The sequence below is a fragment of the Peromyscus maniculatus genome, chromosome 6 (genome assembly GCF_049852395.1).
Source record: "Peromyscus maniculatus bairdii isolate BWxNUB_F1_BW_parent chromosome 6, HU_Pman_BW_mat_3.1, whole genome shotgun sequence".
Lineage (NCBI taxonomy): Eukaryota > Metazoa > Chordata > Mammalia > Rodentia > Cricetidae > Peromyscus > Peromyscus maniculatus.
Window position 1 is genome coordinate 75,639,677 of NC_134857.1, and position 69,899 is coordinate 75,709,575.

General features: G+C 50.9%; 2 protein-coding genes across 3 annotated transcripts; one reads left to right on the forward strand and one right to left on the reverse strand.

Moving 5' to 3' along the window:
* The first annotated feature begins 1,349 nt into the window (after positions 1-1,349).
* On the forward strand, positions 1,350-5,855 carry Mcl1 (MCL1 apoptosis regulator, BCL2 family member). Of its 2 annotated transcripts, XM_076574574.1 has the most exons (4): positions 1,350-2,154; positions 2,475-2,722; positions 2,949-3,006; positions 3,459-5,855. In XM_076574574.1, exons 1-3 carry the CDS (start codon positions 1,512-1,514, stop codon positions 3,000-3,002), a joined length of 945 nt encoding a protein of 314 aa, XP_076430689.1. In that variant the 5' UTR covers positions 1,350-1,511; the 3' UTR covers positions 3,003-3,006; positions 3,459-5,855. The 2 variants fall into 2 exon arrangements, with proteins under 2 accessions (XP_076430689.1, XP_076430690.1); XM_076574575.1 differs by lacking the exon at positions 2,949-3,006 and having other exon boundaries at positions 1,389-2,154.
* Positions 5,856-17,840: 11,985 nt separating this feature from the next.
* Positions 17,841-29,368, reverse strand: Adamtsl4 (ADAMTS like 4). The gene is made up of 18 exons (XM_006982549.4): positions 29,329-29,368; positions 26,994-27,091; positions 26,566-26,623; positions 26,012-26,334; positions 25,241-25,862; positions 24,975-25,077; positions 24,076-24,212; positions 23,471-23,675; positions 23,097-23,269; positions 22,854-22,965; positions 22,567-22,752; positions 22,284-22,413; positions 21,789-21,993; positions 21,384-21,560; positions 19,630-19,833; positions 19,362-19,541; positions 18,752-18,896; positions 17,841-18,611 (listed from the first exon to the last, which is right to left on the reverse strand). The coding sequence occupies exons 2-18, from the start codon at positions 27,011-27,013 to the stop codon at positions 18,475-18,477; spliced, it is 3,117 nt and encodes a 1,038-aa protein (XP_006982611.1). The 5' UTR covers positions 27,014-27,091; positions 29,329-29,368; the 3' UTR covers positions 17,841-18,474.
* Positions 29,369-69,899: the final 40,531 nt, after the last annotated feature.

Here is a 69,899-nt window from a genome sequence, read left to right on the forward strand (position 1 = left end):
CTATTGCTGGGATTGAAACACCATGATCAAAAAGCAGCTTGGGGAGGGAAGGGTTTATTTGTCCACATCAGTGTTTATTGAACACACCAGGAACTGGAGGCAGGCGCTGATGCAGAGACCATAGAGACGCCCTGCTTTCGGGCTTGCTCCCCCTGGCTTGTCCAGTCTGCTTTCTTATAGAACCCAGGGCCACCAGCCGAGGGACGGCACCACCCACTATGGGCTGGGCCTCCCCCATCAATCACTAATTAAGAAAATGCCTTACAGCTGGATCTTATGGCGGCATTTTCTCTATTGAGGTTCCCTCCTTTTAGATAACTCTAGCTGGTGTCAAGTTGACATTAAGCACACCAGGTTTGCCTCAAACGGAGATCCCCACCTCTTTATGAGGTGCCGGGGATCAACCCAGGACTTCCACAGGGGTAGGCAAGCTGTCTACCAACTGAGCTCTACCCTTGGCCATCAGAAATGACTGTTTTTAGACTACAAGGATGATCCTCTGGGTTTCCTGCCTCCACCTCCCCAGGGCCGGGCAAGCACTCTCCCACCTGAGCTACAGGCCCAGCCACCATAGATGACATTTTTAGACTTTATCATTTGGGGGAGGGGGAGTGAGGAGCCGGGCTCCTGTGGCAGCCATTGGACAACTCTGTGGGGCTGGCCCGCTCCTTCCCCCTTCCGGTGGGTTCCAGGTCCCGAACCCGGGTCTTCAGGTTTGGGTTTCAGTGGCAGGAGCCTTTCGCCAGTTGAACCTTTTCAGCGGCTCCACAGAAATAACTGTCATGGTGGTCTAGGAAGCGTCCTCATTTCAAAACAGAAAAATGACCCAGGTCTCCAACAGTGCGCTCCGATTGACTCCTATTTTGCAAACCCTCCCCCTCTTTCCTTAATTTCTAAGTGAATCCATGGTTACGCGTGGTGTGCAGGGGGCTGGGGAGACGCCTGGGCGGTTACGAGCCCTGGCTGCTTTTCCAGAGGCCTCGGGTTCGACTCCTGGCACCCACATGGAGGAGCACAACCACACACACGCGCGCACACACGCACACACACAACACACACACACACACACACACACACACACACACATCTTAAGTGGTATGGTATGAAAACCAGGCGGGCAGGGCAATGTTAGGGCCAGCCTGAGCTACACAGGGCGTTCCGGGACAGCCCGGGCCTCGGGAACTGTCACAAAGCCGGCGCCCCCGAGCGGGGGAGGCCGAGCGTTCGGCCGGGGCGGGGGTGGGGGGCGGCGAGGGGCGTCCAGGTCGTGAACGCGCACACGCGCGCCGCCGCCGCCCGCCCCGTCGTTATGTAACCGGCGGCGGAAGGGCCGCCGCGGCGTCCGGCGCGGCTCTCCGGAAGCCACGCCCCTTTCCCTTTTACGGGACGTCGCCGCTTGCGTCAGAGCGGCCCTAAGGCGGCGGCCGGTTACCGCCGGCCCCACTCCTGACTTCCGCCTGCCTCGAGTCCGGAGTCGTCGGCCCGATCGCTCCAGCCTGCGGCGTCCGACCATGTTTGGCCTGCGGAGGAACGCGGTGATCGGCCTGAACCTGTACTGCGGCGGCGCCAGCCTCGGCGCGGGCGGCGGCTCCCCGGCCGGGGCGCGCCTGACGGCCGAGGAGGCCAAGGCCCGGCGCGAGGGGGGAGGGGAGGCCGCCCTGCTGCCCGGCGCGCGGGCGGTCGCGCGGCCGCCGCCCGTGGGCGCCGAGGACCCCGACGTGACGGCGGCGGCCGAGAGGCGGCGGCTGCGCTCGCCGGGCCTCCTGGCCGTGGCGCCCGACGAGATGGCCGCGCCGGCCGCCGCCTCCGCCGCCGCCATCATGTCTCCCGAGGAGGAGCTGGACGGCTGCGAGCCGGAGGCGCTCGGCAAGCGCCCGGCCGTGCTGCCCCTGCTGGAGCGCGTGAGCGAGGCGGCGAGGAGCTCGGGCGCCGACGGCTCGCTGCCCTCCACGCCGCCGCCGGCCGAGGAGGAGGAGGAGGACGAGCTGTACCGCCAGTCGCTGGAGATCATCTCGCGCTACCTGCGGGAGCAGGCGGCCGGCGCCAAGGACACGAAGCCGCTGGGCGAGGCGGGCGCGGCGGGCCGGAGGGCGCTGGAGACCCTGCGGCGCGTGGGCGACGGGGTGCAGCGCAACCACGAGACGGCCTTCCAGGGTAAGCGGCGCCCGGGGCGGGCCGGGCCGGGCCGGGCCGCGCGGGGAGAGCGAGCGAGCCGGGCGAGCCGAGCCTGGCTCGGCGGCCAGAATGTTCTGGCCGTGAGTCATTGTTTCCGCCCATCTGGCAGGCAGTTGGGTTCAAAAGCCGGAAAGGGTGGGATGTCAGTGGCGGCGTGGGGTCCGCCCGGAGGCTGCTCCGCGCGCCGGGAGAAGCCCCGGCCCCTCGCCGTGGGTGGGCGAGAGGGGGTCACCCCCCCCCCCCCCGCTGCAGACAAAGGAAGAAAGGCCACGAGGTTGCATGCTTTTTCTTCTTCTCAGGCATGCTCCGGAAGCTGGACATTAAAAACGAAGACGATGTGAAATCTTTTTCTCGAGTGATGGTCCATGTTTTCAAAGATGGCGTAACAAACTGGGGCAGGATTGTGACTCTTATTTCTTTTGGTGCCTATGTGGCCAAACACTTGAAGAGCATAAACCAGGAGAGCTGCATCGAACCATTAGCAGAAAGTATCACAGATGTTCTTGTACGGACAAAACGGGACTGGCTTGTCAGACAAAGAGGCTGGGTAAGTGTGCCTTGTGGTTTAAAGGGGCCGCGGAGTAGAAATGGGGTGCAGGATTTTGTGAAGGTGGACGCAACTAAAGGTTTTTACAAAGTGCTCCCCCTCCCCCCGGCTCCAGATCTAATATATGTATCTCTGGTTGCTTGATGTTGGACGTTGTAAGTGATAGGTCCAGAGAAAAAGTGCTATGACGGTCTTGAATTGTACCAAAAGGTCTTGTATTCTGTAGGTTGTTCTTCTAATTCAGTTGGATAATCTTCAGAGCAGTGGATTCAAACCGTGAAGAAGTAAGAGTCACCTATGATGACTGAATTTCGTTCCCAGTGGGCCCCTCATTTTAATCAAATGGACACGGGGTAGAGCCCGAATTTCAGAAGTTTAGTTCTCAAAGAGCTCTGGGTGTGAGGTGTACTGGACCTCATTAGGAAACACTGACCCACGGGAGAATGCTGCAGAGCGATCTGAAGAGTGGTTAGGATTTCTTTCTGTCTTCTGCCATGTTATGAGGGCCCTCAAAATTCTTTTGTTCAGATTGCAGCGCAGTTGCTGTGAGTTAGTTTAACTATTGTGAGTGGTTACTCACTGAAAAGATCTCCAGAAATGTCTCTTGCATCCCAGGAGTATATAATAATTGGTTCACCATTGTTTGGGGGGATATTTTAATTCACCCTTTCTCTATATTTAGTGTTGCAACCGCAGAAACCCATACTTGAAAAATGTGTTTCTTTTTGTTTTCTAGGATGGGTTTGTGGAGTTCTTCCACGTACAGGACCTAGAAGGCGGCATCAGAAATGTGCTGCTGGCCTTTGCGGGTGTTGCTGGAGTAGGGGCTGGTCTGGCATACCTAATAAGATAGCCTTGTGAGAGCAATAGGTAACTCTTAACTCCGGCCACCAAACCACACGCTTCTGTGAAAACAAGTGTATTTATGAAGTTGGACTTGAAGCTGCCCGCTTTAACAATCCAGGAGTTCCACTCTAGCAACATAGCCAGAAAGCAAGCAAGTGGCTGCAGGATTGACTAACAAGAATAAATACACGGGAAAGTGCTCCCTGTGGAAGAGTACTGTCCGAAAGAAGCAGTTTTCCCTCAGCAGACTGTGGAGGCCGTGGAGGAGGACTTGTAGATTGGACGAAAGTGGGTAGATGGACAGACTTGATTCCTTATCTAGAAGAGTGGCCAGTCAGGCTAGTCATAGAGCTCAATAAATGTGCAGAGTCCACCACTCTCCTGTAGTGTTGAAAGAGAAGCACTAACAATGGCGGTGACCTGTGTGGAGTGGATTTAAGCTACAAGTGACCAGCTGTGACTAGAAGCCCCAGTACTTACTGTAGGAGGATGTGAAGGGGCCCTTCGGGGGAGCTTCCCAGGTGCACTCCGTGACGGCCCAAGTGCTCTCGGGACAAGAGGCCTGTCTGCTCGGGCTTGGTTGGATGACTAAGTTCATCAGCCTAGTTACGGCCAAAAGTACTTGACTCAAGTTCGCTAATTAGTTACAAGACTGAGAAGCCTCAATTTTTAAGAAAAACAACTTATAAAAAATGTATTTGTCTGTAAAAATTGTATATATTTTTACAGAAAGTCTATTTCTTTGAATATAAAAAGAGGGAAGTCTTGGATTTAGTTTTTCCATACCCTTTTGAAATTGCAACTTCTCTAGTTAGAAATCTATTTCTTACAGCTTTTTAAAACTTGGTCCAGACCCAGTTGTGTGTGGACTGGTTGTAGTGGGACGAATCAGATTCATAACTATGCAGGTTTCGTTTTCCGGTCTGATTTTGTATCACAGAGGTAAGACATTTGACCCCCATTTGACGTGCTAAAATTGTAAAGTGGTTTGGGAACACAGGCTAGACTCATAACCATGGTGCTATTCACGGGGTTTACTTGTTTAACACAAGTTTAAGCCCGGTGGTGTCAATAAACAAGTTATGTATTTCTTTTCTACTAATGATTGCCAAGCTTTGTTTTGAATTTCTGTATTGGTCTGTCTGATGCCCCACCTATTGTAATGAGTTAACCTTTACTTCCTTTCCTTTCTTCACATACTGGCTTGTTATGCTCTCCCTGGCCCCTCTACAGATATAATCGAGGTCTATATTGCCTCCCTGAACCCCCACCCCCCAACTGGGAACCTAAGTGATCTCCCTCCCTCCGTCTTTGTCTCCTTAGGGTAGTAACTTCCTCTGAGCCCTGTGACGGGCAGTGACAGCTATGGGGGTGAGACCCCCTTTTCTTGGATTGGCGTCTTCTCCACTGTTGCTTCTGTTGTCGAAAAGCGTCCAGAGTCATAGCTTTAGCTACGGTTTGCTCCCGGTGTGAATCTGCTCACTGAAATGTAGAGAGAGGTGGTTCTGTTGAGCCTCAGTTACCTAGAAGCCACTGGTAAGCTGAAGGTGTTTGTTTGAGCTAGGGTCATTGGGAAGCTTCGGTCCCAGAACGTGACCTTTAGTCAGGACTGCAGATAAAAATAGGCATGAATCAGATGACTAAGAATGCAGTGGAGAAGTGCCCTGCCGCCCATCTCAGCCATAGGTCATCCTGCTGGAGCCATTTGTACCTGTGTATTTATCCTTGGTTATAAATTGCTTATTTATGTTTATGTCTTGGACTTATAAGCACTTTATGTAGTTTAATTAACCCTACAGGTTAAGGTGACTGAAAGACTAGCCCCCCATATTCAGTTGTGGAAGTTTGTGTATATGCAGACAGGATCTTAGTAGGTATTTTAGCTCCAGGGCCCTGAAGACTTGGAGAGCTCAAGTGGTTGAGAAAAGGGGTTTATTTAGAGGGAGAAGAGAGAGGCACGAGGCCTGAGTGCTGACTAGCTGAAGAGTTGAGACACATCCTCCAAAGGGAAGAGGGAGGGCTGCTTGGAAAGACGGCTCTCAGCAAATTCTGTTTGTCTTACACTTCTCTCAGGGAAAAAACCAACAGTCTTCAAGCATCCATGTACAATCTACCTGGGGTGGTGAAACCTTCATTCTGGTAGAACCGGCATTTCTAACATCTGTTCCCGAAAGGGTTAGGACCAACTGCAAGTTAATGTGGGTTGTAAAAAATGTGTTTCCCTAAACTGTTTCTTCTCCTGAGGAAAAAAAAAAATAAACCTTTTTTTTTTTCTTCTCCAAAGTAAGATGTGGTGTATGGGTCTTTTCTTATCGCCTTCCTTCCCCTTACGCAAGTCTCTTTAGGGAAGTCAGCTGGGCAAACATGTAAGTCAACTAAAAGCAAAAGTGAATAGCAAATGAATAGAGTCCTTGCAATGTAGATTTGAAGTCTTGTGTTTAATGTATTACTGCTTAAACTAGTTCTGTACTTCTTTGCGTGGTGGAGGAGAAGGCTTTTTAGTTTCCTCTGAGACAGTCTCAAAATAGCCCAGGCTGGACTGTCTTCAACTCTGATCTCTTAGCACCACACCTAGCTTTCTTGTTGACAGGTTTCTTGTCTTAAATTCACTAGCAGAGGTTGACCTTGAACTTCCATGTTCTGCTTCCACCTCTGATGACTGCTTTAGCTGAGATGATGGGTGTGTGTGCCTTCCTTGAGGTGTGTTATTGTAACCTGCCCCTGCAGGAAGTGTACTTGGACAAAGGAGCTTTCCTCCCCCCAACTCCCCAAGTGCTGGAGTCAAACCCAGGACCTGTGTGTAGTAGGCTGCTTCACTGAGCCACACTCATACACCGGGGTCTTAGTTATGCGACTCTGGGCCCAGTCTGAGCAGTTGAGCCCAGGACCTGGTGTGTGGTACACAGGCACTCCTCAGCTGAGCTGCAGGCACTGCCCCCAGTCCTTGTTAATGCACAGATCAGAAGCTTGCTTACCTCGTGAGTTACCACGGATCGGTGTACATGGAAACAATTTTATCTGAGGTCAGTTCAACTTCGAAGTCAAGGTTCTCCCACTGGGAGCTGGGGATCAAACTGGGCTTGGCAGCGAGTGCCCTTACACACTGATCCGGCTCAGCAGCCCTGTTTGATCGGGTGTTGTGGTGTTCACTTGTTTTTAATGTGAAAGGGTTCACAAAGGGACTACCACACACACACACACACACACACACACACACACACACACACACACACACACACACACACCCTTTTGAGATGAACAAGATTAATCACCTGAGGTTTTAGTAGTTCTTCGCATCTGTCGGTGCCCCTCCTTCCAAGAAGGAGGTGAGAATAAGCCGGTTTGAAGAACTTATCCTGCCTTTGTTGTCAAATACCTTGAAAGGAGCCGAATCACCATGGAAATGTGCAAATTTGAGGTTTGCATAACTGGTTTTCAGCCACAAACACCAAACGCTAATCATGCAAACAGCATCTGCACCTTCTCCACCCAGTGTTGTCTGTCTAAACATCTGCTCCGTCTTCCATGGTTTCACTACCAGATGACAGTACGATTGCCTCGTCTGGTCTCCCGCACACCTGGTTTCACTGTGCAGCCCTGGTTGTCCCGGAGCTCGCTCTAGACCAGGCTGGCTTCGAACTCAGAGATGATGCACCGCCGCTGCCACCACCCCCGCCGCTGCCTGGCAGTAACTTGATTATAAAACTGCTTTGTGCCTGGCGTAGTGGCTGGTGCCTGTAGCCCAGCCTGTCACTTGGCAGGAGTACTGCTGGAATTCTAGGCCAACATAGGCTGCATAGTAAAATCCTCTCTAAAGGGGGCAGTGGCGGCCCTCAGAGGTGGCTCTGAAATTTGGGAGCACTAACTGATCTTCCAGAGGGCCAAAGTTCAATTCCCAGCTGCCATGTAAGGCAACTCGAAAGTCACCTAAGTAACTTCAGCTCCTGGAAATCTGATGCCCTCTTCTACCTTAAGTCTTGTTCACACACATTTCACAGACACAAGAGGGAAGGAAAAGTTCCATTTGTTGGGAATGTTCAATTGCTGTCTGTCCACACACACACATAAGGTCCTGGGTTTGATTCCTAGCACCGAGAGCAGAGCTGTGTACATAGGCATGTTGGTTCAATTCAAATGGCACCCAAGGAAGGGTAAGACTAGCATGCTAAACCTTGCTTGACACACACTAGTGATCCCAGCAGGATTACATCAGGTCCAAGGCAAGGCAAGCCTGTGCTACATACCCCTACCCCCCCCCCCTTTTTTTTTTTTTGGCTTTTTGAGACAGGATATCTCTGGAGTTTTGGTGCCTGTCCTGGATCTCACTCTGTAGACCAGGCTGGCCTCGAACTCAGAGATCCACCTGGCTCTGCCTCCCGAGTGCTGGGATTAAAGGCGTGCACTACCACCGCCCGGCCAGACCCCCAAATCTTGACCTGGGTTAAGTTTCGCTTAGCGCTGTTCTTTTTGTTGGTTTTTAGTTATTTTTTAAACAGGACCTAGGCTTGCAGTGAACTTTGGATGCTCCTGCCTTGGCCTTCTCTGCCACTGTGATGGCCATTGATGCTTTATGACATGAAGCTATTCCTGTGCAGTGTCTTTTACCTTAAACTTGAATCAAGCCAGCTTGTGGACAGCACTCTTGTAATCCCAGTCCAGGGGAGGTTGAGGCAGTGCTGTGTGCTGGAGGTCAGTCAGGGTCATATCACCAGCTTCCATTTCCAAGAAAAAGCTGTAAGGCCGGGAGTGGTGGTACACACCTGGGACACCTGAGACTGGAGATGGCGGCCTGAGAATCAATCCAGAGCTAAAGGTCAGCTTTTGCTACTGGGTTTTGAAGCCGGTTCAGGCTGCCTGAGAACTTGTTTGGGGTAAACAGTAAAATTAAGTGGGTGTGGTGGCACATATCTTAATTTCTCTGCCACTTGGGAGGAGTTTAAGGCCAACCAGGACTCTAATTCAAAGAGTAAGCTAGAGGACTCGGTAAGGAGACCTACACCCCATCCCACCCCGGTGTTTGACCCAACTAACGCTCAGTTCTCTTTTTCCCCGCCTGTGGAGACCCAAGTTCTGGCCCCCTGCCTCAGCCTCTCCTGTGCCAAACAGGTGTGTGCCCACGGCAGCTTCAGAACCCAGGGCTTCTGAGTCCTAGGCAAGCGTCAGCCAGCCGCCACCCAGCCCTTTCATTTTCTGTTCTTGTGATTTTCCGTTTTCTGAGTTGTGCTGGTAAGGGTGCTGGAGTGGAAACCGAAGCCTCCTAAACTGTGGAGCTGCTGAGCCACACCAGCTGGCCCTGGTCGGTACTTGAGAACTGTCATTCTGTTGCTTGAGAATTTTCTTTCCAAGGTAGGGGTGCCACTCATTTGTTAGTGTGTATATTTAACCTTTGCAGGGTCCTGAGTCCATTCCCCTGCGTCCCCACGGCCACCCAGCTTTCCCCTTTTCTGGCACTCTCCCCTAGGCTGGGATCGAACTTGAGATGATAGTCTTGTCTTAGCCTCTCAAAGTTCTGGCCTGAGGTGGCCATAAGGCCAGCCTAAAAACTTTTTCAGGAACCAGTTTTGGTAAATAGAGGATTTTACAAAAATTAGAGTGAAAAAAGTACAACCATTAGCAGATAGCATGGCTACAACCAGATAACCAAAGCACCAGCAGTTCCTGAGGCTGAAGACTGCAGCATGTTCTCTCTCGTGCCTCCAGGCTTCTCTTGTTCAGTGATTTCAGAATTCTGCCTTCATGGAGCCGACTCTCCACCCCCACTTAGTGACTTCTCTGGAGATTTGAAAACTTGGTTCTGTCTCAGTTCACAGTAGTTACAGTGTTAGGTTAGCTTATCTCAGTTATGGGAAGCATCTGGGGGGGAGGGGCATCCGCCAGGAGGCTGATGAGGCAAACAGCTCTCCAGAATTGAGGGGGGTTTTTCCTTGGGGGGAGTTCCCAGACAATTTCTCTGTGTAACAGAGGCTTCGCCTCTCAGGGGCTGAGGATATAGGCCTGTGCTACTACACACTAATAAATAGTTCTAATGGAGTAGAACTAGTTGACTTTTTCTGAAGTCTTTCTAAAGCCCTGACAGGCTTGCCAGTCTATATGTAGACTGGATTGGCCTCAAACTTACGTTGTCTTCCTACCTCTGCCTCCCACGTGTGGTAGCTTTGTGTTTCCTCAAAATAATAGTTCCTGACACCTGGAAATGTGTTGGAGCCCCTTCTGAGTCCCATCGATCCTCACGTTACCACAACCAACTTTACAGTGCTTTGAAAACTGAAGTTTTTGTTTGGTTGGTTGGTTGGTTTGGTTTGCTTCTAAGTTTGTTTGGGAGTATTTTTTGTTTGTTTGCTTCTTAAGATTCTAATTTATTTCAGTGTTTGAGACAAGGCCTCACTATGTAGCTCTGGCTGTTCTGGAACTTGCTATGTAGACCAGGATGGCCTCAAACTCAGAGATCCCCCTGCCCTGCCTCCCAGGTGCTGGGATTTGTATGTGTCCCCACACCCTGCTCTGTCTTTGAAGTGGGGCCTCACTCTATAGCCTTAGCTGGCTTGGGACTTGCTATGGAGACCAGTAGACCATGTTGGCCTCGAAATCCCAGAGTTCTGTTTCCCAAGAGTTGTGATTAAAGGTTCATAGTCCAGCCTGGTTTTATTTCTTTTTAATTACCTGTATATGGGAGGGGGTTATGTAGATGTGAGTGGGTTGGATCTATTAGATCTGGAATTACAGGCATCTGCAAACCACCTGTTATAAATTCTGGGCACGGAACTCTGGATTTCTACAAGAACTCTTCACAGCTGAGTCCTCACCAGCCCAAGAGCCTAGTCTGCAGTTTCTTCTGGGGAAGTCATACAAAATGCTTTATATCCTGGCGGTTGGGGACATCCGCTTCTGCCTAGCTCCCAGTCATCTGCACCTCAGGAGGGGAAAAAACTGATAGCCCCCCACCCCACCCCCACGGGCCACCCAGTGTACTGTGGGGTGCAGTCTTACATAGACCAGCTGGATTAAGTGCCTTGTCTTGCTTGAGACATTCTCTGTGATGGGCTCCGTCTTCCAGTGTTGGCATTATTGCCATGTCCTTACCTAACTTACTCATGAATAACCTATTTTACTAGAGCTCACACCTCACAGCTACCTGGTCCTTCACCTTCCAGACCCTCACAACCAGGGAAAGCAAATCTGTTTTTGAACACAGGACCAAGAGCTACACTGCAGAACAACATTTAGTAGGAACAACCTTTGAAATTTACTCAAGTTTGTTACTAAATGCATGGTGTCTCCTAATCTTGTTCCCGTGGGAGACTCAATTCCTGCTCTTCCCATCCTGATTCAGAAAACCAGTTTGTTCTGGCTGCCCAGACTTCCCCACAGACTGCATTTTTCTTGCCCATGAGCTCATTGTTTTGGCTTCTTTGCTGGTATAAATCCACCCAGCCCATTGGGGAGATCTCAGCTTCTGGTCCCCTAACTGGCTGGGGCTGCATTCCATTCAGAATTTCACCACCCCCACTTGATGTGGTCACATGCGTGTGTTTGTTTATTCAAGTTAGCCTGGGACAAGGTGTGCTGGGAAAGAGACCAAGAAAATGGTCCCGGAAAAAAGCTTAACTGTTAGTATTATCCTGGGTCGGAGAGGTTGGCAGCGTTTTTGAAGAGCATGGTTGTCTGTGTGTGTACGAGGTAGGACTAAACTTGTAGCAGTCTCCTGCCTTAGCCACCACTGCATGCTAGAATTATAAGCATGAGCCACCACCATGCCTGGCGTTCCTATGCATATGTTAGTTATTCCTGAATCTTCTCTACCTAGATCTGTCATGGATTCTTTGCTCAGCTCACATCTCCATTCCTTAGTGTGCCTGGAGCAATCTCTGCCTTGGAAGTGGGGCCTGGGCGGGGGACAGCTGGGCTGCAGCAGAGAAGCAGCTGCTGGGTTTGTTGTTCACCTTTCCTGAGGATGATAGTCTTGTTGATTTCCTCTTGACCCTGAGAACCCGATCTGAGAAGCCCAGTGCAGCCTGCAGGTGAAGCTGTGCGGAGGAGCCGCGTGTTCTCCCGGTGGGTAACGTGTAACGTGCCGGATTAGTAGGAGAAGCCTGCCTGAGGCATGTCCTCTTGCCCTCCCTCTCTCTGCCATCTCTTCATTTTAAAAAAAAGCTGTAAGTGGGCCGGGCGGTGGTGGCGCACGCCTTTAATCCCAGCACTCGGGAGGCAGAGCTAGGCGGATCTCTGTGAGTTCGAGGCCAGCCTGGGCTACAGAGTGAGCTCCAGGAAAGGCGCAAAGCTACACAGAGAAACCCTGTCTCGAAAAACCAAAAAAAAAAAAAAAAAGCTGTAAGTGATGCCAGTAATTCCAGTTCAGCACCTGAGAGACAGACACAGAAGGATTACCCTAAGTTCAAGGCCAGCCTGGGCTACAAAAAGACCCTCGTCGAAGAAAAATAAAAAAACAAACCCGCACACAGTGGCTGTGGGAAGTGAAGTTTTGTCATTTCTCAGAAATCCCTCCTGAGGCAGTGAAACAGAAACGGGGAAACAGCTGTGTTGAAACAGTGAGGGTGTGTGTGTGTGTGTGTGTGTGTGTGTGTGTGTGTGTGTGTGTGTAGATGATAGGGCTTGTTTTTAACTGTGTGTGTGTGTGTGTGTGCGTGTGTGTGTGTGTGTGTGTGTGTGTGTGTGTAGATGATAGGGCTTGTTTTTAACTGTGTGTGTGTGTGTGTGTGTGTGTGTGTGTGTGTGTGTAGATGATAGGGCTTGTTTTTAACTGTGTGTGTGCTTGCTGGAGACCCACTTGGGGCCCTTGGACATACTAAACACAAACTCTCCCACCAAGGTGCACCCCAGCCCTGACCCATCATCAGCTGCAGGAACAGCCGCTCAGCGGAGCTCCTGGGTGATGCTGGGTGCAGGGAGCCCTTGTGCCCCTCCCCCAATCTCACTTTGGTGGTTAAAGTCTGGTCTGAGGTAGAATGGATGTCTCCCTTTCTGTTTCGTGAACTATGAAGAACATAGCAGTGAAGTCAGGTATGGCGGTGAAAACCTGCATAAGAATTAATTAAGCCAGGAGTGGTGGCACACACATTTAATTCTCAGCACTGGGGAGGCAGAGGCAGGTGGAACTCTAGGAGGCCAGCCTGGTCTACATAGTGAGACCCTGTCTTAAAAAAGAAAAGGGTTGGGGTTTTGGAGCTGGAGAGGTATCAGTTAAGAGTGTTAGCTGCTCAGTTCGCCGCAATGCAGAGTGGCTCACAATTGCCTGTAGGTCCAGCTTCAGGGGATGCAATGCTCCTCTGGCCTCTGCAGTTGCAGTTGTACACACATGACAAATTTGAAAAAAGAAAGAAACTGGTTAAGAGAATTAGAGGAATTCATCAATGCCCAGTGAAATAAAAACTTGTAGCATAAGAATTTGACGAACAGTCCCAGATAAAGGTTATTTTCAGAAGAAATACCATTCTACTGCTTTTAAAAACAGCATACTAAGGTAACTCACAGCAGTGAATTTGTAGGGAAAAAAATTGGATTCCATATTTTTTTGTTTGTTTTTCAAGATAAGGTTCAGCTCTGGCTGTCCTGAACTCCCTTTGTAGACGAGGAGGCTGGCCTCTAACTCACAGAGGTCCACCTGCCTCTGCCTCCTGAGTGCTAGGATTAAAGGCGTGCGCCACCATTATGTGGCTGGATTCCATAATTCTTATTGCTTGCGATAATAATAACAACCTTGAATATCTGATCTTTAGCCTGCCCTTATCTCCCAAATCCTGAGACTACAAGCATGCACCACCATCACCTGGCTTGCATTTTTAAACCTCATTACATTAAACAATTATTACGTCTATTCTGTGTGTATCATGGAAACACCTATGTACCACCTTACACAGGTGGCGGTCAGAAGTCAGTTCTCTCATACTCTGGGAATTAAACTCCAGGGTCATGCCTGGCAACAAGCACCTTCACTCACTGAAGAGGAGGCAGGGAGAGGTGCAGGTGTGGAGGTCAAAAGATAACCTGTAGATGTTGGCCCCAGGAATCCATCGTGGCATCAGTCTGGGTGGCAAGTGCTGTGACCTACCCAGCCAACGTGATAGCCTGGCGTGTGTTTTTCAATGGTTAATAAAAGTCTGAAGTATTTTGTGAGGTGTTGAAATATGACGAAGTCGGAAGTTCCAGTGTCCTAACTTTAATGGGTACACAGCTCGTTTGTTGCTTGTGTGTTACTGTCCGTCACGTTTGTATTGCAGCATGCAGAGGTGCATGGTTGCAGCAGAGACGACTCAGCCTGCAAAAGCCAACACTGACCATCTAGTTGGATAGAGAAAAGCTTGCTCAGCCCTGGACTGCACTAAAAGCAAGTCTCATTTTGTGAGAAAGGCTAAGCATGGTGACACATGTCTGTAATCCCAGCACTGACTGGGGAAGTGGAGGCAGGAGGAGCTGGAGATCTGGAGGTAAGTGCTGCCTCAGCTACAAGAAACCCTGTCTCAAAACAACTGGGACAGACCTTTAATCCCAGCACTTGGGAGGCAGAGGCAGGGGCATCTCTATGAGTTTAAGGACAGCCAAGTCTACACAGAGAAACCCTGTCTTGAAAAACCAAAAAAATAAAAAATAACGGGCTGAGAGAAATGGCTCAGGGGTTAAGAGCATTAGCTGCTCTTCCAGAGTTCAATTCCCAGCACCCACACGGCAGCTCACAACTGTCTGTAACTCCTATTCCAGGGGATCCGACACCCTCACATAGACTTACATGCAGACAAAACACCAATGCACATACAATAAAAACAAAAAAGACCTGAACAGCCAGTGGTCAGTCCTAGGGAGGGCAGGGCAGGCAGATGTAAGAGCAAAGGTAACTAATTCAGGGGCAGATGGACTCCACACCAGCACCTCCCTTGATCGGGACCTCATGCACCTTTCCCCTCGCATCAGGAAGGACTCAGGCAAGGCCTGGAATAACCTAATGTGGAGCCAGCAGACGGCTATGCCGCCAAGTGTGACGACTGAGTTTGTGGCCCTGGTCCACGCGGCGGGAAGAGAACAACCTGACAGTTGTCCCCCGGCTTCAGCAGTGGCACTTGAATGCTCTGCATGCTCCTTCCACACACAAACTAAACGGGCGGGTGGGGTGGTACTGGGTGGGTCCTCCACAGCTGAACCAACAGGTTTTGGTTCTCACCCAGGGAATGAAGGCCACGGTCGGTTTCACTTGTGTGGGAGTGGAGTGAAGGGGAGGAGGGTCTCACTGTAGCACAGGGTGGCCTAGAACTCTTGATAATCCTCAGCTTCAAGTGTTGGGGCAGCGCTGGGCAGCACCCCAGCTCTCTGTCCTCTGCCATCATGCTGTACCTCCGGTCCCACCCACCTTCCAGCCTCAGCCCGAAACACCTGCCTGTGAGGCGTCCCCCAGCTCCAGGTGTAAGAGCCCAAGCTCAGACTGGTGACTGGCGCTGATTATGCCGAGGTTAGCCCAAACTGTTTGTCTCTTGTCAGACTTCGGTCCTTTCCTGAGACTTTCTACTTCCTGTCCAGAGAAGGTGCTTTCCACCTCTTCACCTGCCTGCAACAAGAACCCAGCGATGGTGCGTTTGAAGGGGGTTGGGTGGAAAGGACACTCCTATTTCCACTCAGATCTCCACAGACCACAGGTCACTAACAGGGGGCTCCTTGGCTTCAAGAGAAGCACCCCTGATTCAGTTCACTGGTTAGAGAGGGGAAGCAAAGTCTGTAAAACGTTGAGTTTGGGATGGTGGCACATGCCCAGCACCTCAGAGCCACGGGCAAGGAAGATCGCCACAAACTTGAGGCCAGCCAGAGCTACAGAGGGGTCAGGCAAGAGAAAATCCAGAAGGCTGCGGCTCCTGTCTCCTCCTCCACCCCACATCCTGATCCTTAATGACCACTTGGTCCTCAGCTCTAGCCTCAGGACTGGTTTCTTGAAAGAGTAGCTTGTGACCGACACCCGGGCACCGGGCAGCAGCTGGTATTTTAGTTTGTGCTCTGTTCCCTCCTGACCAGAGTGGAGTCTGCATGAGTGGACGTGTGGAGGGAGTGGTGGAACTCATCAGGGCCACCTTTGCAGCTGTGCACACCTGCTTACAGGGTGGGGGAGGGAGTCTGGTCGCTAAATTTAGTAGGGCTGCTGCTACAATGGAGTAGGTATTTACCCCAGGAAGTTGAAGTCAGGGGGAGGGGAATCCCTACCTGCTGGAGCTTTTAAAAAATAATGCATGACCCAGGGCTTCATGCATGCAGAGTAAACTCTCACCAGCTGCTCCCCCAGCACAGCTGAGCTGAGAGCTGAGTTCTCTGGAGACTAGAACCAGCTCCTCCCCCGCAGGCACGCCGAGGATCCTGTGGTCTTGTGCTGGCTTCTGCATGCTTGAGCTCTCTGCATGTCCTTTGCTCCTGTCACCACCACCCCCATCAAGTCGCAGGTCCAGTTCCTCTTAGGTCCTTCCCTAAATTCCCCCTCCTGCATCAAAACCAGGGGCTTCACCACGCCGAGCTGCCCTTTGGGTCTTAACTTCCTTACTCAGACCCCAGAGGTCAGCAAAGCAGTGTCTGGCCACACTGCTCCTTCTAGGGCGCCAGGGGAAAGGTTGCTGTAAGTCAGGTTTCCTTGCCTAGGGATGTCTACTGCTCTCGGTGACCAGAGGACAAGCCTTCGTTTATAATGAGGAAGAAGGCAGGACCTCCCCTCCTCCCCAGGGTAAGAGGCTGAAGGCTGGAAGCTCGGGGGCTCTCAGAAAAAGAAAGGCGGTCTTCGTGATGTTGGGGGAACCCTAGAGGGCTGTGGCTGCATTCTCCACCTGTGATTGGCTCTCAGGCCTAGACCAGACTCTGAACCTGCCCAGCAACAGCCCTAAGAGGCTTGAAAAGGGAGGGGAAGTCAGCTGAGCTGTGGCCTCCACCCCAGCCCGGCTTCCAGGAACTGAAGGGAGGGCCTGAGACCGAAGCCACCCTCCCTTGCCCTGGGACTCTGCCCTCTGCCTGTGTCTGTCTCCCTGGGCCCTGCATCCTTGCCTTCCAGGCTCACCAGAGAAAGAAACACATCACACAGCTCTTCGGAGGCAGGGCATTCTTTTTTCTTTCCTTTTTTTGGGGTGGTGGTGGTGGTGGTTTCGAGACAGGGTTTCCTTGTGTAGCCCTGGCTGTCCTGGAACTCGCTCTATAGACCAGGCTGACTTTGAACTCACAGAGATCCTCCTGCCTCTGCCTCCCAAGTGTTGGAATTAAAGCTGTGCGCCACCATCGCCTGGCAGAGGCAGGGCATTCTTGTAGCCTCCTTGCCTAAGCCCTGCCATGGACCAAAGTCAGTTTTGTTTTCCTGGTGTTTTTTGAGACAGAGTCTCACAGTATAGCCCAGGCTGGCCTTGTGGTCCTCCTGCCTCAGCAGGAGTACGGGGGAGGGGGAGTCGCCCCATGGCTTCATTTCCTTCCCCACCCACGCCCCTCCCACTCTGCTGTCTTGTTTCTGCTCAGCCACATCCAACCCAAGGACAGCCTGAGCTCCGAGGCAGTGCGCTAAAGGCTCTGCTACAGCAGAAGGTCCCACTTCTAGGGAGCCTAGACATGCTCGGAAAACAGTGGTCACCCGGGGAAACTGTCTGCGGGCCTTTGCTGGTGGCCAAACTCAGCTTGCTGGAGAGGCAGGGACGGGTCAGAGCTTCCTCCGGAAGCGGGACCACAGCCCTCAGGACTGCAGGGGGTCGGGGAACAGTTGGCACTGGTGAATAAAGCTGCCCCTTCACATCACCTTTAGCAAGTTATTTACTTTGAAAGAAACACAGGGAGCGGGGAGGGAGGAGGCCTGGTGAGACATCTCTGAGGAATGTGTCTCTGGCAGGACATCCGTTACTGCCTTGGCCCCTCCTCCCTCCTGCAGCCCCGGAGAACCAGGCCGGGCTCCTCTGATTCTGCTGAGCCAGGGGAGGGGCCAAGGCAGCCTTTAACCGGGAAGTGGGTGAAAGAGAAGCTGGGGCCGCGGCGGGAGGGCCTGGCTGAAACGTCCTGCCGGGCTCCCGGAGACCACAGCAGAGCCCGCCCCAAAGCCCACCCCAGGCTCTCTCTGCGCGGATCCAAGCACCCACCTCCGCCCCTAAACCGGGAGAGGGGGTGGCCTCTAGTGGCCAGGGAGCCATCTGCAGTTCTGGGGCCCAACAGGCTACTCCCCAGCCCTTGGGGACTGCCCTCCCACCCGAGGGCTGTGCCCTCCCCACACCGTATCTGGCCCCACACTGCTTAGATGGCGGGGTCCTCATGAGGTTAATGAAGAGTGTTATTTGTCACAATCAACTTTAATAAAAAATAAATTAGTTCTGGGATGGCCATCACTTTCGGTGACGTGGGGGTGGGGGCCAGGGTGTCTCAGGCTGACGGCTCACTCTTTCATCATCGGCACAACTGGTCCCTGCTCTGGAGAGGTGTGGTCCTTCCTGGGCAAGGTAAGGTAGCAGGGGTCCCCTAGCTCATGGGGAGGTAGGGATACAGAGGCTAGATAAGGGAGGGGTAGGAACGCAGGGCAGCGCAGCGGTGAGGCCTGGCCCGGAAAGGAGGATTGGGACACAAAACTGGAACTTCCGGGGGGCACAGTCTAAGTAGCTCAGACTAATCTGGAAATGGAGCCTTGTTCCTCCTCAGCCCAGAAAGCATCCGGGAAGCAAGCGCTGCCCACTTGCCACTCTTCCTCAGTCTGCTTCCGAGGAAGTGACGCCACAGGGCACACACCTCGGGGCGTCACGCTGCAGCACACACCCAACAGCAGGTCGGCAGCCACCTTATCCTCCCCCCACCGGAGGACATCTCCGGCGACACAGACCAGGGGAGAAGTCAGAGGATACGGAGTGGGCTGGTCAGTGGCTGACCGGTGGGGGCTGAAGGAAGCCATGAAGAAAGGATCTCTCGGCCCCATCTCAAGCAGGCTCCAGCTGGGACCGCGCCAGGACGTGGGCACAAGAGCGGCAGCAGGTCGCCGAGTAGTAGGGGTAGACGCAGAGCCGGGCCTGTACCACCAGGGGGCAGTGTGGAGAGCTGTCCTTGCATTGGTCATCTGAAGACAGAGGTCAGTGGCACAGGACAGGAGTGACATCACCCCTCTGGAGGGTGTTCCCATCCCCACCAGCCCTCCTCACATCTGCCCGGACTCCGGCTACACCCCCTCTCCTGGGCATGGGCAGGGAAGCTCTTTACCAGGCCTCTGGTTGCAGGGTTGGCTGTTACAGGACCGCTTCCTGGAAGGTCGCAGGTGAGGAGGGCATCGGGTGCTGAGAGTCTGGTTGGCACTCAGGCACTGGACCTCCCTCGTCTGCGTGCCTCCCTGGCAGGAGCGAGAACACTGGGGGGACCACAGCCACCAGATCAGCTCTCTAAAGTTCCCAGGGCTGCTCCTCAGACCACCCCTCCCTCTCTGAAAGATGGTGGGGGGGGGGCTGGAGAGATGGCTCAGAGGTTAAGAGCACTGGCTGCTCTTCCAGAGGACCCGAGTTCAATTCCCAGCAACCACATGGTGGCTCACAACCATCTGTAATGAGATCTGGTGCCCTCTTCTGGCATGCAGGCAGAACACTGTATACATAATAAATAAATAAATCTTTATAAAAAAAAAAAGATAGTGAGGGACTATTATCCAGGGACATTATAACATCCCAAATGGAGAGGGTCCACCAGACTTCCCAGTCTACAGGAAGTGGGGCAACTTGAGAGCCCAGCTGGGCTGTCCTGGGCTGAGAGGGCCTTGGCCGAGTGCAGTGGGAAAAGCCCTCTTAGCTAGAGGCCCAGGGCAAGGGAGCCAAGCACTCACCGGACTCCAGAGAGTAGAAAACCATCGGTCTTCACAGGCCTGCCCTTGACAGGGCTGCAGCCCGGGGGGCCTGGGGAGGTGGGAGCAGTTACTGGGAAACGTCACATTGAACTCAGCTCCTAGTTTGGACACACAGATGACGTCTCTGTGCTGCGTGCCAGACCCACACTCTGAGGAACACTGTAAGGGAGGGGAAGAGAGATCGCTCTTGAGTTCCCGACCTGGGACTCGCCAGGACAGGCCCCCTCCTGTCCCCTCAGCAGCTGACCTCACTCCAGGGCCCGGTGTACCAGCGCCATGTCCTCTCGCAGGGTCCTAAGCTGCAGGCACGCATGTCGGGAGGACGGCTTCTGAGAGGGCAGCCCTGCTCCGGGCTTCCTGCTTCTGCTTCCCGGTCCCCCTGGAGGGTCTCCCCACTCCTGAGGCAGACCACTGAGCGTCTCTGGATTCCGGTCCCGCACTCGGCTGAGCACTGTTGAGAGGGAGAGGGAGTGGCCTGTGTGAAGGGAGGCTGCTGGTGACCGGAACTGAGATGTGGAGGGCCCACATCCAGAGTTCAGGAATGCCCTGGGGTACCAGCCTGTAAGAGGAGACAGACAGCTGGGTTCCAGACTGGCCTCGAACTTGGTATGAAGCTGAGAGGACCTTGAATTTCTGATCCTCCTGGGTGCTGGGATTACAGGTGTGTGCCTGTATTACACCTGGTTTATGTGATACTGCAGATCAAAAGTAGGGCCTCATACAGAGTGGACAAGCACGCTACCAACTTAACTACCCCACCTAATTTTCCTATAAAACTGTGTTACTGCATTATGTAATTATTGGTTTTTTATTATGTATATAGTGAGTGTTCTGCCTGCATGTGTCCCTGCAGGCCAGAAGAGGGCACCAGATCTCATTACAGATGGTTGTGAGCCACCCTGTGGTTGCTGGGAATTGAACTCAGGTCCTCTGGAAAAGCAGCCAGTGCCCTTAACCTCTGAGCCACCTCTCCAGCCCGTAATTATTGTTTTTATTATTACCATTATTTTAATAATCAGGGTCTCTTATGTCGTGGAGCTCTCTGTGCAGACCAGGCTGTCCTCAAACTCACAAAGATCCTCTTGCCTTTGCCTCCTGAGTGGTGGAATTCAAGGCGTGTGCACCCAGCCAGTGTGTACTGTGTGTGTGCAGGGACCTCACTCAGGAGTCGGTCCTCTCCTCACTGTGGGACCCGGGGACCTCACTCAGGAGTCGGTCCTCTTCTCCACTGTGGGACCCGGGGACCTCACTCAGGTCATCAGGCTTGCCCAGCGAGTCCTCTTCACCAACTCAGCCATCTCACCAGTCCCTCTGACGTCTGTAACTTTGTTATTTTATGTGTGTTTGTGTACGTCACACACGCTCACAGAGGTCACACATGCTCACAGAGGCCAGAGGAGGGCACCACATCTGGCGCTGGAGTTACTGGTGGTTGGAGCTGCTTGACGTGGGTGCTGAACACTGAACCCAGGTCCTCCAGAAGAGCGGGGAGTGGGCTTCACTGCCGAGCTCCCTCTGTACCCCATTTTCCTCTTTTCTTTCTTTCTAATTTTTTTTTTTTTGTTAATTTTTTTGTTGGTGGTTTTTTTTTTTTTTTTTTTTGAGGTAGGATCTCATTTTGTAGACCAGACTGGCCTCAGACTCACAGAGATCCACTGCCTTCGCTGGGATCAAAGGTGTGCGCTGCCTTACCCAGCCTGCTTTTGTGTTTTAAAGACAGGTTCTGCTGTAGCTCACGTGGCCTGACACTTACTACGTAGTCCAGGCTGGCCTTGGACTCGGCCAGTCCTCTCAAATCGGCCTCCCAAATACTAAAATGACAGCTGTGAATGTCAGTTTCCCCCACTTATCTCTGAGGTCCTAGGTCAAGGAAAAGAAAAGTTTATCAAGCTGTTGTGAACAGGCTGTGACACCAGGGAAGCCTGGGACATGGTCACCAGGGAAGCCTGGGACATGGTCACCAGGGAAGCCTGACGTGTCCAAAGACGTGCGGGGACCCACCTTGGAACTCCAGTCGCTGTGGAACCAGGCTGTGGTACAGGGTCCCATGTCACAGGCCTCTCTGCTGGGGGGTGGGGGCGGCCCTGAAGCACACTCCTGCCTGCTCACTTCGTCACCGTTGTTCCCAACACACCGAACTTGCCGGCTCCTCTGACCTCGGCCACAACGCACAGAGCACTGAAGGGTGAGAAAGCCCAGGCCGGGCATCGGCCACCATCCTCCAGCCCTCCTACAGAACCCGTCCTGGTGCATCTAGCTGGCTAATATTGGGGTTCCACATAGGTCCTGTTTGTAAAGTTTCTGATGACAAATAAAATGGTAAAAACAGACAAACAAACAAACACCCCACCGCCCTAGCTCTTTGGAGCCCACTTCTCAAGGTCCCCCGCCTCCCCACGCACTCACCTGGCTCCAGGGGGAGCTGATCTCCCAGTGGCCACAGAGGTGCAGTTGACAAGGCTGAGTGATGTTGGGCCGGGGGAGGTGTCCACAGCGCTCTGGGGGCACCGAGGAGCCACCGCCTCCAAATTCCTGTCTGCAGAGCAGCTGACGGTGCTGGGTGCCGGGGCCGCAGGATCGGCTGCAAGACGTCCACTCACCGGCCTCCCAGCTGTGGGGTGGGTGGGGCAGAGGGGAGAATGGGTGGAAAGGTGTGGGGGTGCCAGGCTGGGACCCTCAGAGAGAGGCATGTTTCACACTTGGAGTCTGCGGTTCTGGCTGGCAGCGAGGCTGCCAGTGTTCCCTTGCAGTCTAAGGGGTGCCAACCTTTCTAATCTACCGCCTCCTGCAGCCAGGAGCTATGAAGTTGCTACAGAATCCAGGTGAGAACCTGAGGGCAGGGAGCAAGTCCAGGGCCATGGTGTTTTAAGTATCCTAACCTTCCCTGTGGACCATACTCACTATGGGGGACACGGGGGCCCATGGCAGGGTTCAGGGGAAGCTGGGGGCCTGGCACCCAGGGCACAGCTCTGTTCATCCAGCTCCTCTCCTGACTCACGGGAAATGCAGAGGAAAAGGGGGCGCCAGACACCTGAAGGGAACAAGAGGGCAGCCGGGGGGAGGCAGGAGCTCAGAGCCCAGTTCCAGGGACGGTCCAGACCCATGATCCAGGATGTAGACTCTACGCAGACACACAGAACAGGAATTCGGGCCGAGGGGCCTGAAGACAGCCCTGAAGTCTCACCTTTGCCGCAGGATGCTGAACATCCCGAGTGCCCCACTTGCTTCCAGTACCCGGCCGCAGACCCCAGGGATGTCCTGGCATGCGTCAGAGCAGGCACTTGGGGAATTCGAACCTGACGCTGGAGGGTGCCTGGTGCCCGAACTGGGCGGGGAGCTGAAGCAGGTAGGGGCTCCCCCCTCAGCATCTCTGCAGGGGGGTCCAGGAGCCAGGTTAGACGCCTCCCTGCAACCCCGGGGCTCCGTCACAGCCTCGCCCCCCTCTTCTGGGTCTGGGGATCCTAGTTTTACCCGGCTGAAGTTGGAGGGCCGGAGGCTTCGTGGAGGGGCTCTCTAGGACCGCAGGAGGGGAAGCGATGACGTACTGGTAAAAAACACCGGGATTGTCCTCCTGGAAGATCATCTGCGGAGAGAAAATACAAATCCATGTTTGGGGTGAGGAGAGGGGCCTAGGCGTCCGCCACCTCTCCCCGCCCCCTGACCCCCACTGCTCTACCCGGGGCCTCCCTCTCCTCCCGCCCGCCTCAGGCTCACATAGACATCCACAGGCTCGGTGGTAGGGCCTTCGGCGGACATGCTCTCCCCCTTGCCTTCCTCCCGAGGAGGACGGTTGTACTGGAAGACAGTCCCGATGGCCGAATAGGACCCTGGCGGATCCACAGCCCAGTTTCCGTTGATAATCGAGCGGCCCCCAGGCCCTCGAAGTGCTGGAAGACAGAAAGCTGAGCTGAGTGACCGTGGTATAGCTTCCTAAGCCTTTGTGCATGCCACCTGCCCAGAACCGAGGGACCCGGTCATCCACCTCCCTGCCCTCTCCACCAGCCTCTTCCTGTTTGGCCTCTGGCTGCAGAAGGCAGACCAAAGACACAGGATGGACCGGGACTCAGAACTGAGGTCCAGTTTCTCACCCAGGTAATTGGAGCTGGGCCGGAGCTGGGAAATCTGAAGGCGGGAGGCCCCCGCAGGGATCCACAGGATCTTCTGATAGCCCAAGGGGCCCCCTCGGTCAGTGAGGTTTCCCGAGACGAGCCGACAGGTAGATCCATCACCGCCACAGACCCCACAGCCATCTGGACGCCTGCCAGAGCCAAGGATCCCGTCACAGCCGGGGCTCTGGGGAGAGGGAGGTGAGGCAGGGGCCACACAAAAGCCGGGCACACCTCATACCTGGCCCCACCCCACTCGGGGGCTCCCGCTCACCCCCTGCCCCGTTCTGTGTGCTCCTCCATCCCCAGCCAGGTGTGGAGAGGCCTAGCCAAGTCTGGTGGGATCCTGCCCACAACACACCCCTTGCTGGCCACCTCAGTCTGGTGTTTTCACTGTTATATAATAAGGAATTAAAGGAGGGTGTGTGTGTGCGTGTGTTTGTGTGTGTGCGTGTGTATGTGTGTAAACCAACACCCTGCCCCCCCTCACCCACACCCGCCCCCCCTCACCCACACACCCCCTCACCCATACCCTTCCCTCCCTCACCCACACCCGCCCCCCCTCACCCACACCCGCTCCCCCTTACCAGGCAGCGTCCTGCCACACAAATGTCTAGGGATCCAGGCTGACACAGGGTCCCGTCCTGGACCTTTTCGGTGTGACGGACATAGAACCGGAAGCCACGGGGACGGCAGTTCAGCTCACAGCGCTGGGAACCCTGAACTAAGGGATGAGATGTGATAGCTGGGGTCCCTAAAGGAGGCCATCTGCCTTATTGGGGGGGGGGGCATCCTGAAGCTGCCGTGGAAGAAGGGAGGCAGTTTCCCAGGCTGAGGGCTTTTATGTTTCTTGGTTTTGTTATGCTATACGGCCTCAAGTTTACGAATTTTGCTGATTCTCCTACCTCATCCTCCTAAAAAGGGGCAAGTTCTGCACCTGACCCTCAGAAAGGATTTTCTGTTGTTTAGTTTTAAGATGCTCGTGTGGGAGTCAGGACAATCTGCAGGAGGGGGTTCTCTCCTTCCATCGTGCGTCTGGAGACCAAACTCGGGCCATCAGGCTGGAGGCAGGCTCCTTTACCCACTGAGCCATCCTACCTTTCCTCAAAAGGGGTTTTGACACCTGTGATTATGAGTTCATAGCCCATGAAGGTTTGTCCTGGTGTCAAGCTGACACAGGCCCAAATCCGAGCGGACAATAACTTGGGAGCAACTGACATGACACCGTGAAGACATTGGCTCCCTGCGGGAACCAGTGGACTGATCCCGTTCGCATGCCCTCCCGGATCACAGCCAACAGGTACCTCGACAGCTCCCCTCCCGGCCCGCCTCCTGTCCTGACCACCCAGCCAGTACTGTCTAAAGGCTCCTCCTGTCTGTAGGCTATTGCTGAGTCTCTGATGTGACCTGAGAATTAAGACACAGGAGGAAGAGGGGGGGCCACCCCAACCTGAGTCAGCCCAGCCAGGGGGACTGGAAACTGCACCTTCAGTGAAGGGTTCCCACTGGTACAGCTGGCCCATGAATTCCTGGGAGTCAAAGGCGGCACACTGCAGAGCCCTGGGGTCTGGCTGCTCAGGGGGGCAAGGCTGAGGAGGCAGAGACACAGGCATCAGGCAGGGCTGGAGAGGAAACCTGGGGTGCGGGCCAGCTCCACGGAACACCACCCTTGTGTCCAAGTCCACAAGCTGAGGACTCGGATCAGGGGCCATCCTGGGAAGCCCAGGCCAGGAGACCCAGAGAAGAACTCACCTCTTGGTGGCAGGCTCTCATCTGTTCACTTTCCCCAGAACACTTTGGATCAGGGCTACTGGGAGCAAAAAGGCTCCAGAGGGGACCGGAGTCTCTTGTCAGAGGCAGCCAGCCATCGGGGGACCTGGGAGAACTCCCTCGGGGTCTCCAGTGCCCCCGGCTCTGCTGGCCTCCACTCCGAGGGACAGACGGTAAAGGATGAGGGCGTCGCCCTGATCCCTGGGGACTCTTCCAACCCTGGGAGGTTGGCATCCGTGGCCCAGGGGATCCCTGGGAAGACCTCCTGTCTCCAAAGGAGGGTGTGGGTGGGGGCATCTCTGTGTCAGAGGGAGCAGGACTGCTTCTGGGGGGCACCTCTGTCTGAGCACTTCCAGGCCTTGGGGTTTCGGCAGGGGGAGTGTGGGGGTCGGCATGCAGTTCAGGAAGCTGCGTGTGAGGGCTGCGGTTTTCGAAGGCCGGCTCTGAGCTCAGAGGCGGGGATGGCAGGGTCTCATCCCCTGCAGAAGAGTTCTTGGGTTGCTCGGGTCTACGGGGGTGCCTACGGCTCCGGTGCAGAGGCAAGGCAAAAGGCACTCTCCCATAACCAAACATCCCTGGCTTGATCGGGTCTCGAACCCAGGACCTGAGAGGATGATGCAGACGTAGAGCCATCTCTTAGCCTGTCTCCCCAATCCCTGTCCTGAAAGATCAGCCTGCAGAGGTGAAGGCCCCTCGCCCCTTTCTGTTAACCCCACCCCTCCCTGTTCAGCTCTGCCCTCCTCGGGGCCTCACCTCTGGGCCCCTGGAGTCCCTTGGGGCTTCTCTCTCCCCAGCTGGGAAGCAGGACCTTGAAGAGGGCCACCCCTTCCCCGAGGCTGTGGCCTGTACAGGGACTGGGGGTCCCGGGGAGTCTGGGGTCTGGGCCGGAGGGCTTCTGGGTGTCTTGGGGGTCGGGGAGGGAGGGACAGGCTTGGGTGCAGTTCACACATTCGGCTCCTTCGCTGCACCCCCACCCCACAAGGCTGGGAGCAGGGGGCCCACCGGCCCCAACGTCCCCAGAGGCCCTCAGGGGCCTGGCCCTCCTCCGATGGTGTCTGAAGAGAAGGTCCAAACAGCTACATAGGGGGAAAAGGTCAGAATTAGTGCCAAGGTTCAAGGGTTGTTAGTTGTCCAAGGTCACACGCGCTGGTAGCGTCGGACTCCAGCCTTTTTTGTGATATTTAACTGAAAACGAGACTGGGTGGACCAAGCCACGGGCTGAAGTCTCCCAGTGGGGATAGGGGAGGCCAGGGCAGAGCAGAGGGATCCCGCGCAGGGTGGCAGCGGCTTCCTTGGTGAGGACTCACCTCCTGATGCTGGCCGAGCTGAAGAAGAGGCAGAAGCGGCAGCACACACAGCCAGAGCCTGCACAGGGAGGGGTGGGGACCTCAGACGGAGCCAGAAATGTTACGCCATTAGCCGCCCCCACCCAGGCTCCCCACGGCCTGGTCGCCAACTTCTCGGGAAGCACCAGTTCCCTGTCACTTCCCAGGCCCCTTCTCACAACCCCTTACCCTCTCTCTTCCTTTTCTTTTGGTTTTTCAAGACAGGGTTTCTCTGCGTGGCTCTGGCTGTCCTGGACCTCTCTCTGTAGGCCAGGCTAGCCTCGCACTCAAAGAGATCCACCTGCCTCTGCCCCTGGAGTTTAAGGCATGTGCCCCCACTGCCCAGCCCGTTCCCTGCTCTTACTGCTAGAGACAGGGCTGTCCCTCTGCACCATGGCCCTTGCTCTTACCTGCCCAGCCAGGTCTCCATTGCTCTTTCCTCCACTGTGCCCGGGCTAGGGGCCAGGGGACAGGATAGCTACTCTGGCATCTGGGCACGGAGGGTGCTCTGTGGAGGAAGAAGCATAGTGGTTACCCCTCCAGATAGCCGGGAGACTGAAGGGCTGTCTCGGCAGGCACAGCACCAGCGGAGTGGAGGGGAAGACTGGTCCACCCCTTTAGGACCTAAGGGTGGGAGCAATAAGGAACGCTGTCTTTGCCATCTGCTGAGGCGAGGGGTGGGGTGGGGGGGTCTGACCTCAGCCTTCGAGTTCATTTTAGTCCCTCCCTGAGGCCCAAGACAGGCTTAGCTTCTCTGGAAGCCTAAGGAGGGGCAGTGCGCAGCCAGCTTGAACCAGGAGGGTCTTTCTCCCAGAGCTACGGGACCAAGAGGAGGCAGGCTATGCCAGGCGCCCCTGTGAGGGGCCAGCCAGAGGGCCCTTGGCACCAGGGGTGGAGGCAGAAGCCTTAATCCCACCCTTTGGGATGGGGAGCAAGAGGATCAGGAGTTCAAGGCCAGCCTGGCTGACAGAAGATCCCTACCTCAAAAAACAAAACAAAACAAAACCAGCCTTCCCCTCCCCTGCTTCCCCCCCCCCCAAAAAAAAATAATAAAACAAGACAAAAACCCGAGTATTTGTTTGCTCCCTCTCCAGGCCTTACTTCCCCTCTTAGCTAAAGCTCCTTATGAAGGAACAGTCAGGCACTTTCTTGTCCAAGGGATAAACTAAGTGGTCTAATGGCTTCATCTCGGGAGAAGGCGGTGCTTAGCCTCCCTGTGGGTGCCAGCATCCACCAGGCATTGGCTCATGGCGACCTAGCTCGTGTACAGCTAGTTTTCTTCTTTTTATTTTTTCTTCCGATGCTCAGCCAAAATGGCTGGGCCCCTAGGAAGGAGAGAGGCAGCCATGCAAGCTCAGACTTCCCAGCCACCAGCTTCTCCTTCTGGTCTACCCGGGAAGTCCACCCCGAAGTCTAGCCTTGAACACTGGGTAGAGAGGGGCTTCCATACCCTGTCCTCAAAGTCTGTCTCTCCCCACTCCCTGCCCTCCAGCCCCTTCTTCTCTCTGAGGCCCTCCCCACCCACACCCATCATCCCATCTCAGCTCTGCTTTCCAGGAAAAACACTGTTTCTGTTGGATCTGAATGGCAGGCACCACCAGAGGAATCCAAGGATCGCTGGCCAAGGTAGGCCAGCTCAGGGCAGGCAAAGGACCCCAGGAGGGAACTAAAGCTAGGTCCTGCTCCCTCCCACCCCCCTGGACCCCAGGACCTGGGAATTTGAAGAAGGAAACAAAGTGACTGGGCCCTCTCCTTGCCCTTGCTGGGCCAGCCACAGAGGTCCACATCAGCCCTGATGGAAAAGCAGCCATGTTCAAGCCATGTTCTACCTGCCTGCCTTAGGCTGGAAGGGGTGATGGACACAACCTGTCTCTTCTCCGATGATGCTGGTCCCCTGTTCACCTCCCTCTGCTTCTCTCTGCTCCCCCAGGTCTGTCCCTGCTGCCTCTCCGTGGTCTACCCAGTACACATAATCCTGTCCTGAGCTGGCTTTGGCAGCTCTCTGGAGAAGTGAGGGGTGGGGGGTGACGAGAGCTCCTGGGGCCAGGGCCAGGCCTGGCTCCCTCTCTGGAAAAGTCCACCCCACCCTCCCCTGCATAGGGGAGCAGGCGCCGACTCCCCCTCCCTGCACAAATGTATGCTTGTTGTCCCTTTTCACACCCAGGGTGAGGAAGACGCAAGTTGGAGGTGGGCACCCCGAAGTCAAGGTGGACCATGGTAAGGACCAGTCTGGGCTGCTTCTGGTCACACCCCACACTGGGCCCTTTGACAGCAAGGAAAGCGACCTGCACAGAGCTGACCCTTCACCCTCGGGCTCACCTTGGGGCAAAGGAGCCGATGCTGGCTGGGGAAAATGAACACTAGTAAGGGCTGGGCTGGCAGAGGAGAGTCGCTGTCCTGTCAGAATTCCGTCCCAACAGGTGTCTTTCTGTTCCCTCAGCCTCCCAACAGGCTGGGCTGTGCGAGGAGCACTGACCCGCATCCCTCCCAGACACCCTGTCCCTGCGGTCCCCGAGTGCAGGCGTCGGGGCGCATCCTCCCGAAGCCCCGCGGGGAGAAGCGGGCGGCGCTGGCGTGCAGGGAGGTCCCGTATGTTTTCCAATTTCACTATGTGACTTCACAGGAATCTTGCTTGGCTCAAGCCCTCGCCCGGGTGATGGGACCAGACCCCCTCCCCAGGAATTCGCCCCAGGGTCCGCTGTTCCGTGACCATCAGAGCCCAGGCGGGGGTCGGGGAGGCTCTACCTTCTCTGCGCCCGCTCTCTCCAGCTGCCCTCGGCGGCGGCCACCGCGGCCGGGAGCCCGGGGACAGCACCGCCCGCTGCAGGCTCCGCCCCGCGCCGCCCGCGCCCCGCCCGCCACGCGCCCGCCCGCCGCAGCCACCCACCCCGGGCGCCCCCGACGGCCAGAGGCCAGGCAGCCACGCCGCGGGCACCGGTCCTGCGCCCACCCCGGGCCTTGGGACCCCACCGACCCCGGCGGAGCGGCCTTTGGGTGGAACTTGGACCCCCCCAGAACACGGGGATTTACAAACCGGACCCCGGTGGCCCTGCGCAAGCTCAGATCCACCCAAGCCGAGGCCCTCTCCTCCACGCAACCCATGCCATCCCCTCCGCTTTTCCCATGCTGGGCAGTGAACCGTGTGGCTCTGATGGCCGAGGACGTCTGTGAGCCTCGGTTTCTTCATCCATAAAATTTTACACCCCGGAGCTTAGCGGAAGGAATGCACGTTGAATTATGAGTCAGACGAATTTGGATTTGAGTTTCAGCTTGAGCACTTGCCAGCTCCATGGTCTTTCACGAGCCCTTCAGCTTCAATGCGGCAGTCTGTAAAATGGGAGAATCTGATGTGTGTATTAGGCTAGACGCGTTTGCCCATCTCCACGTGGAAGAATGACTCAGAGAAGGGTGCCCGGGTGAAGAAGGCTTTTACTTTTTGTGCTTTTTATTCTATTTGTATTCTGTTTGTATGCCTTTTTTAGATATTTATTTGGTTGCTTATTTTTGAGGCAGGGTAGTACTATGAAGTCCTGGCTGGCCTGGACCTTATTGTGTAGACCAGGCTAGCCCCCAATTCACAGAGATCCACCTGTCTCTGTTTCTCTGGAAGTGTTGGGATTAAACTCATGCACTATCACACTTGTGCAACCTTGTAAAACTTTTGAAAAACAGAAACACATAGGGCATGGTCATGCGTCTAATCTCAGCACTTGGGGGACTGAGGCAGGAGGACCACTGCACATTCAAGACCAGCTTGGGAAACCCAGTAAGTTCTAGGGCAGACTGGGCCACAGAATGAGACCATCCCAGTCTCAAGAACTATAAAAACACCCAAAAAAGGTTAAAGAGATGGTTCAGGGGGCTGGAGAGATGGCTCGGAGGTTAGGAGCACTGGCTGCTCTTCCAAAGGACCTGGGTTCAATTCCCAGCACCCCCATGATAGTTCACAACTGACTGTAACTCCCGTTCCAGGGGATCTGGCATCCTCACATAGACATATATGTAAGCTAAGCATCAATGCATATAAAATAAATAAATTTTAAGAGATGACTCAGGCCGGGCGGTGGTGGCACATGCCTTTAATCCCAGCATTCCGGAGGCAGAGCCAGGCAGATCTCTGTGAGTTCGAGGCCAGCCTGGTCTACAGAGCGAGATCCAGGACAGGCACCAAAACTACACAGAGAAACCCTGTCTTGAAAAAAACAAAACAATACAATACAAACAAACAAGAGAGAGAGAGAGAGAGAGAGAGAGAGAGAGAGAGAGAGAGAGAGAGAGAGAGAGGGCTCAGCCATTAAAGACCAGGCTCAGAACCAAAACGTCAAAACGCTCAGATATAGAAGTACTCGCAACATTGTCAACAGAGACCCTTGGGTGCCCCACCTAACATTTCTTGGATAGCTTTTTTTTTTTTTCCTTTTTCTTTTTCTTTTTGAGACAGAATTTCTCTGTGTAGCTTTGGAGCCTGTCCTGGAACTCCTTCTGTAGACCAGGCTGGCCTCGAACTCACAGAGATCTGCCTGGCTCTGCCTCCCCGAGTGCTGGGATTAAAGGCGTGCGCCACCACCTCCTGGCTTCTTGGGTAGCTCTTGCTGAGGGCACACGGGAAGCCCGGTTTCCACCCCGGCCCTGAAAAGGGCCGAACACTATTGTTTGTTATTGAGTCAGGGCCCTGCGACTCTAGACAGGCTGGTGGAAACCCACTGTGTAGCACACGCGGACCCCAGACTTGAATACCTCTGGCTTCAGCCACCTGAGTCTGGGATTCCAGTCCTGGGATAAACCAGAATTTTAACCTTATTTGAAATTTAACATGCATACTTTGTTTTCTCAGCAAATCCCCACATTCTTTCAAGACAAGCACTGCTTACACACTTTGATTTTTCATGTTCTGTATTCGTGATTTGTAGAGTTACAAGAAATATGTGAATCGGTGGTAATAGGTGTGATCCTAGCATTAAGGAGGCTGGGGCCTGCAGGAGGATTGTGAGTTCAAAGCCACCCCAGAGGGAAAGGCTCAAGAGATGACTCAGAATTCGGAGTCTTTGCAAGGACCTTGGGTTCCATTCCCAGCATCCACGTGGTGGCTTACAACTGAACTCCAGTTCCAGGAGATCGAGTGCCCTCTTCTGACCTCCCCAGGCACCAGGCATGCATGTGGTACATGCACACATGTGCAGGCAAAGCACTTATACACATAAAATGTTTTTGAAAAGGAGATGGAAGAAAGAAAGCTTGGCTTTAAGAGGGTGGGGGACAGGATGGGTGAGGAAACAGGGGCACTAAGGGAAGGAGTAATGTCATTTGAACTGGTCAGGGAGCTGGAGGCATGGTTCACGGTTAAAGACATACTGCGCCTGCAAGAACCCAAGTTCCAGGCCTAGAACTCAAGTCTGGGGCTTTGTAACCCAGCTCCACTGACCACTCCTTCTGCAGGCATTGGACTGAAGCACAAATACCCTCCCACACACCTGTAAACATAATTTAAAATCGCCGGTTATTGTGGCACACACCTCTGTTTCACTTTATTTTTTAAAGACTTGTTTTTATTAGCTGGCATGCTGGCGCACGCCTTTAATCCCAGCACTCTAGATGTAAAGGCAGGTGGATCTCTGTAAGTTCCAGGCTAGCCTGGTCTACATAGTAAGTTCCAGGACAACCAGAGCTACATAGAGAGTCCCTGTCTCAACACCCCCCCCCCCAAATGTATTTATTTTATGTGTACGAGTATTTTGCTTGCATGTATGGATACTGTGCATGCCTGGCGCCTGCAGAGGACAGGAGAGGCCTTTGGGGCCCCTAGAATTAATGTTCCAGGTGGTCGCTGGGAAACAAACCCGCGTCCTCTGCAAGAGCCGAAAAGGACTCTTAACCTCTGAGCCACCTCTCCAGCTCTATTTTTTAAAAAGTTAGATAAATAAATTGAAATTAGCATATTTTTAATTTAATTTTTTAAAAAAAATTTTCATTGGCCGGGCGGAGGTGGCGCACGCCTTTAATCCCAGCACTTGGGAGGCAGAGCCAAGTGGATCTCTGTGAGTTCGAGGCCAGCCTGGTCTACAGAGTGAGATCCAGGACAGACTCCAAAGCTACACAGAGAAACCCTGTCTCGGAAAAGCAAAGCAAAGCAAAACAAAACAAAATTTTATTGGTGTTTTGTCATGGATGTAGTGTTCCCCTGGAACTGGAGTTACAAACAGTTGTGAGGTGCCGTGTGGGTGCTGGGAATTGTAGAGCAGCCAGTGCTCTTAACCTCTGAGCCATCTCTCCAGCCCCCAAATTAGTATATTTTTAAAGAATCAACTGGAGCTAATTTAAAAATTTTTTTATTTTAGATTTTTTTAGTTTGTGTGTGAGTGTGTGCACACGTATGCTCGTGTGCACACGCCATGAAGGTCAGAAGAGGGTGTCGGGTCTCTTGGAATTGGAATTACAGGTGGTTGTGAGTTGCCTGACCTGAGAGCTGGGAACTGAACTCAGGTCCTCTGCAAGAGCACCAAGCACTCTTACCCGCCTGCTGTCCCTCCAGCCACGCCCCACCCTAATTCTTTTGGCTGAGTTATAAAGTACTCTAATTTAGAATTTTTGACAAGTCACTAAAAATACCCAAAACAAATTTTAAAAATCACAAAGTGTGTTGGACGGTGGTGCTGCACGTCTTTAATCCCTGTCTGGAAAAAACAAAAAAAAACAAGGCAAAACAATACCCAAAAACAAAAAACCAAAAACCAACAACAAAAAACCCCCCAAAAAAAACAAAACAAAAAAACCACAAAAGTATCACAAAACATGACAGCAGCCTCCCCTGGGGCCTCTCAGCCTCCCCTGGGGCATCTCCTTAACCCTGCTCAGATCCTGGGTCTGGGTTCCTTCCTGAAGAGCTCTGGAAGGCAATGGTTAATGCCCTCTCTGGAGGTGAGGCTTCTCTAAGAACCGCTGTGGACTCACAGTCCTAACCTAGAGGTGTATTTATAGAGCTGTTTGCTCAGGGAAAGCCCCTTTGCCCAGGCCAGGGAGTGCCAGGGCAGAGGATCAAAGGCAGTCCGCTTCACCGGGATGGGGGAAAGGCTTTTAGGCCAGGCAGCTTTTGGAGCTGACCCTGGCTGTCCGAACACACACACACACACACACATACACACACACACCTATGAGGACGCCAACTGCAGGACTGGCAGGCAGGCTTACTGCCTGAAGGGGGAGCAGGTGGAGGGAAGGTCTGTCTGCCTTTGACATTTATAACTGCTGAGAGCTGATGGTCACAGACAGTCCTTTCCATTAGGAGATGGCTGTGCACCAAAGTGCTCCAGAGCTGTCACCTCCCTGGACGTGGTGGTCTAGGGAACTTTCAGACAACTCAGAGACTTATGAAGGCTAAGATTAACTTTGTGGATCCTGTCTTGAACATTAAATTTTTTTCTTTGTTTAATGTTTTTTTAAAGATTATATAAGGGTTGGACCTAAACCAGACATGGCAGTGCACGCCTTTAATCCCAGCACTCAGGAGGCAGAGGCAGGTGGATGGATCTCTGTGAGTTCTGAGGCCAGCCTGATCTACAAAGTGAGTTCCAGGACAGCTAGGGTTACACAGAGAAACCCTGTGTTGAAAAACCAAAAAAGAAAAAAGAAAAGAAAAGAGCTGGGCCTAGTATTCACGCCTGCTACCCCGGTATTTGGGAGGCTGAGAAAAGAGGACCGCTCGGAGGCCAGCCTAGACTACAGAGGAGTTCCAGGCCAGCCTGGGCTAGAGTCGAGACCCTGTCTTTAAAGAACAAGCTAAGAAAACTATGCAAGAGGGCTGGAAAGATGGCTAGGTGGTTAAGAGCACTGGATGTTCTTCCAGAGGTCCCGAGTTCAATTCCCAGCACCCACATGGTGGCTCACAACCATCTGTAATGAGATCTGGCGCACTCTTCTGGTCAGCAGGTGTACATGCAGACAGAACACTGTCACATAATAAATAAATAAATAAATAAATAAATAAATAAATAAATAAAACTACGCAAGAAGTAAGTGTTCACTGGAAAGCATCCCTGGGGAAGGGGCAAACAGAGACAAAGAGTGGACCAGGCTGGACGTGGTACTGCGCGCCTGTAATCCCAGCACTTGGAAATTGGAGTCAGGAGGATCCGAATATGGAATATAGCCAGGGTAGCCAAGGCTATCTTATACCACAAGGCCCAAACAGACACCAAAAGCATACTGGTCGGTCTTTGTGTTCAAAACAGAACATTCTCTCTCTCTCTCTCTCTCTCTCTCTCTCTCTCTCTCTCTCTCTCTCTCTCTCCAAAGATATGGAACATTTCATGAATTTACCTGTCACCCGTGTGCACAGGGGCCAGGATGATCCTCCAGTTTTAGTATGTGGCCGCCGAAGCGATCACAGAACGTCCTCTCTCCGCTGGCTAGCTTTCAGAAAGTGCCTGTGGGCTTCTGGGACAGAGACAACATCAGTGGACCTGGTGCTGCATGCGTGCCCTGCATGCTACAATCCCAACATGCCAGGCAAGCTCTGCCTACAGGTGCAGGGTAAACAGCAGCTTCCGGTGGAAAGCCCATGCGGCCAGGAGGCCACAGGTCCCGGCGTGGAGCCTGCTCTTGTCATTCTGCTAAGTGCTCATGCTGTCAAGTTGCCCTCTGGAGTTGTATGTTGATGCACAGACCTGGGCTATCTCAGCCTTGGTCAGAGAGCCTCGCTTCTGCAGTGGGCAGCGCAGAGGTCAGAACTAGTGGGGGTACCGGAAGTGCGTGCCGGGAATAGGAGGCTGAGTGAGTGCTCAGCACCACATGGGACATCTTTCTTGAGCCATCCCTCCAGCCAGGGCTCAGGAGGATGAGGAGCAGCGCGGTGAAATGCTGTCTCCTGGGTGTGACACCTCTATCGATCATGAAGTCAAAGCATGGCAGCCTACACAAGAGCACGCCGCCCAAAACGCTGGTGTAGATGGTGTGTGTGGACGTGCGCATGCGCGCTTTCCAGGTCCCATTCCTTACAGAGTCATTATATGCAGGGTTATATTTAAAAAAAAAAAAAAACAACCAAGTGTGGTGGTGCACGCTTTTAGTCCCCACACTTGGGAGGCAGAGGCAGGCAGATCTCTTGAGTCTGAGACCAGCCTGATCTATGGAGTGAGTTCCAGGACAACCAGGGCTACACAAGGAAATCCTGTCTCAAACCCCATCCCACCCACACCTGCAAAAAAAACTACATACTGCTCTTGCGGAGGACTTGAATCCAATTGCCAGCACCGCATCAGGCAGCTCCCAATGTCCTGTAACGTTAAGGAATCCAACACCCTGTTCTGGATTCTCTGGGCACCTGTACTCACACGTGCCCACCCCCACATGCACACACAGACACACTAGACACATAATTAAAAAAAATAAATCTGAAGGAGAAGAAATGAAGTCTGGAGGGAGGGGAACATGTCTCAGGGATGGGGGGGGGCGTGGGAGGTGAATAGGACCCTATTTCTTTGTACATATGGATGAAATTCTCAAGAACAGAGAAATTGGTTTTGTTTTTGTTTTTTGAGACATGGTTTCTTTGTGTGTAGCCTTGACTGTCCTGGATCTTGCTCTGTAGACCAGGCTGGCCTCGAATTTATAGAGATCCACCTGCCCCTGCCTCCCGAGTGCTGGGATTAAAGGCATGTGCCACCACCCTAGCTAAGAAAAATAATTTTTAATTTTTAGCTTATACAAAAAAATTTATTTGTTTGTTTTTTCTTTCTTTTTTATTTTTTTTAAGAATTTTTTTAAGATTTATTTATTTATTATGTATACAGCATGTATGCCTGCAGGCCAGAAGAGGGCACCAGATCTCATTACAGATGGTTGTGAGCCACCATGTGGTTGCTGGGAATTGAACTCTGGAAGAGCAGTCAGTGCTCTTAACCTCTGAGCCATCTCTCCAGCCCCCCACCCTTTTTTTTTTTTTTTTGTTTGTTTGTTTGTTTTGTTTTAAAGACAGGATTTCTCTGTATAGTTTTGGTGCCTGTCCAGGCTGGCCTCGAACTCACAGAGATCCACCTGGCTCTGCCTCCCAAGAATGCTGGGATTAAAGACATGCGCCACCACCGCCCGGACAAAGAAATTTATCAACAGAAAACAATTTGAGAAGTCCTACTCACAGACGGCGACCACAAGGATCCCCACTTCCTTCGGGTGCTGTCGGAGGGGATGGGGGTGACATCGGAGTTGGATATGCAGGGCAGTGATGCCCAGCTCCTTGCACCTCTGGGCCAGGTCCTGGGCAGCTAACATGGCTGCATGTGGAGAGGACTCAGCTCTGTCAGCCTTCACCTTCACTCCACCAGTCACCCGGCGATGGTTTCCTTGCCAGAAAGATCGGTACCATGGACAAAGATGTTATGGAAGGATGCGAAGATGTGGCAGACACCAAATATGTTCTCTCCTTCAGCCACTTGAGGCCCTGTTCTTCCTTCTTTTCCTTCCCCTGTGAGCCGCCATTTCTTCCTTTCCTTCTTTCTTTTTTTTTTTTTTGGATTTTCGAGACAGGGTTTCTCTGTGTAGCTTTGGTCCTGGAACTCACTCTGTAGACCAGGCTGGCCTCGAACTCACAGAGATCCGCCTGCCTCTGCCTCCCGAGTGCTGGGATTAAAGGCGTGCGCCACCACTGCCCGGCGTGAGCTGCCATTTCTGAACGTCATCTCCAGACTCATCTACCGGAAAGAGAAAAATAATTTTTAAAAATCCAGAGCATAGGCCGGGTGGCGGTGGCACTTGAGAGGCAGAGGCAAGCAGATCTCTGTGAGTTCGAGGCCAGCCTGGTCTCCAAAGTGAGTTCCAGGAAAGGCACAAAACTACACAGAGAAACCCTGTCTTGAAAAACCAACCAACCAAATAAATAAATAAATAAATAAATAAATAAATAAATAAATAAATAAATAAGAGTTTCAGAGACGGCCCGACAGTGAAGAGCACTGGCTACTCTTGCTGAGGACCCAGGGTCAGTCCCAATGGTGGGTCACAGCTGTCTACAACTCCAGTTGTAGGAGATCCCACATCTGCTTCTGGCCTTTTTGGGCCCGGGCACCAGGCACACAAATGGTGAACTTACATACATACAGGAAAACACTCACATCAAATAAAAATAAATAACTCTTAATAACAAAACAGCACGCTCAGGGTACTGTAGCTCGGTGGCCAAGCTGAGTGCTAGAGCTCAGCATGTACCATCAAAGCCCTGGGTTTGACCCCAGCACCCAAACAATAATTTAGCGACAGACATGGATGTAGCCTTTACTCTGCCTGGGGCAGCTGTGAGGGCTTTGTACACATTATGTCATGCTGTCCTTGCTGCAGTCCAGTCTGATGGGGACTGTTAGTCTATTTATAGACAGGCTAACAGTCCTAAAGCCAGCTGTGGTGGCCTGCCTGTGCCCGCACCTCGGAGGCTCTTCATCACTTGAGCTGAGAAGTTTGAGAACACCCTGAAAAACCTGAGACTCTGCTTTAGGAAAAAAAAAAGGAAGAAAAGACAAATAAACCCAGTAGACTTCCCTCAGATCTTACAACTACAAAGGGACCCAGTTTGCCCCCCAGGCCGCCTGGGTTTTCTTTTCCTTAAGCTTTGCTTCCTTTTGTTCCATGTGAGTGGGTGTTGGGTCTGTATGTACGATGTCTATGCCTGGCGCCCGTGGAAGCCAGAGGAGGATGGCAGACCCCCTGGGACTGGAGTAACAAGAGAGCCGCCATGTGGATGCTGGGAATCAACCTGGGTCCTCTGGAAGAGCAGCCGGTTCTCTAAAGATGGAGCCATCGCCTCAGCCCCTGTCCTGGCATTTCTAGTCCGTCACTGTTACCTATGTTTGTCTCAGGCCTCAGATTTGCTGTGTAGAGAAGAATCACCCCAAACCCCTCTGCTCGGCACTGGGGTTCCAGGTGTGGGCCATCTGTCAGCATGTTGCCCATGTATCTTGTGTACAAGGAAACCTTTTGAGAAACTCTGATAAATGTGCTCAGAAGCGTCTTTCTTGCCCAGAGTATCTGTAACCCCAGCACTGACTGGGGCAGGAGGATTGAGAGTCCCAACCTGCCTGGGCTGCGCAGTGAGGTTAATCTGGCTGGGTATTGAATTAAACAACACGTTAAACTGAGTTATCCTGTGAGATGTTATCCTTAAAGGAAGTGCAGAACCCAGGAGGGAATCTGAAACTCCGTCTCTGGTGTGTGGCCATGACAACCATTTCCGGAAAGTCTGGCCCCTCTCAGATTCATGGTTTACTCACCCCTGTCCTTCCACAGGCAGGGTTCCATTCACGACTGTTACACGCCTGGCTGGTCTTCAGCCATGACTTCCTGGTCGTGTCACACTGTCCTCTCTCATTGATGATGCCCTTCTGACCTTTAACCTTTGCCTGGGCTCAGCTCCCTCCCACACTGCTCCTGAGGGAACCGCCAGGAGCATCCCAGGTGCCCGGAAGGCGGACCCTCTATCACGTGTCCTGTGCCTACCTACCTTCCCTTGCACACAGTAGGTGTTTATTACGTGCTGTGGGGTGAGCCCATAAGCAGGACGTGGTCAGCACCGCCTAAGCAGCTCTGGCTGCGTGCCAGCTCTTTCTGGCTGCCGCTGTCTCATGCCGTCGTGGGTGAGCTGGCCCTTGGGTATTGAGACAATGAAGAAACAGGACATGACCCCATTGGGTAAGGTGAGGACTGGGGTGTGGCTGGGCACTCTGGACTCCAGACAACGGCACCGTGACACCGAACCTAGTCAGACTCTCCAAAACCAGAATCCTTCCTGATCTGATGTCTATGTTTTCATCTACTAGTGACTCCCAGCCAGGCCCGGGGGGTCCCCAGCTGAGTGTGTCTGCTTGCTGTTCCGGGTTCTCAAAACAGGAAATACCTATGGGATTGGAATGATCAGACGTGACCTTGACAGGCATTAGGGTTACACAGTCATCAATACTATGACAATTATGTTAATTGTGTTTGAATGTCCATAAATCTCCCTACATCTCTGCTTGGGAAACAAGGCCACTAACTAGAGCGTCTGGATCAGGCTTCTAGAATGTTCTCTGCTGATTGGAAAGGTTTCTCAGATGATAGTCTTTGGTATTGTCTTGACATAACCATTTTACAGATTTTTGAAAATGTATTTATTGTATGTATGAGTATTTTGCCTGCGTGGGTGTGTACCCGGGCAGTTCAGAAGAGGAACCCTCTGGAATTGGAGTTGGCCACCACATAGGTCTTGGGAACTGAACTCAGGTCCTCTGTAAGAGGAACAAGTGCTCTCAACTGCTGAGCCATCTCTCCAGCCCCCATTTTACACATTTGATCAAAGAGTGGCTGTGATGAGGGAGGAGAATGAGTAGTTAGGGACCCCCCTCCCTCTGACACAATGGGCTCCCTCCCTCCATCATGGAGCCCTACCCCTAGGATCTTAAGGAAGAGTAGAGTAGCCACACAAGTGGTTATCTGGCTGGGAAGCCCAGAGTAGTACCCAAGACTGCTGCTGCTGCTGCTGGCTGGGCAGTGGGTCTGGAGATACAGGGAAAGGGCAGGAGAGGCAGCTTTGCCCTCTGAGAGGCATGTGACCTGGAGCAGAGTGAGCTTCGGCTTTCCCTGTGAAGTCTGGACTAATACCAGAACCCAGCTTATCTATTCATAGGTCGTCATAAAAACTGAAGAAGAAAGCCCGTGTGTCAAAGCTGTAGTCACACACCAAAATAGCACAGTGTATTCTTAGTGATGCTACAAGGGAGACGTTATTTTTAGCTGGTGTGCCGCTCAGAGTTATCTGTCTTGACATCTGTGGTTTTCGGCCGAGGATGCTTTGAATCCAGCACCCGGTAGGACCCTGTTAGTCTTCACTACTGACAGGATATTCACGTTTTCAGGCAGGGTGACCATGATCATCAGTAATAGACACTCCTCTGCACAAGGGACTCTAGGAAATTGTGTGTGGCTTTCTGGGTGAAACCCCTCTTCTGTTTTTTTTTTTGTTGTTTGTTTGTTTTTTTGTTGTTGTTGTTTTCTGAGACAGAGTGTCACTATACAGACTAGTTTGACATTAAACCCTTCTGGCCTCTACCTCCTGAGTGCCAGGATGAGGGGCATCAAGCTAAGACCTCAACCAATGTGGCACCAGGGCTGAGCTCTGTGATTTCTTCTCAACTTAGCAGGTTTCTTGTGCCATGAGGCTCCTGGCCTGGAAGCTGAGGTGGCCCTGGACTGAGGAGTCTCCTTGGCTTTTGAGGGCAGATGCTGAGACAGAGGCGGGACCACAGAGGAAGGTGGGCTCTTGCCTGAAGGTGGGGCGTCAGGCTGCGGCCTCAAAGCGTGTTGAGAATACAGAGCAACCCACTGTTTCCTTCCTCAGTCTGGAACTGCAGTTAACTACTGACCACAGCTGAACTGTGACCAATTCCCAGATCAATGGCAGATGCTGGAGTAAGGGCAGGGAAGACTGCATTCTGTCTGGAATAAGGAACGTTACATAAACCCACCTTCCTCCACAAAGCGTGTCCTAGAAGAGCAGGATGGTCCTGTGATGATGGAGTCTGACGCTGGGCCTGCCCATTTGTCCAAGAAATTCAACCAAGAATGTTTCATGCAGAGTCCAGGCACACAGAGAGGTCAGCTCTGGAGGTGACAAGGTCCTGTCAGTCATTAGAGGGGTGCCTCTTTAAGAACTAGGGAGAAAAGCGAGGGGGTCAGGGGGCAATGAGCAGAAAAATATCATTCCCATCCCAGAGCGCCCAACAAGGCGTCTCTTCTTCCTGGGCTGTGGCGGGCCGAGCCGAGCCTCTGGCCACAGGTCAGCCCTTATCACGGGAATCTGCCCCACACAAGCCTTGTTCGGATGCCTAGACATTTCCTTGTCTTTCCAGAGAGAGCCGGTTCAGTGTCCAATTAATCTTGACAAATTGCTCTGAAGGCTTATTAAGAACGGCAGACACCAAAGGGTAGGAAGAAGGGCCGTCACTCCACCGTGGCCAGATGTGGGCCGGGCAGCCACAGGAGAGGCAAGAATTTCGTACATACCAACGGCTTGAAGTCAGAAGTAGGAGAGTCTCGGCCTGCTGTGAGGGAAACAAGCTGAGGCAGGAGGGAACTTGTTTGGCCTCTGACCACAGGCCCCTGCCCATCCCAGTGGACAAAGGGAGGACCAAAAAGGGGCCATGTCTGCCCCAGTCCTGGACGGGTCTCCTCTGCTTACGGCCTACCTTATCCTCCCAGCTGCCGGATCTTGTCCTGGCTCTCTGCTCTGTAGCTCATCACAAGGCTTCTTCCTGCCAGACTCTGCCCCCTTTCCAGTTTTACCATCCCAAACAGACTGAGCACCCCAGCCAGGGCCCGGATCCCTCCTTGGAGCTCTCCGTGAGGACAAAGATCAGTCATCACAGAACAGGGTCACCTCCTTGGTACCAGCCATTCTGCCCAATGCCCTGGCCACTTGCCCACCCCAGGGCATCTCTCATTGTGTGCCTGGCTATTCCCCTTGGAGAATGCCCTGTCACACCCAGGAGAGAGATGCCTGGCTCTGATTCCTGAGGGGGCGTTCGCTGGGAACCAGATACTGTTCAGCACCCATGGACACAGATCTCTGAGACAAGTCCACTTTGTTTCCCGGTGACAACCAATTTCCAGTCCTGGAGCTCTTTGTCCATTGTCCTGGGTAGGTTTTTTTTTTTTTTTGTTAATTTTGTTTTTTGTCAACTTGACACAAGTTGGAATCATCTGGAAGAGAAGCTCATCTGAGAACATGCCTCCATTGGGTTCTGCTGCAGGCCGGCCTGTGGGCCCTTTTCTTGGTTAATGACTGACCTTGGAGGGCCTGGCCCACTCACTACTTGTGCACGGTGCCATCCCTGAGCAGGTGGTCCGGGTTGTGTAAGGAAGCGAGCTGAGAAAGTCAGCGGAGGGAAACCCACAAACAGCTCCTCCGTGGCCTCGGTTTCGCTTTCTGCCTCCAGGTTCCTGCCCTGACTCTATTAATGGACCTGTAACCCCTAAGTCAAATAAACCCTGTCCTCACCAAGCTGCTTACGGTGTTTACCACAGCAATAGGAAAACAAACGCAAACAGAAATTGGTACCAGGCTCCTGGGAAACTGCTGTGAGAGACCTGCCCGCATTTTGAGGAGGCCCGTGGAAGGACTTTAGAGCAGAAGACCCACCAAGTGTTCAGAACGTGGTGGGCTGCCGTACAAAGTAAGAAGGTAACGCTGTGAGCAGCGTGGACGACGGAGACCTGGCTTGTGAAGTTGCCGAGGGAAATGAATAAAGACTTCGTCAGGGCCACGCATGTGCTAGTTTGTTTGTTTGTTTGTTTGGTTTGGGTTTCTCTGTGTAACAGCCCTGGCTGTCCTGGAATTCCCTCTGTAGCCCAGGCTGGCCTCGAACTCAGGGAGATCCTCCTGCCTCTGCCTCCCGAGTGCTGGGATTAAAGGCGTGCGCCACCACCGCCTCGCTCTTGTGCTGTTTTGTTAAGAATCTGTGGTTCTGGTCATCTGGGGCCGGAGAGTCAGTGGTAACTGATGAGAGACCAACACCACTGAAGTGAAGCCTTTTCTGGGATAATTGATGCTGGTCAGCCAAGGCTGTGATTAAATTAGCTGTGATTAAGAAGAGACCAACATCGCTGAGGTAAAATCTGGGAATATTTCCTCAGGGTCAATGGAAGCTGTGGTCTGGAGGGAGCCGTGGCCGCACCTCATGCTGACAGCTGAACTTGGTCATGTGTAAGAGTCACTCGGGAGATACTGGTTTTGAAGATCTGGAGAGGTCGCGGAGAACAGCTGAGGCGTGGCAGTGTGTAGCTTCTGGAGGCTCTGAAGACAGGCCCCGAGAGGCCGTTGGTGAAGGTGTCTCCTCAGGTGTAGTTGGAGATGCCAGGGCCTTGGAATGACCCCACGGACAGCAGCAGCTGTGGATCGGAGCTGCCTGAGCCCAGAAGCCCAGAGAACGTAGGCAGAGGAGTGGAGCTGTCCAAGTCCGTCGGAGGCCCACCCTGTCCCCCTTAGCTCAACAGTCTCCTGCAAGTCATTTAGCCTGTTGCTTTCCCATTGACCCCTGGGAGGGACTGGAACCCCAGTACAGACGCCCCGGACAGAGACAGGCAACCATTTTTTGGGGAAGCATGACGTCACTTACATCCGGTGACACCTGGGCAACATTCCGAGGCAGAGGCTCAGAGAGACCCACAGCTAATAGGCTGCCTAGCGTGGCACCTCACCCATGTCCCTGCCTGCCCTGCCTCTGGCCTCCCCTCAGCTCTGGGAATGGACTCTGAGTCTCGAACATGCTCAGGAATTGCTGCACCACTCGGCCACACGCCCAAGCTCTGCAACCGCGTTCTGGCTTCACCGTGTCATTTATTGTCCTCAAGACATTATGAAGTGGGGTCACAGATGAGTGGGGTGACAGGTAAACCAGAGATGCTTGACTTGGGGGCAGAACTGGAGTCAGAACTCGGGGCTGCACACGCCCAGCCCAGCTCTGCTGGGAGCCTGTGACCCCAGCAGCCAGGAGCTGATGCTTTCATTTCATGTTTATTTAAGCATGTGTGTTTGTGTGAGGGTATATCATGTGTGTGCTGGTGCCCTCGGGAGCCAGAAGAGAGGCCCTGGAATGAAGGTCAGGTAGTTCTAAGCCTTGGGAGTGGATACTGGGAAGCAAACCCAGGTCCCCTGGAAGAGCAGCAAGTACTCTGAACTGCTCAGCCATCTCTCCAGCCCCTATATTACTTTATTTATTTATTTATTCATGCATTTATTTTAGTTTTTCGAGACAGTTTCACTGCATAGCCCTGGCTGTCCTGGAACTCTGATGCTTTTTCCCAGAGTAGCCTACAGCATTTCAGAGCAGGGAGGGGCCGGCCTGAGTCCAGGTCATCCCTTCTGACACAGAGGAAAAGCTCCGAGATTGCACGATGCTCCGGGCCGCGAGGTCAGTGAGGACCACCAGCACACAGAGTGTGTGACCGCCAACCACCAGCACACAGAGTGTGTGGCCTCCAGTTAGCTTCCTTGGCACTGTGTGCCGCCTGTCAGCATGTAGGCTTGATCTCCAGCTGCTGCACACGGACTGGATCTGGGCATGAGTTCCCGAGCTCTGAGAGTCTTTTTAGTTTTTGTTGTTGATGATTTTTTCCAGACAGGGTTTCTCTGCGTAACCCAGGCTAGCTTGGAACTCACTTGGTAGGCCAGGCTGGCCTTAAACTCATGTCAATCCCTCTGCCTCATCCTCCCAAGTGTTGGGATTATGGGTGTGAGCAGCCATGCCCAGCTTGCTCTTTCTCCCCTCATTTTTGCTTGCTTTCTTTTCTAAACCAGGCCCTGGTTCATCGTAGGCAATGTTGACTGGCGAACTATGTTCCCAGGGCTGGCGTTGGTTTCAGGCTTTTGTTTGAGACAATGATTCCCAGACTGGTCTTGAACCCCCGGGGGTGAGGGGCCCTTCTGCCTCATCTTTCCCAGCAGCTGGGACTTCAGTCTGTGCTACCAGCTTTTCCTTTGTTCTTTTCTGAACACATCAGAGCCAGTCCCACCCCAGGGCCTTCCCTTAAGCTGTGTTCTTCAGCAGTTGTGTCGCTGACTCCTGGCCATTCCGGAGTCAGTGCAAAGATTAGTTTCTTGAGGGAGACCCCCAGTCGTCCGTTCTAATGTTGGGCACCAACCTATCTCAGGATCCGTCCTATCTCATTATCTCATTGTCTTTTTAAGGATTTATCTACTGATGCCTGGTGTGGTGGCCCACATCTTTGTCTTCGAGACAGGGTTCCTCTGTATATCTTTGGAGCCTGTCCTGGGTCTCGCTCTGTAGACCAGGCTGGCCTCGAACTCACAGAGATCCACCTGCCTCTGCCTCCCGAGTGCTGGGATTAAAGGCGTGCGCCACCGGCGCCGCCGCCGCCGCCGCCGCCGCCGCCACCCAGTAGTTCTTTGTCTTTAAACCTAGCACACAGGAGAGGTGGAGGCAGGGGAATCTATGAATTTGAGACAAGCCTGGTCTGTATGGGTGTTTTCTCAGCTTGTGTATCTATGCCCCATATGCATGCAGGGCCTCAAGAGGCCGGAAGAGGGCGCCAGATCCTCTAGAACCGGAGTTACAGACTTCAGAACTGCCACGTGGGTGCTGGGAACCAAACCCTGGACCTCTGGAAGAGCAATGTTAGGTCCCAAGGCCCCAATACGGCAGCACCACTCGCGGTGACACCCAATGACAGTCTGGGCTCAGCTCCAGCTGGACTCTGAGAGGGCAAAACAGAACGTTTGCCTTGGGATAGACAAAAACTTACACTCAGCGTTCTCCGGACACCGGAGTGGATTTCTGTCTGCCAGGAAGAGCCGCTTCCTTTCTTCCCTCCCAGTGGAGTAACGGGGCATCTGGTTCCCTCTTAGCACACACCTGTGACACGTCTCCCACATCCTCTCCCTCCATCACCAGAACTCCTAGGCGGTCCTGGCTTGCACACCTTCCTCCCGGAAGCTGCCCCCTCTCTATGACTGGCAAGGCGTTTTTTGCTCTCCCCTCCGACCCCGAGAGAGAGCGTTGGTAGTTTGAATAAACGTTTCCTTTCCACCCGTGGGAGCAGTCTAGTTCCGCGGCTTCACAGTGCAGAGCAATGAGTGCTCTTAACCGCTGGGCCAGCCCTCCAGCCTCGCTCCATTTCCATTTTCTTTTCTCCATCAGGGCATTTGATTCGTCACTAATTTTTTTTTTTTTGGACAAACTTTTATTGTGTATTCCTGGATGGCCTGGAACTCACTGATTAGAGCAGGCTGGTCCTCCTGCCTCAGCTCTGCCCAGACTGACGGCATGCATCAGGACTACAGACAAATTACCTCGCCTTTTAAAGTCATTGACTGTGTATGCTCATTATCGGGGCTTGCTCCCCAGACTTTGCCCTTGCCTGACACATTTCTCAAACCTTTGAACAGGCTTGGCTTACACGACACTCAGCAACTACCTGGAGCACCGGCACAGGACCCTTGGGGCGGCTCCGGCTCCCACCCAGCCCTGCTGCTCCCAGGGGCTGGCTGCAGGCGGCTCCGGGTGGCTCCAGGGAGTCCCTGGCTCAGTCTGCAGAGGTCTGGCCTTTGCTCCGCTTCTCTAAGGAGCCTGGCCTCCTTTTCCTACTTCGCCTAGCCACTCCCTCCGCAATCAGCATCTAACAAAAACTCTTTTGTGATTTTATGCCTGGGGGATTCATCTGAGTCAACCGCCACAGCGATTCCGGGGATGCTGAGTCCAAAGGTCTGCTCAGCGTTTCCTTCGGTGAGGCCAGAGCCCCGCCCTGAAGCCCCGCCCCAAGCCCCGCCCCTCACCCGGAGCTGGCACACCACGGGTACTTTGAGGGCTGGAGAAGCCGGGGATCACATGAGACCGAATGAGCGAACTAAGGCGGGGTGCTGTGAGCTCTCGGGGGAGCGGGGGAGGCTGGATCGTGAAACCGGGAGGAGGCTGCCGGCCCTGGGAAATGGCTTGCAGCCTGTGCGATTCATCTGGGCTTTCTCGGCCCCAAGTGCGTCAGGTATTTTCAAGCGCTGGCCATTTCCAGCTGATGGCAGAGGTTCCTTAGTTCCCTGAACTGCCCCTGATACAGCGCCTCGCCTGTAAAACAGGATTCCTGCAAGATTATGGACGACCTTGCTCGGCCTTTTGGGCGTCTCAGAAAGGATAACTTCCTCATTGCCAAGCCTCTCACCCCATCCCTATAAGCCGTCTCGGCCAGCTCCCCCTACTCCCTGCAGACCCCCCAATTTCCCGTGGGAGAGAGGCTGACTCTTGCTGAGTGTGCTAATAAACACAGCCCCGGCTGCGTCAGGCTCCTGTCTTTCCTGCCTCCTGGCTCTTTAAGCTGCCTCAGAAATCTTACAGTCCCGAAAGATGGTCTTTCGGCCTCCTACAAAGTCTGACTTCTTTGTAGACCTGACAGGTTCCCCTGGCTGCTGGTTGCTGAACACAGCTGTAATTTTTTTAAAAACTTTTCCTGTGTATTTCTACTTGCACACTCAAGGTTTTTGTTTATTAGCATGTGTTAATTACCTGTGACAATAGGCTTCATTTTGATACTTACAGGTTAACAGTCCATCACTGATGGACATCAGAGCAAGATCAAAGCAGGAACCTGGAAGCAGGACATAGCAGAATGGGAGGAAAACCTTACTATGTTGTAACAAGTCTTTCTCTGTCCCACCTGCCAGCTCCCAAGTCACCACATGGAGACTTATTATTATGAAAGCTCAGCTGATAGCTTGGGCTTGTTTCTAACTAGCTCTTATAACTTAAATTAACCCATTTCTGTTAACTTATGTGCTGCCACATGGCTCATGACTTGTTACCTCATCTCCTACATGTCATGCTTCCTCTGTGTCTCCTCAAGACTCCATCCTTCTTCTTCCCAGCATCCTCAGTGCTTGGAAATCCTGCCTAGCTATTTTTTATTAAACCAATCTGAGTAACATATCTTCACAGTATATAAAAAGATTATTCCACATTTCCCCCTTCTTGTCTAAATTAAAAGGAAAGGTTTTAACTCTAACACAGTAAAACTATATACAATAAGAAGAATTATCAGGTAAGAATTACATTCACAATATCCAGTCCATTAGCATTTGGCAAATTCAGAGAAAATTATCCATTATCTATCTTACCTTGATGAGTCCAGAGTTTTGTACCTAATTCACTTTCTATCATGACTAAGGAAAACTCTAATTATCTAGTCTTCAACACCATCAGAGACCCAAGAAGGATATAATATTACCTGAGTAAACAGGAAGTAAACAAATTCCAAAACTAGAATGACAGAGACATCAGGCTGCCTGGGCAGTCACCCCAGGTTCCTCTGCAATGTTGGGGCATCCACCTTCAGCCAATAGGCCTAGAATATCTGACAGACTTTTCTGTGAAGCATGAATTTTTGAAGAACTGTCCTACCCTGTCTTGGCAAAGTTCAGCAGTCACTTTCTTTTGTGTCTTGCTTGTCCAGTTTGGACAGCATAAAGTCAGCAGTTGAGGCAAGGGTGGTTTCTTGCCCAGTGGCTAACTTATGCCACAAAGAAAGTAAACTCCATATGGAGTTTCTTCAATGACCATTATCTTCTCTGAAGTAGATTGGTGCAGATGTGTCTCATTGTCATGAAAAGCCTTATTAAAACATCTTAAATGCCATATTCTGTAGAGCTCTGAAGTGCTTGAAGAACACCTGTCTATCTAAAAATCTATCTCTGTTTGACCTTGAAAACATACTAACATGACTACAAGCTTGATTGTAATAGGTGACTAACTAATAACCTGAATTTCTTTATTATCCTAAGTAGTTTATAATAATAACTTTCAAGGACTAGAAATTTTACATTGCATGGGTACAACACCTTAAACAACAGTAGAAACATATGTATAGTATGTTCTAACAAAAGTAACATTAAAATGGTATCAATATACAAAAATCCATATCAAGGTAAAATATTTAAGACTAGTGGTTGCTTTTTTAGTTTAAAAGTAGATTCATGCCGGGCGGTGGTGGCGCACGCCTTTAATCCCAGCACTCGGGAGGCAGAGCCAGGTGGATCTCTGTGAGTTCGAGGCCAGCCTGGGCTACCAAGTGAGTTCCAGGAAAGGCGCAAAGCTACACAGAGAAACCCTGTCTCAAAAAACCAAAAAAAAAAAAAAAAAAAAAAAAAAGTAGATTCAATAATCTACCCTTTTATCCTATCATTCCTATGCCCCCTTTTGTCTTTTCAGAATAAGATCCCTAAATCTAATCTCCTTTGCTTTGTTTCCTCCCTGATTATGACCAATAACAATTTGTAACCAACCCCCCCAATGATGATAAACATCCATAATCCACCAAACAACCAAAACCATCACCCCACCTCTTGGGAATGTGGGCATCATGTTTTCTAAACTGCTTCCTGTTGTCTGAGGGCAATGACATCTTTAGGAGACCCTAAAAAAATTAAGATAATGGTCAAGTCCTGGGAGAGCTAGCTGATGTCTGGTCTCGGTGTGATGGGAAAATGTAGGGCTTATCTTAAGTCTGGCTAGAGTAGTCTGTGAGGCTGGATTATCTCAGCCAGTGGTCTTGAAGCTATTCTGGATGTAGAACTCTGAGGAAACTGCAGCAGAGGCGTCTGAGAGGCTGGACCTGGGTCACCCATTTTCATTGGTGTCTAGTTCCCTTGCTCTGAAAACACACAAACTCTTAAAGGTAACATACATATCTGCATTAACACAAGTATGGAATGTGCTTTGTGCACAAGTCAGTTAAAGATGTTTTTTGCTCTATGTTTGAGCAGGTAAAAGGCATCTGTCAACTTTATGTCTGTTTGGATTGCATAACCAAACTGTAATATAAATCTCTATCCATGTCATATGAAAGGATGACATGTAATATAAGTCATGAGGACTCTGTAACCAACAAGACTTATCATGTCTCACCTCGTCACCGAGCTGTTCCCAGGCAGAGGGATCAGCTTACACGTCACCTGTCCTGTAGTCTTTCTTGGCTTCCTCCCCCATTCTGTAGCCAAGATACTCAGGAGGTCTCCCCTGGTCAAATCTGATCTCTATTAACCTGGAAGGAATCCACAACCTTTTGTTTCCTGTGGAGAAAAGAAGCATAACCTCTTCTCCAACATAATACATTTTTTAAACTTCCATTTTAGAATTAAGGCATTTCTAAAGTGGGTTTAATTCAGCAGTCCCTTGCACAATCCAATGTCTCTCACCAGCTGTTGTCTGTTCAACATTCAAAAAAAAAATTAACAAAGCACCATACAAAGTCCAAGCTCCCTGTGTTCTATTTCCCATCCTTACATGGCTTATTATTTTTTTTATTACTTTACTTCTCTCTTTAAAGATTTTATTATTTTTAAACTATTTTTTATGACTGTCTACACCCTTTTTCTTAAGCCTACGCACATTGTTAAACACACTGTAACCTGTCTAGAGGTTTTTTCCTGACTGAAAATGTTTTACTGTGTATTTGTAACCTTTTCTGTCTGCATGAGCAAAACTTAAAGCGCCAGCAGCTTAGCTCATGGTGTGCTGGCAGCTCAAGCCTTCGGGCAGTGGCTGGGAGATGGGTCTCTGTATAGTGGCCCACATGAGAGACTGCCAGACTAGGAAGCCAAGTTTGGCTCCATTTTTATGTGGAACCTTTTTTAACCTTTCTTTCTTTCTTTTTTTTTTTTAAAGATTTCTCAGGTCTTACATGGAAATACGTACCCAGATGTTGGATGCCATATGTAGCTGGTCTTTCTCTGTCCCACCTGCTAGCTCCCAAACCATGACATAGAGGCTTATTAAGCTCAGCCAATAGCTTAGGCTTGTTCCTAATTAGCTCTTATAACTTAAATTAACCCATTAACTTATTAATTTACATGCTGCCACATGGCTCATGACTTGTTACCTCATCTACATGTCATGCTTCTTCTACATCCCCTCGAGACTCCGCCCTTCTTCTTCCCAGCGTCCTCTGTGCCTGAAAATCTTGCCTAGCTATTGGCTGTTCAGCTTTTTATTAAACCAGTCAGAGTGACATTATCTTCACAGTGTACAAAAAGATTATCTTGCAACATTAGATGACCTTGAATTCCTGCTCCTCCTGCCCGCATCTCCTAAATGCAGGGATTGCAGGTGCTACTGTGGGGACATGACAGCCGGCCCTAACCTGACGGCACTGTGTTATCGCCTGCCGAAAATGAACTGCTCTATCCCAGTCATCAGAGTGCTCAGACCTGAGTAATAAAGAACCTTAATATTGGCCTTTTTGCTCTGGAGTACCTGGGAGACCCTATGGCCTGCAGGTGTGATAAGGGTAGACTAATGGGCTGTGAGGTATAACAGCTTGCTTCTATAACTTTGTTTATTGCTATGAGAAAGGGATGAACTGGTCTTTTTATGACTATATAGTGGGAAATAAACAATTGAGTGAAGGAAAACAATATTCCTGCCCAGCTGTGGATTCCATGGATAGTTGTAATACACACCTTTCTGGTGTCCGCCCATAAAACTCCACCTTACCCCCTTCTGAGTAGCATGCTGTTTGGCTCTAAGGCTGCTGCTGTCCTTCTGATAGCTGTAAGAGTAAATTCACCTGGCCGGGCAGTGGTGGCGCATGCCTTTAGTCCCAGCACTCCAGAGGCAGAGGCAGGTGGCTATCTATGAGTTCAAGGCCAGCCTGGTCTACATTGTGAGATCCAAGACAGGCTCCAAAGCTACACAGAGAAACCCTGTCTGGAGTGGGTGAGGGGAGTAAATTCATCCAATCTAAATTTGAACTGAGTCTGTCTTTGGTCTTTCCCAAGTGGATTTGAACAAACACCACAACACAACACACCTAATTCATCTCCCTATGTTTCATGGAGGAGTAGGGGGATTTAACTCAGGACCTCAAGCACCACTGTTCTACCTCCAAATTGTTCTGTCTCTCTGGGTGACCAGCCTTCCCTTCCTGTAAAGGTGTGCGTGCCAGGGAACAGCTGACTCACGGAGCGCTTCCTTTCCTTCACTCAGCAGCTTTCTGTCTATCAAGGCCTTCTCTGCCTGCCTACTTCCAAAGCCTGTTGTGACTAAAAAAGCTCCCCTTTATGCTAGGCATCCATCTCGGTACCCACCAGGCATTTGTCTATAACTCTAGTCCCTGTAAGTTTCCAGTAACCCTAACTAACTCAGTGACCCCCCCCCACTTGTTATATAACTAACTGCTTTTGTTTTTGTTGTTGGTTTTTTGGTTCTGTAACTTGCTTATACAGATACCCAAAGATTGCATTGCGTTGTCTTAACTGCTTACTTGACTTGGCAGAGAAGGACAGTATTTGCTGGCTTCTTCACATTGTTACTCCTTTAAAAGCCCTTCCCCTACCCCTCCTACATGGCAATCTCAATTTTGGTTCTAAGATTGTTCCTCCTGCTGACAGTTAATCAATAAATCTTTCAATTAATTGGATTGATTCCATGATCTTTTCCCAGGGGTCACAAACTCCATAACAAGCCCATGTACTAAAATCACAATCAAGACGGGCAGGGCATGCAGTTGAATTCTCCAGAAGGTAATGTATGGTAACTGCTTTTTCAAGTATGTTTGAGAATGTGTCACCCAGACACCTTGGAGATTAAGGATAACCCTGAAGGTCACTGACCTCCATTTGTTAACAGTAGCATGCCAGCTAAGACTTTTCTTTTTCACAATCCTCTTCAAGCTGGTGTAGTACCTATTTTCAGGAGTGGCTCTGTGCAACATTTATTGGCCTCCTGAAATTAATTTAGCCCCCTTTGAAGATACCTTAAAATTTATGAGTCTAAATGTAGCCATTATGAGACCATTAGTTCTGCTCCTTGTGAGCTGCCTGTTTTTTCTTTATGGTTCTTAGTTGTTCTTTTGCAGAGCTGCCAGCTTAAGTCATGCTGGGATCAAGAAAAATGGGCCTTGGCGGTTCGTGTTCCTAGAGTTATATCCATCCCAGTGGATGCCCACACACTCCAGAAGAGAATTTGACATCACTGCTGCCGTTGTTGCTGTTATTGCAGTGGTGGCCACTGCTGCTACTGTTTCTGGGGTTACCATTACATAATTGCTTACTACAGCTAGCACAGTGGAGACCCTGGCAGCAAAAGCAGCTACCACAGTCAGTTAATCTTTCATTCTATTGGGCATGATAAAATCAATTCAATAGTTATATACATTTCGATTGGCTTTGAAAATTATAAATTTATAAACTCAAGTTCCATTTGCTTTTGAGATACCATCTTACAAGGACTCCAATTTGCAGTAAGGCTCGTTAAGGAAGGGAATGGCTCAGTTGCCTTTAGCCTACTGGCTATGGGTGGGATAGGACCTCTGTTGGTCTTTTCTGTGTCGAACACACAGATTGCAAGCCCAGTGCCACTTTGAGATCTTTGGCAGCAGTTAACGCTGCAGCTCACATTGATTGAGCCTGTATGATAATGAGTATTCAGAGACGGGTAATGCCTGGGGAGCGCTGAACCACCTAAGACAGAGCTCCTGTGTGGCCCGGGCAGGTGTCTCCATGACGGGTAAGGTGACCTGCTGACGTCCCATACAACCTAAGTCAGAAGCTCATTTATTAGTAAAAGAGGGATCTGTACTACCCTGGCCCCGTTTTGGATAACTATTGCTTTGCTTGCTGACATTGACCTTGATATCCTCCCTATGCTAATTCCCTGCTGGGTTCCACCCTCCTGAATGCTTAAGGGAAGTTCCTTGTCTGTGTATCCTGCATATTGGGCATTAACAGCTTAGATGCAAGATTGTAAAACATCAGTAGCAAACTTCTACCCTCCGGGGTTCTCCCATTGTTCTGTAAGCTTGTATTTAAGACCTCCTCCCTCCAATAAATGGCATTCAGCATTAAAAAAAAAAAAAAAAAAAAAAAAGATGGGGCAGGGGTGGCACTTGGGAGGCAGAGGCAGTTGGATCTTTATGAGTTCAAGTCGAGCCTATTCTACAAAGTGAGTTCCAGGACAGCTAGGGCTACATACTGAAACCCTGTCTGGAAAAACAACAAAAACGAACAAAAAATAATAATCATCAATCCCCAAAAGGGATGTTTGTTAGCATTCAGCCCTGCCCCTCAGGGAACTGGCCAATACACAGGCCATACCTTGGCCTGCTCAGGGTCCTGACAACAGCGTGGCTCATTGCTACATGGTCTCTCTGCGCATTGCAATGTCTCTCATAAAAGGGGGGGCACCCACTTTCTCTCTCTTTTCTTCCCACGAGGTTGAGGTCCCATCTGCATCTCCCCTTCTCCCCATTTCCTGTCTCTTCTCTCCTCGGCCTCCTCTCCCCTCCCTCTCTCCCCCTCTCCCCATGAGGCCGTTCTGCACCCCCTTTTCCTGTCCCTCCCCCGACTAATAAAACTCTGCTTGAGGGGCTGGAGAGATGGCTCAGAGGTTAAGAGCACTGGCTGTTCTTCCAGAGGTCATGAGTTCAATTCCCAGCAACCACAAGGTGGCTCACAACCATCTGTAATGAGAGCTGGTGCCCTCTTCTGACCTGCAGGGATACATGCAGGCAGAACACTGTATACATAATAAATAAATAAATCTTTAAAAAAAAAAAAAAAAAAAAAAAAAAACTCTGCTTGAGTGTTATCTGCATGGTGTATCTCTCCGCAGCTCCGACCTGCCGTGACCAGGCTGTTTTTTAAAATACAACAATGTCTTCATCAAACCCTTCCGCTTAGTGTTCAGGGAACTATGGAGAAGAGGAAGCAGAATTTTTTTGTTTGTTTTTTGAGACATGGTTTCTCTGTGTAACAGCTCTGGCTGTCCTGGAACTCACTCTGTAGACCAGGCTGGCCTCAACTCACAGAGCTCCACCTGCCTCTGCCTCCCAAGTGCTGGGATTAAAAGTGTACGCCACCAATGCCTGGCGTAAAAGATTATTAAAAACAAAAGTTCAAGGTTATCCTCGGGCCTGGCAGTAGTGGCATAGGCCTTTAATCTCAGTACTTGGGAGGCAGAGGCAGGTGGATCTCTGTGAGTTCGAGGCCAGCCTGGTCTACAGAGCGAGATCCAGGATAGCCAGAGCTACACAGGGGAACCCTGTCTGGAAAAAATGTAAAAAAAAAAAAAAGGTTATCCTCAGTTACATAGCAAGTTTAAGGTTAGCCTGAGCTACATGGGACCCTGCCTCAGAAAACAAAAACTAGAGGCTTGGAGAGTTGGCTCAAAGGCCAAGAGCCATGCCTGCTCTTCTGGAGGACCCATGTTCAATTCCCAGCACCCACATGGCCGCTCATTCTAGTTCTAGGGGACCAGATACGGTCTTCCCCAGGCACCGGGCACACACGTGGTGCACGATCATACACGCTGGCAAAAACTCCACATGTAACATTTAACATGCAAGTTAAAATAGTTTAAAATACAACAAGTGCATCCGTAAATGAAGAGCATGACTGGTGGGAGGTAAGATGTCTGTAGGGCAGCAGCCGTGGGCCGCACTCGGAATCCTACCGCGGGATCCTGGGGGCTCCCTCACACCCCGGTGGAGTTTCTGGAGAAAAGGAAAGCCAGGAGTTCTTGTCGGGGACTGCTAAGAGGAAGGGAACAGGGGAGAGCCCTGGGTTTAGTCACTTCCGCCCTCTGTGGCTCAGCTCGTCAGCCTGTGGGCTGCCGTGAGAGACGTGTCTGTGAGAAGATGCTTTGTAAGCCGAGAAGGTTCCAGAAGACCGTGGGAACCTGGTGGAAAGGGCCTGACTCCTTAAGGGAAGTTGAGCCCCAGAGGCAGGAATCGCGACAGGAAGGCTGTTATCCGACAGACAGTGTGAGTCACCCACCAGAGCCCTGGAGAAGCCTCCAGCCACCAGGGAGTAGTTGCTCTTAGGACCCTTCCGTTCTGTTTTGTGGAGATGGTGGGACTTAGAACAGTGCCTCTGCCCCGGCCTCCCGAGTGTCAAGACCACCAGGGACCACCGTGCCTGGCTATCCTCTCCCACTTTAAAGATGAAGCAAATGAGACTCGGAGTGATAAGGAATTTGTCCAGGATCACACAGTAAATATATGAGGATAGAGAATGGTTGGACTACAGGTATAGATGGTTATGAGTTACCATGTGGATTCAGGGAATTGAACTCACGATCTTTGGAACAACAGCCAGTGCTCTTAACCACTGAGCCATCCCTCAGTCCCTATAATAATTATTAACTTAAAAAAAAAAGATAGCTGATTCTGGTTGCAAATCAAAACTCTGTTCCTTTCCCCCCACTCCTGTCTCAAGAGGGGGGAAATCTCTTTGTGTGTGAGTGCTGATCCTGATTCCTTGATGTTAGTCACACACAGCCTGTGCATTACATGTTATCAGCTGTTAGAACTCTCCCGAGAAGAAGAAAAAACAAGGAGCCTGGTGATTTCCTCAGAGTGGCACAGTGCAAACCTCTGGGCCTGGAGTCTCCGCTCGGCCTGAGTCACAGGACAGCGTATAGACAAGCAGGATGTGCCTGCCCATCAGTCAAGCCCTGACCCAGTGAGTCCAACCTCAAGTTAGCGGGCTCACGCTCCCGGATCGCAGACCCCCAGAAAAGAGTGCGCACATGTTATTTTACAGTCTAGGGGAGTCTCTTTAGACTGTTGTCTAATCCCAAGTACTGGGCAACCAAGTGGTGAGGGACACTTCTCAGACGGAGGCTGAGGCCCGGGGACAGTCTTTAGTCTGGAGCGAAAGCCGTCGAGCGGTTCATTCACTGGAAAGAAAAATCCACGCCTGCTTCCATGTGCTTCGTCTAAGAACACAAAGCAGCCGGGCGGTGGTGGCACACGCCTTTAATCCCAGCACTCGGGAGGCAGAGGCAGGAGGATCTCTGTGAGTTCGAGGCCAGCCTGGGCTACCAAGTGAGTTCCAGGAAAGGCGCAAAGCTACACAGAGAAACCCTGTCTCCAAAAACCAAAAAACAAACAAACAAACAAAAAAAAACCACCACAAAGCAGCCGGCTCATAAACTCTCATTTTTTGGATTGATCTAATCGCTCAGCTTCTCTCCCACACCCAGGGTTCTGTGGGGACAGTCTCATAATTCTGCCGATTCTGCCAATGCACATTTATGGTTTCCAGGCCCAGGGGAGTCTAATGCTGCCTGGCAAGTCTGCCTTGAGGCAGAGCGCACACACCCAGTTCCCACAGCGGCCATCTCAAAGCCCTTCAGAGCCATCAGTTAAGCTTTAAAGGCTTTCCTGTCATTGAGGAGGCTCACTTCCACACACTTTAACTCACCCTCAGTATTTTTATCCCGTTCCCTCCCTCCCACCTTCTTGTTGTTGAGAGGGGGTCTCATGTAGCCCAGGCTAATTTCAAAGTTGCTATGTAGATGAGGCTGGCCTTGAGTTTCCCATTCTTTTTGCCTTTATTTATTTAGTGCTGGGATTGCTGCCTTGTGCCAACATACTTGCTTGATTTTATTTTATTTTTTTTAATATTTTATTCAAAGGAGCTGGGTGGTAGTAGCACATGCCTTGAATCCCAGCACTCAAGAGGCAGAGGCAGGCGGATCTACAGGTTCAAGGCCAGCCTGGGCCACATAGTGAATTCCAGGACAGCCAGGGCTACATAGAGAAACCCTGTCTTGGATAAACAAACAAATGAATAAATAAATACAGTGGAAAAAGTGTTTTGAAAGGGTTTTCAATTTGTGGTGCAGACCAGCCTCAAACTGATAAGCCTCCTGCTTCTTCTGCTCAGATGCTGGGATTGCAGATGAGTACTACCAGGACGACGACTTCATCTTTTGATTCATAGAGTCTCATGTCTGGCACAGGGAGAGATGCTGGGGTATCACACAGTGTTGATGCAGGAGACATTTGAAGTCGTAAAAGTGATGCTCTAAAGGATTTGCTAATACACATGCTTAGGAAATACTGGGTTACCTGAGGCAGAATTTAGCTAAAGGAAGGCTGCCTCCAGTGACTGGAGATAGGCTAGGGCTCTAAGCAGCTTGATTGGAAAACGTATTAAAAGAAAATTTGTACCATGACTGAAGTTTGGAGCTGTTGAGAAAGTTTCTGCTAATGTTGATTCACCAAGATTGACTTAAAACTGACCATCAGCCCCATCCCCAAATCACAGAACATGCCTCTTCCAGATAGCTCAAGGTCACAACTGCCTCAAGGCCTGGCTGCCATTAAGTCCTCTCTTGCTATCAGGAAAGCATAGTTCTGCAGGTGGACAAGATGGACCTGAATAACAACTATTCAAAAATAATACCGGCGTGCTTAAGAAATAATTCTGGGGGTTGGAGACATGGCTCAGTGCCTAAGAGCACTGGCTGCTCTTCCAGAGAACCCAGGTTCGGTTCCCAGCATGCACATGGCAACTCACCACTGTCTGTAACTCCAGTTCCAGGGGAGCTGACACCCTCACACAGACATACATGCAGGCAAAACACCAACACACATAAATTAAAAACAGAATTCTGGCAATATCTTTGCTGTGTAAATCTCTCCCACTCTTCCAGTGTCCAGACTTGCAGTCTCCTCTCTGTTTAAACTGTTCAAAGTATAACCTGGGGCTGGGACCAGAGAGTTACAGATGACAGAGGATATGGAATGCAAAAGCCTATGGTGTGTATATGTTAGTGAAATCCTCTATAACTGGCCAGCTGCTCTTTGAGCACTAGGCAGAGCTGGATGCAATAGTTTCTTCCTTTATTAACCTCTGAGTGGGCTGAGAGATTTCTCTCTGAAAAGTCAGGTTAGTCCTTAACAGTCTGCCCTCCTGGAACCAGAGACAAGGACTGTTGCTCAATAAACAACTACAGTTATAGTGAGGGGCCCTTGAGGGAAAACTGAGAGGACTCTAGAATGCTCTGATCTGAGGCTTCAAGGATGTCTCCTTGAGAAAATGACATTTAAACAGACTCTTGAGAGATAGGACCGTTAGAAATGCCTGGGGCTCCTCCCAGGAGGAGCAACCTTAAGAACGCTGTGTCCCCACAGCCCTAAGGGTTCTTGCCATTTCCAGAGCACGAGGAAGCAGAGGGTTTCACTCGAGCTCAGATACTCACTTGGGTTCAAGAACACCCCGTTGGACCCACAAGGTGGAAGGAGAAAAGAGACTCTGAGAAGCTTCCTCCGACCCCCCCAATGTGTGCAAAATAAGTAAATAAAGATGTAATAAAAATACCCAAGGCCACCAATTCCCAACTGTCATTTTTCTGGTTCTCCTCGGTCAAAAGGGTTGATGCAGCTGCAAGGGGTAAGTCTTTACAGAAAACACGGTCTCAAAGCAGAAGTGAAAGCAGAGCCTAGCCTCTGAACAGCCTTCCTTCACAGGAATGTGGAAATCCATCTTCCTGGGTCTTTGGGTTACACAGAGGTCACATGTACCTCAGACAGGCAAGGAACTAATGATTTATTTCAATTTATTTGTTTCAGTTGCCTATTGCTGTGAAAATCCCATCTTACCTGAAAATTGTACTGCCCAGGGATAGATAAATCGTGTGAGGAACAAAAGGTCCTCAGACCCTCCTGCCAAAGAATAATTTCTTTTTATTTTATGTATTTGTTTTTCCGAGACAGGGTTTCTCTGTGTAGTCCTGGCTGTCCTGGAACTCACTCTGTTGACAGGCTGGCCTGTCAGAGATCAGCCTGCCTCTGCCTCCCGAGTGCTGGGATTAAAGGTGTGCCTGCTGCTGCTGCCGCCGCCGCCGCCGCCGCCGCCGCCGCCGCCGCCGCCGCCGCCACCACCACCACCACCACCACCCAGCTTCTTTCCTTATTTTTAAAAAAAAAAAAGATTTATTATTTCATGAGAATGGGGTTTTGCCTACAAGTATGTCTGTGCACCATGCATGTGCATGTAGTGCCTCGGGAGGCCAGAGGAGGGTCTTAGATCCCCTGGAACTGGAGTTACGGATGGTTGTGAGCTGCCATGTGCATACTGGGAACTGAACCCAGGTCCTTTGGATGAGCAACAAGTGTTGTGAACTGCTGAGCCATCTCTCCAGCCCCCAAAGACTACTTTCTTGCATAGTACTTTCTTTCTCTCATTTTATTTTATTTTATTGTTTGTTTTGTTTTGGTTTTGGTTTTTTTTTTTTTTTTTTTGAGACAGGATTTCTCTATATAACAGCCCTAGCTGTCCTGGAACTCACTCTGTAGCCCAGCTCAAACTCACAAAGATCCTCCTGCTTCTCCCTCCCAAGTGCTGGGATTAAAGGCATGTGCCACCACCCAGCTTGTTATGGGTTTTTTGTATGATGATAAATTTTTAAGGTTATAAAGGTCTACTCAGATTAACAAAAGCTGACTGAGAGATTTATGTATAACTACTTATGTCTTTGCTAACTGTTCAACACCAGGCTTCTAGAAAATTTAGATAAGCAGCAACATATTTTCAGTAAATAAGGTTTAGAAATTCCTAGGGTCTACCCAATTCACAGAAATGTTTGTCCAGCTTCTTTGTCTTTGCTCACTTTAAGCTTTAGCTATTTGGGTAAAGTGAGTCATACAAGAAACTGTAACATTCTGTAATGGTACCCTATAAAATGATTAGGAAAGGTCCTAGTCTCTCTTTGGACTATGTTTATGGTATAAAGTTTTATTTATTTATTTGGATTTTCAGGACAGGGTTTCTCTGTGTAACCACCCTGACTGTCCTGAAAACCTGTCTCAGTCTGTAGACCAGGTTTGTTGTGGAATATTATTTTAAGAGGTGTTATGTTAGTTTATGCTGTGGAACATTTGTCTAATGATGCAAAGATGTGCTGCATTCTTTTATGTTGCATTTGTTTAACTCTGTGAAGCTGTGTTGCTGTGCCTGTCTAAAATACCTGATGGTCTAATCAAGAGCTGAATGGCCTATAGCTAGGCAGAAGAAAAGATAGGCAGGGCTGACAGAGAATAATTAGAAGAAGAAATACGAGAGGAGCAAGAAGAGAGATCAAAGAAGAAAGAGGAAGGAACAAGAGAGAACAAGGAGAGGAGAATATGAGGGACCAGCCACCCAGTTACCCAGCCACACAGCCACACAGCCACACACATACGCAGTCAGAACAAGGAGAGGAGAATATGAGGGACCAGCCACCCAGTTACCCAGCCACCCAGCCACCCAGTCACCCAGCCACCCAGATACGCAGTCAGACACAGAGTTAAGAGTGAAAGTAAGATATACAGAAATTTAAAAAAAAGATAAAAACTCAGAAGCAAAAGGTAAATGGGATCATTTAAAGTTAAGAAAAGCTGGCCAGAAACAAGCCAAGCTAAGGCCAGATATTTATAATTAAGAATAAGTCTCTGTGTGTGATTTATTTGGGAGATGGGTGGCAGGCCCCCAGAAGACAAAAGAGCAAAAGAGTAGAAAAAACAACCAACAACATAGGCTGGCCTCGAACTCACAGAGATCCGCCTGCCTCTGCCTCCTGAGTGCTGGGATCAAAGGTGTGTGCCACCACAACTGGCCTTCAACTCAAGATTTTAAGGCTCCAACTTAACAGGGATAAATCTATAAAATCCTAATCTTATATAAGCTACTAACTTATTATAAACTGTTAAAGATAATTAAGACACACAAGTTAATTTGTCTTCAAAGTTAAGCCTAAATCAAGTAACTAAATCAGATATGTTTAATAGATAGGGGTCCTCAAACTCTATAGAGATCTGCTGAATATGGCATTTAAAATGTTTAGTAAAGTTTTCCATAACAGTCAGTTCCTAGTCAGAACCCTAAGTTCTCCAAAGACAGTTGGGGCAAGATGACTCTACCTGAATTGTGGTAACACTAACCACTGAGGAAAACTGTCCCATGCCTTGCTAGCGACCAGGGCTCTGCCCAAGCTGTGGACAGTTTGGGGGTGATTGCCCTACTCTGTCTGGACAAAGTAAACTGGGTCAGTCCCCCAGTTCCTTCTTCAGGGGAAAATCTCTCAGACCTGGGTCTGGCAGCTGAGGGCTGATGCCGTTCTGTATGGCAGCTGAAGATTAAATCCCATCCTGTATGACAGCCAAAGACTGACCACAGCAAAGTCATCAAGACCACAGGAGCCCAGGACATGTCTAGGTAGTGGATGAGTCTCTGTCATCTTAAGGGATACATGGTCCATGTGGATTATACCTCCTGCTATAATTTATCCTTCTCAGATCTCTGATGCTATTGACTAATTGTAGCTTTAACAACAGGGAGCTTACCAGCTCCTCCCCCAAGGCTACAGCTGCCTTCACTTCATAGGTAAAAATCAGGCCTCAGGCTTCAGTTTCCTAGAGCTACTAGGTCTCCAGCTGAGAAAGACAAACTGTACGCCTTGCTACCAGACTCTGAAAGGGATAAACTCACAGATGCTTTTAACCCAGAGTCAGTTTCGGGTTCCCAGGCTCTTACTGTGACTCAAAGGTCTGAGTCTGCTGCCTTTTCTACAGTGTGGATTTCAGTACAGGTTACAGTGGGAATGCTAACATATAATAAATAATAAATAAATCTTATTTCTTTCTGTAAACTTAAAAAGATTCATGTAAGCTTCAGGGAATCTGCTTGGAACCATCTCTCGCCAGCCAAACCGACTCCAGACAAGCACACATAAGTCTCCCCACCTGCCTATTCCCGAGGGTGGGGATCTCTCTCCCCTTGTCTTTGGACTCCTCTCCCCCAACTACCAAGACCTTGGGCCTGGAAGTTTCAAATATACACCCTGGAGAAGAGTTTCCCCCTAAACTCTTTACCCTCTGTCCTTGGTCTGTATCTGTTCTAGTAGACTGCCAGTCAACTAAAGACTGCAAATTGCTCCAAACTCTCCAGCCCCACATGCTTCTGATGGAATTTCCACCCAGCCTGAGCCAGCTCCTAGGTGACTCCCAAGCAGCTAGCCCCAGGTGGTCCAGCCTCACAGACTCCTCCAAAGTGGCTTGTACTTTCCTAGCCCCAGAATGTCCCACAGAACCTGGACAGCAAGTGAAACAGCCTGTTCTTCCCAGCCCTGGCCAACATTCCAGCTTTCCTGGGTCCCTAACAATGACACCCCAACGTCAACAGGAAGTAGTCATAGAAAAGATTACACACACACACACACACACACACACACACACACACACACACACACGATTGAGCCTGTATGATAATGAGTATTCAGAGACAAGTAATTTCTGGGGGGTGCTCACCAACCTAAGACAGAGTGCCTGTGTGGCCTGGGCAGGCGTCTCCATGACGGGTAAGGTGACCTGCTGAAGTCCCATGCAACCTAAGCCAGAAGCTCATTTTTTAGTAAAAGGGGGGACCAGTAGGGCCCTGGCCCCCGTTTTGGGTAACTATTGCTTTGCTTGCTGACCTTGACCTTGACATCCTCCCTATGCTAATTCCTTGCCTGGTTCCACCCTCCTGAATGCTTAAGGAAAGTTCCTTGTCTGTGTACCCTGCATAATGGGCGTTAACAACTTAGATACAAGATTGTAAAACATCAGTAGCAAACTTCTGCCCTCCGGGGGTTCTCCCATTGTGCTGTAAGCCTGTATTTAAGACCTCCTACCTCCTTCAATAAAAGCATTTGGTATTAAAAAAAAAAAAAGAAAAGAAAAGAAAAAGAAAGAAAAGATTACACATCTTCCTTATAATTTATTATCAACAAAAAAGGCCAGGATGTTAAGTCTCAAATCCTGGACAAATGACTAACTGAGGTGCCTATTTAACATACTAAAGAGGACCTGGCCACCAGGTTCTGCTAGCATCCCTAAGTCTTTACCTGTTATAGAGTGTGGCTGGCATACTCTGCCCCGCCCTAAACTTCTCCAGCCCAGGGGCTGGGCTGCCCTTCTTCCAGGTAACTTTCCCTATATAAGCCGACATTTTGGTTACCCAGTCTTTTGGTTACCTACCCTTTACTCTCCTGGCTTTCTCTTCCCCCCTCTTCTCACATGGTCCAGCTCAGGGTCACGTTCACTCTGGACTCTCCCAGATGGCCTTGCCTCTGGATATGCTCTCCGTTTTTATCTACAATAAACCTCCTCACCATACCTAGGAGCAGCCATGTTTACATTCATTGGCGTTTACATTTCCCTGAGTGCAGAGTACCTTCTTGTATCAAAGATGCTAGAACATAGGGTGAAGGCTCTCTGTAGGCACCTGCTGGACTTCTTCATGTTCACTGAGTTGTGTGGGTGTTGTCTTCAGCAATGGGGTGTGGCTGTCAGTTTGCTGAGAGCAACCTATAGTCCTGGCAACAGCCTGGGTTGTTTGGAGTCTCTCATGGGACCCCTTTGGCCAAGAACTCAATTAGATGTTGATAGGCAAATGGCACTGGTGGTGCTGGTTACTGGCAGAAAATTCACGGGCCACGGCCACAGCTACCAGAGTTACAAAGAGCTTTATTAGAAGGAAGGAGAGGATAGGAGGGAGGGAGCCAGGCCTGGAGAGAGAGAAAGATGGCGGGAGCAGAGAGAGAAAGAGAGAGAGAGAGAGAGAGAGAGAGAGAGAGAGAGAGAGAGAGAGAGAGAGCAGGGGTCTGCGTCCAGCTTTTAAAGGCGGGGATTGCGTGGCCATGTGGCAGGTACGTAGTCACCAGCGCCCACTGATGACATAAGATACAAGACCCCAAGCTGCCCATGTGCAGGAGTGAGGGCAGGATCCTACCAGATGTGACCCAGTCCTAGTACTGAAAGCTTCATTTGGTGACAAGAGATGTCCAGCTGGGACTCTGTCTCCCCCATTACTTGGTGATTTCATTTAGGTTTCTTTGATACACATGCATATTTTAGGAAGATTTTACTGTATTAGGTTTCCATATTACCCCTCAACTGCCCTTGATTTTAGCTGTCTCTCCCTGTGTTCCCTCCCTCACTCCCTCTCTCAAGACAGAAATTGTTTGATTTTATATGCATGAATATTTTGCCCACCAGCATCCATGTATATTTACCATGTGTGTGCCTGTTGGATACCCTGGAACTGGAGTTACAAACAGTTATGAGCACCATGTGGGTGCTGGGAATTGAACCTGGATCCTCTGCAAAAGCAACAGGTGCTTTTAATTGTTGAGCCATCTTGTCAGCCAGCCCCCTAAAGTTTTGGGGGTTTTGGTTGTTGTTGTTTGTTGAAGATGTGTTACATTTGTTTATGCTGTGGAATATTTGTTTAATGATGCAAAGATGTGTTGTATTCTTTTATATCGCATTTGTTTAACTCTGTGAAGTGTGTTATTTTGACTGTCTAAACATCTGATTGGTCTAATAAAGAGCTGAATGGCCAATAGCAAGGCAGGAGAGGGATATGTGGGGCTGCCAGGCAGAAAGAATAAATAGGAGAAAGAGAAGAGAAGAAGAGATGAGGAGGATGCCAGGGGCCAGCCACCCAGCCACCCAGCCACACAGCCACCCAGTCACACAGCCACACAGCCACACAGCCAGATGTAATAAGAAGGAAAAAAATATACAGAAATAGAAAAAGATAAAAACCCAGAGGCAAAAGGTAAACAGGATAATTATGAAAATCTGGCTAGAAACAAGCCAAGCTAAGGCCAGGCATTCATAAGAAAGAATAAAGCTCCATGTGATTTATTTGGGAGCTGGGTGGTGGGCCCCCAAAGAGTAAAGAGAAAAAAAAAGCAACCAACAACAGTTATTATTTTTGTCTTTTTGTTTTTTTGAGACAGAGTTTCTCTGTAGCCTTGGCTGTTTTGGAATTCACTCTGTAGACCAGGGAAGAGCACACACAGGAAGAGAGGAAGGCGGGGAGAGCGCACACAGGAAGAGTGGAAGGCGGGGAGAGCGCACACAAGAAGAGAGGAAGGCGGGGAGAGCGCACACAGGAAGAGAGGAAGGCGGGAAGAACACACAGGAAGAGAGGAAGGCGGGAAGAACACACAGGAAGAGAGGAGGGCGGGGAGAGCACACACAGGAAGAGCACACACACATAGCTGATTGGATTCTGCAGGAGTGAGAAGCTGGGGGGAGGACTGTGAGCTGCAGAAGTTTGAGATAGGTGCAGCGTGAGAAGAGTGAGAAGCACCATGGGTGTCTGCTTTTAAGATTTATTATTGTTATAGTTTTGCAGTTTCAAGACAGGGTTTCTCTGTGTAGCCCTGGCTGTCCTGGAACTCACTCTGTAGACCAGACTGACCTTGAACTCAGAGTTCAAGAACTCCTCCTGCCTCTGCCTCCCAAGTGCTGTGATTAAAGGCGTGCGCCACCATCCTGGCTTATTTTTATAATTTTGGGTTATGTGTTTATGTCTGTGTGTGGGTACACGAGAGTGCATGTACCAGCAGAGGTCAGAGAAGTCCCAATCTCCCTGAAGCTAGAGTTATAGGTGGGTGCAGGGAATCGAACTTGGGTCCTCTGGAAGAGCAGTACATGCTCTCCACCACTGAACCATTTCTTTAGCCCAAAGCACAGATATTTGTGATACCAATGAGCCTGGAGGCCGGGATGTACTTTGGTGTGCTAATAGTCACCACAGATAGCCATTTGTCCCAAGTTTCTTTTGGACCTGACCCCCCACCCCCATATACATATCATGTAACTAAAAATAAAAAATAAAGATTCAAGCAGCCCATGACACTCAGGATGTATAGGCAGCTAGGCCCCTGAGCTCCAAGTCAACCAGGGCTACATAGTGAGACCCCATCTCAAAAATAAATAAGTGGCCAGGTGGTGGTAGTACACACCTGTAAATCCCAGCACTCAGGAGGTAGAGGCAGACAGATCTCGGAGTTCAAGGCCAGCCTGGTCTACAGAGCGAGTTCCAGGACAGCCAGGGCTACACAGAGAAACCCTGTCTCAAAAAACCCCAAAATAAATAAATAGATTTAAATAAAATGCTAAACTAGGGACTGGGAAGACAGCTCAGCTTATCATGTAAGCACAGGGTCGAGAACTGTGTTTCTAGGACCCGTGTCAAATGCTTGAGGAGACTCACTCTGGTAATCTCAGTGTAGAGTCGTGAAGATCTTACCAGCATGGCCAAATCAATGAGCCCCAGGCCGATGAGACTGTGTCTCAGAAACAAAACAGAACAGCATCAGAGCTGGACCCCTGGCCTCTACAGGTGGGCACACACAGACACACATAAAACAAGCAATTTTTAAACCACAGCACATGGGAGCCCAAGAAACAGCAATCTTGACGCCTATGAGGCACTGGTTCCAGTACCAGGCAGGCCTTGCCAAGACCATTCCAGGACAAGGACACAGGACTAATGTTCCCTTTGTCCTTTGGCCAGGGCCTTTGAGAAAGTCTTGGGTCAGTCTGGATCCCCACAAAAATCTAGGCACGATGGCAATCACCTGGGATCCCAGCCCTGGGGTGGATGAGGCTGGAGAAACGTTGAGTTTAGGCTGTCCTGGAATTCAGATTCTCCTGCCTTAGCTCCTCCAAGGCTGGAATTACAGGCTTTGTCCTCATGATTTGAGCTCAGCTTGACCTCAGCCCGGGCAGCGTCCAGACTGCTCCTCTCTTGCTCTTTTAAGAGACTGTGTGGGTGTTCTGCCTGCGTCTATGTCTGAATGTACGGAGGGTGTCAGGTCCGCTGGAACTGGGCTTGCAGATGGTTGTTAGTTGTCATGTGGGTGCTGGGAATCGAACCTTGGTCCTCTGGAAGAGAAACCATTGCTGCTAATCTCTGAGCCATCTCTCCAGCCACCAAACTCCGCAAAAACAAAACAAAAAGCTGGAGAGATGCCTCAGCGGTTAGGTACCCATGCGGCTCTTCCAGAGAACTCAAGTTCTGTTCCCAGCGCCCACTTTATGCTTCACAACTGCCTCGAGCTCCAGCTACATGGGATCCAGTGCCCTCTTCTGGCTTCTGAGGGCATGCGCACGCACACACGCGCACATACACACATACACACACACACACACACACAAGTTTTGACAGGCATAGTGGTGCATGCCTTTGATCCCAGCACTACATAGCAAGATCCTGTCTCAAAACAAAATAAAATAAAACAAAACAAAACAACTTGAAGCAAGAACAGAAAGTCTGTCTTGGTGTCGCACACTTGTAACTCCTGCTCTCCAGAGGGAGGTTGAGGTGGGGGATCCCCCATGCCTGAGACTTCTACCCCACCCCCCAAATCACCAGAAAAGTAGTAGCATTTACATAACTACTAAACTGAGATGCTGAACCATGAGGGGAAGTTGGGGAGGATCTCTTGAAGGTTGCCTGTAGCCTTGGGCTTTTGTTCTGGAAGAGTCTGAGGTACTGTGGCATCTTGGGGTTTAGGGTATAAAATCTGTATTTGGGTCTGGGGATGTGGTGTAGTTGGTAAAGGGTCCTACCCAGCATGCACAAAGCCTTGGGTTCAATGTCCAGCACCTCACAGAGCTGGGTATGTGGGGGGGGGGCATACTACCAGAGAAAACAAAACAAAACAAAACAAAACCACAGTTCAGAGTCCTGCGGTCAGGGTCAGGGGCAGACACAGCTCCATATGTCTGGGGAGGACATAGCTCCATACTGTGAGCAGCCTGGGACTCAGGAAAACCCAGGATTCTTGGCTTCTGAGTAAAACGAACAAAAACAAAAACTTCAGGTCAAGCCAGTGTGAGGCAGAGCTGGAGAGGATTTTTGCTTTGTTTTGTTATTTTGTGTGTGCACGTGTGTGTGTGTGTGTGTGTGTGTGTGTGTGTGTGCACATGGGAGTGTGCCATAGCATATGTGCAGAGCACAACTTTGCGACTGGTCCCAGGGCTCTGAGGCACTACCTACCACACTGAGGGGAAGTTCAGGGCTCAGAACTCTTAGGCTAGCAGCTTACAGAGGTGACCTGGACCTGTTAGACCTGTTAGAGTCCTTGCCGGCAGGAACAACTCAACACTCATATTTTGACCACAGGCAGGAGGCGGAGGGTGAAAAGGGCATGGAACCAATCTTCTAAAACCTTAAAGCCCACCCCCAGTGACATACCTCCTCTAACAAGCAAAACCTAATCCTTCCCAAACAGTTCCACCGAAGTCAAATATTCAGCCTATGGGGCTGTTCTCATTCAAACCACCAAGCCATCTCATCTATTTTTTTAGATTTATGTTATTATGTGTGTGTGTGTGTGTGTGTGTGTGTGTGTGTGTGTGTGTGTGTGTGTGTTTGTGTGTGTGTGTGTGTGTGAAAACATATGTGAGTGCAGGTGCCTGAAGAGGTCAGAAGAGGGTGATGGATCTCCTGTAAGTGGGTCCAAGCAGCCATGTAGGTGTTGGGAACCAACCGGGGCTTTATCTGCTGACTCACCTCTCCAGACCCCTGTCTTTCTCTTTCCCTGACAGGTATCTTGTGTCCTAGGCTGGCCTGGAACTCCCACTATGCGGCTGAGGATGACCCTGGACTTGCGATCCTCCTGCCTCCACCTCCCGAGTGCTGTGGTTACAGGTGTGTGCCACTGCTGATTACTAAGTGTGCAGGAGTGAGTCCAGGGCCTGCGTGTGCTAGGTGATCACTCTCCTGGGGAGATTTTAACACAGATTTTAAGCTCAAGCATTCAAAGAAAGAGAAGCCATCCAGAAGAAGGCAGGCTTCCTCCGAGAAGACTCAACTTTGTGTCCTCACAGTTGCGGACGCCATTTTGGGAGGTTTGAAGCTATTTTCTTCCAAGAGTTGGTAGGGACTTAAAGGAGACACCAGCAGGGTCACAGTCGGTGAAGTCTAGATCTCAGGGGTGTCGGAAGTTGGGCTGTCTCCACTGTAAACAAAGTTTGTCCTGTTTATGGTATTTCCAGAAAATCCTCAGGAGAGGATGCCAACCCCTTCCTCCAAGAAGTTGCTTTTTTTTTTTTTTTAAATCATAGCAACATAAATGTAACAAAGACATCATGTTACCTTGTTTGCCATTTATCTTGCCTCAGTGCTGAGAAGGGCAGCCTGGGAGACTTGTGCTCCCCGTGTGATGCTGAAGGTGTCAGCTAAGTTT

Coding starts and splice junctions, on each gene's coding strand:
- Mcl1 (XM_076574575.1), top strand. CDS start 1,512: ATGTTTGGCCTGCGGAGGAACGCGGTGATCGGCCTGAACCTGTACTGC. Junction 2,155..2,474: donor CCACGAGACGGCCTTCCAGG/GTAAGCGGCGCC, acceptor TCTTCTTCTCAG/GCATGCTCCGGAAGCTGGAC. Junction 2,723..3,458: donor TTGTCAGACAAAGAGGCTGG/GTAAGTGTGCCT, acceptor TTTGTTTTCTAG/GATGGGTTTGTGGAGTTCTT.
- Adamtsl4 (XM_006982549.4), bottom strand. CDS start 27,013: ATGGAGACCTGGCTGGGCAG. Junction 23,270..23,470: donor GCCCAGCTCCAATTACCTGG/GTGAGAAACTGG, acceptor TCTGTCTTCCAG/CACTTCGAGGGCCTGGGGGC. Junction 21,561..21,788: donor TCAGCTCCCCCTGGAGCCAG/GTGAGTGCGTGG, acceptor CTCACCCTTCAG/TGCTCTGTGCGTTGTGGCCG.